This window comes from Triticum aestivum, chromosome 2D, assembly GCF_018294505.1.
Source record: "Triticum aestivum cultivar Chinese Spring chromosome 2D, IWGSC CS RefSeq v2.1, whole genome shotgun sequence".
NCBI lineage: Eukaryota > Viridiplantae > Streptophyta > Magnoliopsida > Poales > Poaceae > Triticum > Triticum aestivum.
Window position 1 is genome coordinate 426177216 of NC_057799.1, and position 71523 is coordinate 426248738.

At 46.7% G+C, this 71523-nt stretch overlaps 3 protein-coding genes across 4 annotated transcripts; all 3 read right to left on the bottom strand.

Moving 5' to 3' along the window:
* Window positions 1–9196: 9196 nt before the first annotated feature.
* LOC123053595 (protein FATTY ACID EXPORT 1, chloroplastic) lies at window positions 9197–18021 on the bottom strand. The gene is made up of 7 exons (XM_044477068.1): window positions 17786–18021; window positions 17151–17363; window positions 10599–10803; window positions 9898–10065; window positions 9757–9803; window positions 9640–9680; window positions 9197–9548 (listed from the first exon to the last, which is right to left on the bottom strand). Exons 2-7 carry the CDS (start codon window positions 17301–17303, stop codon window positions 9461–9463), a joined length of 702 nt encoding a protein of 233 aa, XP_044333003.1. The 5' UTR covers window positions 17304–17363; window positions 17786–18021; the 3' UTR covers window positions 9197–9460.
* A 6486-nt stretch (window positions 18022–24507) lies between these two features.
* LOC123049496 (transcription factor MYB80) lies at window positions 24508–26072 on the bottom strand. The gene is made up of 3 exons (XM_044472402.1): window positions 25777–26072; window positions 25553–25682; window positions 24508–25464 (listed from the first exon to the last, which is right to left on the bottom strand). The coding sequence occupies exons 1-3, from the start codon at window positions 26060–26062 to the stop codon at window positions 24669–24671; spliced, it is 1212 nt and encodes a 403-aa protein (XP_044328337.1). The 5' UTR covers window positions 26063–26072; the 3' UTR covers window positions 24508–24668.
* Window positions 26073–45073: 19001 nt separating this feature from the next.
* Window positions 45074–52559, bottom strand: LOC123053596 (probable amino acid permease 7). Of its 2 annotated transcripts, none has more exons than XM_044477070.1 (7): window positions 52198–52559; window positions 51821–52057; window positions 49971–50064; window positions 46470–46684; window positions 46221–46354; window positions 45866–46093; window positions 45074–45763 (listed from the first exon to the last, which is right to left on the bottom strand). In XM_044477070.1, the coding sequence occupies exons 1-7, from the start codon at window positions 52283–52285 to the stop codon at window positions 45362–45364; spliced, it is 1398 nt and encodes a 465-aa protein (XP_044333005.1). In that variant the 5' UTR covers window positions 52286–52559; the 3' UTR covers window positions 45074–45361. The 2 variants fall into 2 exon arrangements, with proteins under 2 accessions (XP_044333005.1, XP_044333006.1); XM_044477071.1 differs by lacking the exons at window positions 49971–50064; window positions 51821–52057; window positions 52198–52559 and adding exons at window positions 46837–46930; window positions 47036–47269; window positions 47397–48479.
* Between the last annotated feature and the right edge of the window lie 18964 nt (window positions 52560–71523).

Genomic DNA, 71523 nt, shown 5'->3' on the forward strand with positions numbered 1-71523 from the left:
CCAGAGTGATACGGTAATCCTGTTCTGGAAGTCATGTTACTAGACCATGACGAACCTACGAACTATGAGGAAGCGATGATGAGCCCAGATTCCGATAAATGGCTTGAGGCCATGAAATCTGAGATAGGATCCATGTATGAGAACAAGGTGTGGACTTTGGTGGACTTGCCCGATGATCGGCAAGCCATTGAGAATAAATGGATCTTCAAGAGGAAGACGGACACTGATGGTAGTGTTACTATCTACAAAGCTCGACTTGTCGCAAAAGGTTTTCAACAAGTTCAAGGTGTTGATTACGATGAGATTTTCTCACTCATAGCGATGCTTAAGTCTGTCTGAATCATGTTAGTAATTGCCACATTTTGTGAAATCTGGCAAATGGATGTCAAAACTGCATTCCTTAATGGATTTCTTAAAGAAGAGTTGTATATGATGCAACCAGAAGGTTTTGTCGATCCTAAAGGTGTTAACAAAGTGTGCAGACTCAAGCGATCCATCTATGGACCGGTGCAAGCATCTCGGAGTTGGAATATAGGCTTTGATAAGGCGATCAAAGCATATGGTTTTATACAGACTTATGGTGAAGCCTGTATTTACAAGAAAGTGAGTGGGAGCTCTATAGCATTTCTGATATTATATGTGGATGACATATTGTTGATTGGAAATGATATAGAATTTCTAGATAGCATAAAAGGGTACTTGAATAAGAATTTTTCAATGAAAGACCTCGGTGAAGCTGCTTATATTTTGGGCATCAAGATCTATAGAGATAGATCAAGACGCTTGATAGGACTTTCACAAAGCACATACCTTGACAAGATTCTGAAGGAGATAAAAACGACTCAGTCAAAGAAAGGGTTCTTACCTGTGTTACAAGGTGTGAAGTTGAGTAAGACTCAAAACCCGACCATAGCAGAATATATAGAGGGAATGAAAGTCATTCCCTATGCCTCAGCCATAGGTTCTATAAATTATGCTACGCTGTGTACCGGACCTATTGTGTACCTTACCATGAGTTTGGCAAGGGGGTACGATAGTGATCCAGGAGTGGATCACTGGACAACGGTCAAAGTTATCCTTAGTTACCTAAGAGGACTAAGGAAATATTTCTCGGATATGGAGGTGATAAAGAGTTCGTCGTAAAGAGTTACGCCGATGCTAGCTTTGACACTAATCCAGATGACTCTGAGTCTCGATCTGGATACATATTGAAAGTGGGAGAAATTAGCTAGAGTAGCTCCGTGCAGAGCATTGTAGACATAGAAAAATTGCAAAATGCATACGGATCTGAATGTGGCAGACCCGTTGACTAAACTTCTCTCACAAGCAAAACATGATCACACCTTAGTACTCTTTGTGTGTTAATCACATAGCGATGTGAACAAGATTATTGACTCTAGTAAACCCTTTGGGTGTTGGTCACATGGCGATGTGAACTATGGGTGTTAATCACATAAAGATGTGAACTATTAGTGTTAAATGACATGGCGATGTGAACTAGATTATTGACTCTAGTGCAAGTGGGATACTGAAGGAAATATGCCCTAGAGGCAATAATAAAGTTGTTATTTTATATTTCCTTACATCATGATAAATGTTTATTATTCATGCTAGAATTGTATTAACCAGAAACTTGATACATGTGTGGATACATAGACAAAACACTGTGTCCCTAGTAAGCCTCTACTAGACTAGCTCGTTAATCAAAGATAGTTAAGTTTCCTAACCATAGACATGTGTTGTCATTTGATGAACGGGATCACATCATTAGGAGAATGATGTGATGGACAAGACCCATCCGTTAGCTTAACATGTTGATCGTTCAGTTATATTGCTATTGCTTTCATGTATGTCAAATACATATTCCTTTGACTATGAGATCATGCAACTCCCGGATACTGGAGGAATGCCTTGTGTGCTATCAAACGTCACAGCGTAACTGGGTGATTATAAAGATGCTCTACAGGTATCTCCGAAGGTGTCTTGTTGGGTTGGCGTGAATCGAGATTAGGATTTGTCACTCCGAGTATCGGAGAGGTATCCCTGGGCCCTCTCGGTAATGCACATCATAAGAAGCCTTGCAAGCAAAGTAACTAATGAGTTAGTTCCGGGATGATGTATTATGGAATGAGTAAAGAGACTTGCCGGTAACGAGATTGAACTAGGTATGAAGATATCGACGATCGAATCTCAGGCAAGTAACATACCGATAGACAAAGGGAATTACGTATGTTGTCATAAGGTTCGATCGATAAAGATCTTCATAGAATATGTAGGAGCCAATATGGGCATCCAGGTTCTGCTATTGGTTATTGACCAGAGAGGTTTCTCGGTCATGTCTACATAGTTCTCGAACCCGTAGGGTCCGCACGCTTAACGTTTGTTGATGATATAGTACTATATGAGTTATGTATGTTGGTGACCGAATGTTGTTTGGAGTCCCGGATGAGATCACGAACATGATGAGGAGCTCCGGAATGGTCCGTAGGTAAAGATTGATATATAGGATGATATGGTTCGGACAAGGGATGAAGCCCACAGGGCTTTAGGTCGGTGCAAAAGGAGTTTTGCGGAGGCCGGGGGGCCAAACGTCGGAGACCCTAGCGTCTGGCTGGCGTCTCGGCCAGATGCCAAGGACCATGGCGTCTGGTCCTGGAAGTCCGAGAAGGACTCTTCCTTGCGGGCAAAACCGACTTTGAGGAGGCTTTTACTCCAAGTTTCGACCCCAGCACTCAACATATAAATAGAGGGGCAGGGCTAGCACCTGGAACATATCAAGAAACACCAAGCCGTGTGCCGGCAACCCCGTCCCTCTAGTTTATCCTCCGTCATAGTTTCCGTTGTGCTTGGCGAAGCCCTGCGGAGATTGTTCTTCACCAACACCGTCACCACGCCGTCGTTCTGCCGGAACTCATCTACTACTTCGCCTCTCTTGCTAGATCAAGAAGGCGAGGACATCATTGAGCTGAATGTGTACTGAACGCGAAGGTGCCGTACTTTCGGTACTTGATCGGGACGGATCGTGAAGGTGTACGACTACATCAACTGTGTTGATAAACGCTTCCGCTTTGCGATATTCAAGGGTATGAAGATGCTCTCCCCCTCTTGTTGATGTGCATCTCTTAGATAGATCTTGCGTGAGCGTAGGAATTTTTTTGAAATTGCATGATACGTTCCCCAACAGATGATGAGGAGGAGGAGTTGTGATTATGAGTGCTATGATGATGATGATGATGAGGAGGAGGAGTTGTTATTACGACTAGTGACCAAGTTGTTATATGATGTCTCATGGACGAAAATGATGATGAGGAGGAGTTGTTGTATGACAATGATGTATTATGATGATAAGTTGTTAATGATATTGTGATGATGATGATGATGAGTTATTATATGATAAGTGGATGGTCATCCACTTGAAACTAATCCGCGGTTCTTTCACCCATTGATGTAATAACTCATTATGATGTAATAACAATATCTAAATTGCTATTGTATGAAAAATTGTATATTGTGGAGATATGCCCTAGAGGAAATCATGTATGATGATATTTCCTATGTGTTTATGAATAAAGATAGTCCTTGGACATTATCAATGATGTGTATCAACAAGTATGTGACTTGTTTGTGGGACTATGCATTGTATGATGACTGTCCTAAAAGGTCCCTAGTCAAAAGGGCTATGTGGACGCGCAGCCGACTAGACTAGCATATGACGCGGTCGATGGCTTGGTCTCACTAGCCATGGAGCATTGGATGCTAACCAGATAATATGGACTCGGAAGGATCTGGTCGGATTCGACGTAGTCGGATCCGAGTTGAGATAAGGTCCGAGTCGTACAGACCCAACTATGAGACGCAGTGATATGTCATATGTGAGTCTCTAGTACAACATACGTTCTATGTCCTAAGACCTGAGCTGGCGCATGTACTCGAGATGGTGACAGACTTGCTTTGGGCCAACCAAACGCTACTCCGTGACTGGGTAGTTACAAAGGTAGGTTTCAGGCTTGTCCAGACCCATGCTGCGAGACATGGTCGAGCAGGATGGTATTTGCCCCTCCGATCAGGAGAGATATACTCTGGGCCCCTCGTGTGATCCTACCAAGATAAGCATGGCCATGTGATTAGGATTATGAGATAATTCGGTTTGTGGTTGGCGTCACTGGAACGAGAAAGAGGTCGGGCTAGCACAAGGATGACAGACTCGCTTTGAGCCCGATAACATATATCGTGTGGCAAAGGGAACAGAAGTGTGATGTACGGGTTCGCCTAACCAGCTTCATCAGACACTTGGAGTCGGCACGCTTTGCTAGAGGCCGCTACCGACTAGCCGAGTCGGATGTGATCTGACTCGCGACCAAGTGAACGAGAACCTAAGGGGTCACGCGCTTAAGGGAAGGAACCTGTGAGGCCCGGTCTGACTCCACGAGTCAGAAGTGGTCCTACTCAGATCCAGATCCAAGCCGAACAGACATTGGGCTTTAGGATCCGTGCGAGGCCCAAGTGTTGAGCCCACGACGGATGCCTATATAAAGTGGGGGTACTGCACACTCATGTGGTTGATCGCTTCGGCGCTGTCACTAGGGTTTGCATGTGTTGTGAATAGCTACCTCCACTCGCTGCCGACTGTGTGGTCGGACGTAGTAGTCCGCCGCATGGTGTTCCTCCTGAACACGTAGATACCATTAGAGGTGGTGCACTTGCGCCGCTCCGGCGAACCTGTACGAGGGATCCGACGACCGACTATTCGAGGGAGATCGGACGAGGAGGAGACGATCCACGCGGACGTGCTACCCCAACTCTTCTTCCACTGCACGGCACTGCGCGTCTAGTGGTAACGATCTGTGATCCATCTCCCGTAGCATGTTCTTGGTTGTTCTGCGCGTAGGAAAATTTTATTTGTAGTCGACCCGCCCTACCGTAGATCCCAACAGTATAATGGTCTATGAATATGATATAAAATAAAAAAGAAATAGAATACGTAATAATAGTAGTAGCGCGGGTAGAGCAGCGCTGCTGGTAACTACCAGTAGCGCGTTCTTAATAAAGCACTACTGCTAAGTACGTATAGTAGTAGCACGGGTGAACCAACGCTACTGCTACCCTTTAGCTGTAGCGCCATAGCAGTAGCGCCGCGCTACAGGTAGCCCAAAAACCAGCACTACTGCTAGGCATTTCCCTAGTAGTGCAAGTCACAAAATTCTCTAGCACATCATTAGTAAATTTTAAACCATCCACCCTCTCCTTACCTTTGTTGCTAATCTCCATCTTCACATTGGAATGACAGGACGAGAAGGACGCCCAATAATATCCTTTCCCTTACCAAAAATCAAACCATTCCTCAGGTGCCATGCCCTCCCAAACATGAATATGAGGTGCCTAGGTTTCTAGGGTTTCGGTACTATGCCGACCATTTTCTGTGTCCGACGAGGGCTTCTCTTTTCAAGCTTTTTCCTCGCGGTGATAACTGGTTCTCCACGAGCACTTAGTTCGGGTTGATCACAAGGCTGGTTGGTCAAGCTTTCCGGCCTTGATGAGCGGTTTGGTTAGAGTTCTAGATTGGATTGAGTCCGTAAGAGATGTACCACCGTCAGAAGACTGGATGGTGTCTACTAAGGGGAAGGAAGAGCCTAACATTTCGACCACCATGCTTGAGCCCGTTTTGGAGTGTTGCAGAGTCTTTGATCTGAAGGAGAAAGGCACTGAGAGTGTTCACAAGGACCAAATGTTTGAACAATCCTAGTGGGGCAAAGTGGATAGTGTTGGCAAGGCTTCTAACTGCCAAGTCATTTGTTCAGAACTCGTCGCAAATTATGATGTAGTTTGCTTTGGGATTGTGGAGGACATCCTATTTTTCATGGTGCAATCTGATTGTCGGTATCACATCATGTATGAGGAGCCCTAGGACTTCTAGATTTTAGGATTGATACTAGCAAAGTACGGTGGCATTATAAGGAATGTTGATGTGACACTAGATTAGTTGCATGTTAACTTGGTGACTAGTCTTGCAAGGAAGGTGGGGAAGTTGGTACATGTTAACACGAAAAAAGTATGTTTGCCCGCATTCAGATGTTGCTTGACGTCAACAAGGAGCTCGCTTGTTTCGCTAGAATACACTCGAAGGGAGATGGGATGTTGATCTTTTGTGTGAAGTATGAGAATGTTCCACATTTACATGAGGTTTGTGGCAAAGATGGGGCATGTTTACACTGGGGAAGAGATGTAGGAAGATAATTGTCCAGGCCCTAGACATGGATGGCATAGGAGTGGCTGCAATGCTGCTCGTGGAGGGCAGGGTTGGGACAATTAATACAAACTTGTGGCCCATGAACATGAGAGAAATGATTTCCACAAAGGACTTCAGGTGATGATGGATTTGGGAGATTGGTCAAGAAGTTTCCGACCCCAAGTATCTTGGGCTGCCTGTGCCAGAAGGCAGAATGCATAAAGGAAGGTTATAAAATGTACAATACAGGCTTAGTAAAAGGCTTATGCATTGGAGTGAAAGATACATGGCATCCTGTAGGATGTAGTAAGAAAATTCTTATCAAATCAATCTATCAAACTATACCTTTTTGATGAGTGTATTTAGGCTCCCATATTCTGTTGCGATGATCTTACTAGAATGATGTGACAGTATTGGTGGGAAGTTGAGAAAGAAAGAAGGAAATTGGCATGGGTTGCCTGGGACAGGATTGTTCTATCAAAACAAAAATAAGGGTACGGTTTCAGAGACATGAGGGCCTCCAACCAAGCTCTCTTGTCCAAACAAGTGTGACAGTTACTAGATCAGCCGTGACAACCTTTGTTCATATTTATTAAAAGCGAGGTACTTTCCCAATGACAACTGGGAATGCCTTTGCTGTTTGGAAAAGAATTGAACATGGTCTTCAACTACTGAAAAAATGCCTTATCTAGAGGGTTGGGAACAATACAACTATTCGTACCTCGCAAGACCCATGGATTCCTAGGGGACCGTCGTACCGCCCTATAATCTCAAAGCGATAATGTAGGCTCAATAGAGTTTCAGATTTTTTGGATAACAACGGTGCCTGGATTCCAAACTTGTTGAACCAACACTTTTATCCTGCTGACGTGGTGGTTATCCGACAAATCCGTACATCACCTAGACAGTAGGAGGATTTCCTCGCGTAGAGCCAGACCCCAGGGGTGCTTTAGTGTTCGCGGTGCATATAAACTTGTGATGGAGGCACACGAAAACTCTTTCTCGCCTGAAGCCTTTAGCTCTTGCCCTGATGGTAACCGGAAGTTGTGTGACTTGGTCTGGTAGGCGGCGGTGCCCCATAGGATGGTGGTCGTGGCATGGAAGGTGGTCTCCAGGGCACTAGCTACCATGTTGTGTAAGTGTCGCCATCACCTAGCTCGACGCGCGACATGCCCACTGTGCGGCAAGGCAAACAAGGATACATATCATGCGCTGGTAACATGTGATAATGCAGCTATGTTATGGGATTCAATGACTGAAGTCTGGCCTATACCCAATAAGGAACAAGTTTTGTACACCGAAGAATGGTTGTTAATTTTTTTTGGCACTGCATTCAAGTGGCATTCGAGATAGGATCATCATGTTAATAGGGAGGATTTGGGACCTTCGGAAATTCCACCGTGGAAGCTTTGATGAGTTTCTTATGTAGCTACCTTAACCCAGTCCACGATATATAACATCTCATAACTGAGCAAATAATCAAAGGCAAGTCTCTGGTTGACGATATTGCTAAGGTGCAGAGTATGAAGGTTCTTCCGCCGGCGCCCCCGTGGACATCGCAACCAGCGGATTGGTTGGCTTTATCGGTGGATGGGTCTTTCTCCTCAGGTGATGGATCGGCAAGAGCGGGCATTGTCGGGGATATACCCCGCGGTATGACCCGGCCAGACTTGGCGACTCATCAGAGACCTGGCTGGAGCTTGGCGACTCACTGATGATCCGCCCGAACATGGCGATTCACAGGTAACCCGTCTGGACATTGTGACTCACTGGAGACCCGGCGGGCGGATCAGACGGACGACAAGACCCAAGGCCCAGCAGGCTGGCTTATACTCTGGTGGGCTGGCTTAAGGAGAAAGGGATGACGAATATTTCCTTTACGAGGAAGCAAGACCCGGACTTGTATTCAACTTGTAAGAAAAGATAGACTAGGACTCCGCATGTAACCCGCCCCTCTAACTTATATAAGAAGGGGCAGGGCACCCCAAAGAAAAACAAGCAAGAAGAAACAATCTCTAGGGCTAGAGACAAAGAGCCGGCTTACCGGCGACTCTCTCATGAGCATAATGAGACCTAATCACAAACAGCATGTAGGGCTATTACCGGATGATGTTTCCCGGGGCCCGAAGCTGTCTAAATTCTTGTCTTGTGTTGCGTCTCTCGATTCCGCCTAATCCCTCTCAAGCTACCACATAGATGCGTTGGCCTCGCGACTAAGTCCTGACACTAAGGACATCTGTCGTGACAATTCCACGACAGGCATGATCTTAAGGAACAACAATGGTGAGGTTATTTTTGCTTCATGCCAGCTTCTGTTCTATTGCAACAATGCTCTCAAAGCGACGATTCAAGCAATAATGAAAGAAATGTCGCTAGCCCTTCTATACTCTAGCTTCTGTTCTGTTGCAACAATGCAATCGAAGCGGATATTCAAGCAATAATGAAAGTTATGTCGCTAGCCCTTCAATAGTCTAGCCTCCCTGTTGGACCCAATGATAGTTCTCATATGTCGATGCTTCCCTCATCAAATCACCATTGGGTAATCTGGTCAAGGAAATCAAGAATCAAATGGTAGAACGGGGGCTTAAACCAGTTGAGATAGCTAGATCCCATAATAGGACTTCACATTGTCTCGCTAATTATGCTCGTACGGCTCACAACACCGCCTGTTGGTTGCAATGAGCCCCCATTTAAATTCATGATCTTGTATTAGGAGATTGTAACCCTATGGCCATGGAATAAAACTTCATGATTACCTGGAAAAAAATCCAGTTAAAACTCTACTCCCGAACTGTTGTTTCACTGATGCAATGGAGCAGGTGCCTTCGGCTCTTATTTGCCTACCCAAAAGAATCATCGCCTGAATATACGACCAAATCGTTCAAAATTCTGTCCGTTCTACGTATCAAGGCTATATGTTCAGTGGAATATCAAACGTGTTGTTGTCAGGTGATCCACCAAAAAAGTGCGTCAAGAAGTAACTGGTTATCCTTCATCATGTTCAAGTAGCCGAAAGAAAAAATGCTCATCAGGGCTGGATCGTTACAACCATCCTGCCAGTATTATTTGCTCGATGTTCCGCCAAAAATCCAAGAGCTCGCCACAAGCGAACCTAAGACTAGGAAACATATACAAATATAGAAGACAGACTCTTCTGTGCTCGTAGCCGCAGCATTTTATGGAGCACAAATGTCAAATTAAGCTAGGATAAAAAGGTATGCCTGCTCCCTGGCTCTATGATGATGGTGCCGGCGCCAACTTCTTGGGCGGTGGATTTCCTCCAGCAAGCAGCACGTACGCATAGAAACAAGCCATCGCAGTGCTGTACCATTTTGAAGAAAGAGTAACAATACATCAAGGTCTTCAATTTCCACAAGAAACATGAAGGGGGTTATACATCAACAGTAAGGTACCTCAGTGAAGCGTAGAAGCCCCAAGGAAGAATTCTATTTGTCTGCAAGACAGAACTATGATTAACTCACTGTTACGGAAGGAATGATCCATAAAAACAGAACGTTCACGGTAGTTACCAGTAAGTATGCATGGGAATACTTCCATGCAAGGACAGCAGAAATTGCTAAAACGGAACAAATTGAACATGTCAATAAGCAAACATGTAATACAGAACAAGCAAACATATAATACACCAAGAATATGGAATGTTATCTCACCTGCTTGGCCCAATATAAACAGGAAGCTGGATCTTCCACTCCTCCAGAAGTTTAAACTGAGGGTACCAAGAAGGAGCGTAGCAAGCCCAGGTGCAACACCTAGGACAAGACTTACAGTACTCCTAGAGAAGAAGTAGCCTAGAAGCCCCATGCAGAACAAAAGACCACCTGCACTACCAAACGAAATTATTTGTTATGCAGACACATCCAAGCTAAAATAGTCGATGTTTTCATTGCTACTATCTACCGGATACCATTCAAGCCTGATGAAACCGTTAACTATGACTGCAAAAGAAAGCAGTCATGACAATCTCATTTTCGACTGGTTTGGGATTATTTATCATACCTATATAGCAAGGGCAATCTGACATCCATAAGGATTTTTGCTCTATAAGGAAAATTGTAGCTTTTCTGAAACTTGTAGGATCAATTAACACTCTAACAGTAAGTTTGGGTAATTATGCAGTGAGAAGCTCATCTTTACTTTCAAACAGTTACGACCTACAGCTTCACTTTCATTAACAAGTTGACGAAAATAAAATCGATTTACAACATACTAGTAATTCTCCTAAACAAGAAACTGGTATGTGCAAAATCACGCCCATCAGGAAACTTCTGCGGCAGAATTTTACATTCACCCACATGATTATTCAATAAAAAAATGACAAGATTTTGCCTTTGTTGTAAAAACAGTTACTTACCGAAAGGAATCCCAAAACAAAAATCATGGATTTTAGCACTCCTCTTTTGGGGAGTCACGTCTTCAACTGCTTCTACAAGTTCGCCTGCTTGATCTGATCTCGAGTTCAACTCTTCAGCCCGAGTGTTCTCATTTGCACATTTTGTTGCAATTTTGGCACCAAAACCAAACGGCTTCCCACCCACTCCACTGGTAGAAACTGAAAGCTGAGGCAACAAAATATGTTTAAAAGGTAAAGTCAACCTTTTTTGAGTTTTACATTATTTTCTCTAAGAAACTAATCTTCTGATCATTATGCCCAAGCTAATCTTGTGGAAGAGCATGGCTTGATGCTGCAGGAAATAATGTAACTTTTTGCAGAATATTACAACACCAAAATGCATCTCAAGACATGTTGAAGCAGCACAAAATTTGTGGAGGAGCAACTCCACCTTGCTGCTACAATGTGTACAACACAAGTGTTGAACGAACAGCTTCAACGTGCTGCGCTAGATATCGCTCTAGAGGCGAATGTAGGTTGATAGGGCAGCAAGAGTTCAATCCAGAACTCCTAGGGCACAAGATCTACTCCAAGATCTTAGATAAGAACAACAAGTTCTATTATAGGTAGGGGTACATAGTCTGCCTCCAAAGTAGAGGCGAGGACCTCTATTTATAGGGCTTTGGGAAGCCTTCACATACTTCTACTTATAGCTGGAATACTCTAGAAAACATTATGTAAGTTTCACCATTCTACTCATAGCTACTCACAACTAGAAGACTCTAGAAAACAGTAGGTAGGATAGAAAAGAAAAGGAAAGAAATACTACACTAGAGTGGAAGCATCTAGAAGTAGCCAAACAGATCTGGCATGTGTTTTCTTTCTTCTCATCTAGTGTTCCTCATCATTCTCCCCTGGTTGTTTGGAACTCGCCCTCGAGTTATCTTCATAGAGCGCTTCTTCTGGATGGTAGAGAGTCAAGTCCGCAACATTGAAAGTGTTGGAGATACCCATGTCACTTGGAAGATCTATCACATAAGCATTATCATTTATCTTCCTCATGATAGAGAAGGGCCCATACCTTCGCTGCCTAAGTTTTCCTTTAACACCTAAAGGCAGCCTCTCTTTTCGGAGGTAGACCATCACCTTATCACCGACTTGGAATGATTTTGGCCTCTTTTTGCAATCAGCAAGTTGTTTATATTTCTGATTTTGTGCTTCCAAAGCGCCGCGAATCTCTTCAAATAACTTGGTGTAATTATCAGCAAAGGACAATGCTGATTTTGAGTTTCCCCTTGATGGCAGCTTCACCAGGTCCACCGCATGTGTTGGAACTTTAGTGTAGACAATGGAAAAAGGGCTCCTTCCTGTGGATCTATGCTTGGAGTTATTGTAGGAGAACTCTGCAAGAGATAAAGCCAAATCCCATTGCCCCTTTCTTTCTCCACAAATGCAACGGATCAGATTACCCAAAAACTTATTCACCACTTCCGTTTGTCCATCTGTTTGTGGATGAGCAGTGCTAGAAAATTTCAATTCAGTGTTGAATTGCTTCCACAAAGTGAGCCAAAATGCAGCAAGAAACTTGCTATCACGGTCTGAGACAATGGACCTTGGAACTCCATGAAGTCTGACCACTTCTCTAAAGAATAGGTTTGCCACATGATGAGCATCCGTTGTCTTGCGGCATGGGATGAAATGAGCCATCTTAGAGAATCTATCCACGACCACAAATACAGCATCACTTCCTCGTCTTGTTCTTGGCAAGCCCAAGACGAAGTCCATAGAAATGTCCTTCCATGGAGCAACAGGAACAGGCAAAGGCATGTATAACCCTGTGTTCTGGACTTGGCCTTTGCAGGTCTGACATACGGGGCACCGTTGAACGAACTTTCCAGCATCTCTCTTTAGTTGTGGCCAAAAGTAGCGAGCTTCCAGGTTAGCGATAGTCTTGTCCCATCCAACATGGCCACTAAGATCACTTGAATGGAGCTCTCTAACCAGCTTGTCACGTAGAGAACTTCTTGGAATGCACAAACGATCATTTTTGAAGAGATATCCATCTTGCATCAAATAGTCATCACCTAATGGTTGGCCCCTTGCGTGCTTTACCCAAACATGGCCAAAGTCTTCGTCACCCTCATACAACTCCTTTATTTGACCCATGCCCGGAAGTTCAGCTTCAAAAGAAGTCAAGAGGCATGCACGACGACTCAAAGCATCGGCCACTCTGTTAGTTATTCCAGATTTATGCACGATGAGATAGTTAAACCTCTCAAGATATGCTGCCCATCTTGCTAGCATGCGGTCAACATGCTTTTGATTTCTAAAATGCTTCAAGGATTGATGGTCGCTATAAACAATGAACTCTTTAGGCAGCAAATAGACTTCCCAAGTTTTCAATGCTCTGAAAACGGCGTATAATTCTTGCTGATAGGTACTCCATTTCTGTCTAGCTTCACTTAACTTCTCACTAAAGAAAGCAATGGGCTTCCTTTCTTGAGATAGGACAGCTCCAATGCCTACTCCACTTGCATCACACTCCAACTCAAAAGTCTTGTTGAAATCAAGTAGTACCAAGACAGGAGCTTGTGATAGCTTTTGTTTAATCTCATTGAAGCTAGCTTCAGCTGCTTCTGCCCATTGGAACTTTCCTTTCTTCAAACACTCGGTAATTGGTGCCATGATAGTGCTGAAATTCTTAACAAATCGCCTATAGAAAGTTGCAAGGCCATGAAAGCTTCTTACCTCAGAAATGGTTTTAGGAGTTGGCCATTCTCGGATTGCTTCAACCTTAGAATCATCAACACGAATGCCGTCACATGTTATGACGAATCCTAGGAAAAGAAGTTGTGTTTGCAGGAAAACACATTTCTTCAAGTTGACGTAGAGCTCATTTTCCCTTAGTACTTCTAGCACCTTCCGAATGTGATCAAAGTGTTCATCCTCATCCTTGCTATAGATCAAGATGTCATCGAAATAGACCACAACAAAGTGGGATAAGAAGGGTCTAAGGACTTGATTCATTAAGTGCATAAAGGTACTTGGTGCATTTGAGAGTCCAAATGGCATGACTAGCCATTCAAACAACCCTTCCTTTGTCTTGAAGGCAGTCTTCCATTCATCCCCGGGTCTTATACGGATTTGATGATATCCACTTCTTAAATCTAGCTTTGTGAACACTCTTGCTCCACTAAGCTGATCCAACATATCATCCAGACGGGGAATAGGGAATCTATACCTTACGGTGATCTTGTTAACGACTCTACTGTCCGTACACATGCGCCAAGATCCATCCTTCTTTGGCGCGAGTAGGGCTGGTACAGCACATGGGCTAATACTTTCTCGAATGTGCCCCTTTTGCAACAATTCCTCCACTTTCTCCTTCAATATATCATGCTCCTTTGGGCTCATTCGATAGTGTGGAAGATTAGGAAGACTTGCTCCCGGAATTAAGTCAATTCTATGTTGAATTCCTCTCATCGGTGGCAAGCCATGTGGCTCCCCAAGTATGTTCTGAAATTCTGCCAATAAACCACGTACCTTTGCTGGAATTTCAACAGTCAGGTGCTCTTCTCCCTTTACAACAAGTGCAGCACACAAATCTGCCTCCTTCAAGTCTTCCATAAACTCATGAGAGGTATGGGAGATAGTTAACATAGTTTTCCCCTCCTCCTTAGAGGTATTACCTTCGGGTTTGTTTGGTAAGATAATGATCCTTCTCTTGTTCCAAATGAAAAAGAGTAAGAATTTTCCTTGCCCTTGTGTGTAGTATCCACATCAAATTGCCAAGGCCTCCCAAGAAGAACATGGCTGGCATCCATGTCAACCACATCACACAACACATTTGAGCGATAATGCTTACCCAAAGAAAGTGGCAGGTTGCATTGTTTGGTGATCCTCATATTCACTCCTTTCTTGATCCATCCAATAGTGTAGGGATTTGGATGATCATGGGTTTCAAGCTTTAAATGGTCCACCAACTTCTGGGAGATAAGATTCTCGCAGCTGCAACTATCAATCACTAGTTTGCATACCTTGCCATTCACCGTGCATTTGCTCTCAAATATTTTCTTCCGTTGTGTGTCATCGAGTTGTGGTGTGGAACATAGGACACGCTGGATCACACATACCACCTCTTCACCTTCTTCTTGACAAACCTCTTGTCCGTCTACATCTTCAGATTCGTATTCTTCCTCATCGCTTTCACCATCATGGATAGTCGTGTTAACAAATTTCCTTAGTGGGCAGCCGCTGGATATGTGTCCCTCTTTACCACATTTATAGCACTTTGGGCCTTCATTTGCCTTACCCTTGCCTCTAGTTTGCTTCGGGATGGGCTGTTTTGTCTTTGATGGAGTGGTCTTTTCTTCCACTCTATTAGGTTGGCTCCTAGATGAGCCTTCGATATGAGGATATGGAGGATATGGAGCCTTAGTTGTCTTTCTCATCCTCACAAACCTCTCGCCTTTAAGGCTAGAGCTTGTGCTTGATCAACGGACCAGATTTGTTGCATCATCAATCGATCTTGAATAGCATCATTGAGACCATTGATGTACCTTGCAACTTGTTGCTCTTCAGTTTCAACAAGGTTGCACCTCACTTGTAGCCTTAGAAACTCCTCTGTGTAATCTGAAACAGTCCTATTTCCTTGAGCACAATTTTGAAATTGGATAAATAGGATCTGGTCATAATCAGCGGGCAAAAATCTCCCTTTCAAGAGGCCTTTCATTTGTCGCCAAGTTCTAACACGAGGTTCTCCTCTGAGCATGCGCTCCTCTTGAACGCGATGCCACCATGCACCGGCTCCTCCTTTCAGTTTGTATGCGACCAAAGGAACTCTACGATCTTCCGGAACCTCCATGACCTCAAAGAAAGTCTCCACTTCATATAACCAATCCAGGCACCCTTCAATGTCAACATTTCCATTAAAACTTGGGATCTCAGCTTTCACCTTGTATGTATCTCTTGCATATGTAGGGTTGAGTGCTCTCCGATATGCATAGAGATTTGGCTCTTCAAGGGCATTCAGAAGCCTCAACATAAATTGGCCTTCTTGAAGCACGTTGAACAACATGTTGTCGTGGCGGTCTTGCTCCAAGATTACCTCTCCTTCCTTGATGAACATCTTCCTCTTCTTTAGATGAATCTCCTTCATTGGTAGCAGGGGGACACCCTTTCTTATCATCTCAACCAGCTGGACAAATCTCCTATTAAGATCTTCACGCAGCTCTTTCATTTGTTGTTCAGCAGCATCCATCCTCTTCTCCAATTGCTCCATTGCTTGCTGCAACTTACTCTCGAAGAGGACAGCAAGAACTAGTATGGGTCAACGAGGCTCTGATACCACCTGAAGCAGCACAAAGTTTGTGGAGGAGCAACTCCACCTTGCTGCTACAATGTGTACAGCACAAGTGTTGAAGGAACAGCTTCAACGTGCTGCGCTAGATATCGCTCTAGAGGCGAATGTAGGTTGATAGGGCAGCAAGAGTTCAATCCAGAACTCCTAGGGCACAAGATCTACTCCAAGATCTTAGATAAGAACAAGTTCTATTATAGGTAGGGGTACATAGTCTGCCTCCAAAGTAGAGGCGAGGACCTCTATTTATAGGGCTTTGGGAAGCCTTCACATACTTCTACTTATAGCTGGAATACTCTAGAAAACATTATGTAAGTTTCACCATTCTACTCATAGCTACTCACAACTAGAAGACTCTAGAAAACAGTAGGTAGGATAGAAAAGAAAAGGAAAGAAATACTACACTAGAGTGGAAGCATCTAGAAGTAGCCAAACAGATCTGGCATGTGTTTTCTTTCTTCTCATCTAGTGTTCCTCATCACATGTGTCCACCAAAATGCATTTACTACCAATGGTGATATGTGGCCTATATTATTCACCTTATAAGTTACAAAAGAACAATCAGACCAGCTTAGGTTTTCATCTCAAGGTCCTCCCAATAAGGGCAGAAATACATGCACTGATTAAACGCTTGACTCTATAAAAATTGGATAGCTTGATCATGTGATTATATATTTGGTTCATGCTAGCACATCAGAGCACAGGAGTTGTCAACAGCTTCAACTCTGCATGTTCCGACTGGTATAAGAACAATAACACTTTAAACTACAGAAGCATGAATTCAAATGTTTATTGTTCCAAATTTCTACAAGCAGATTCACCAACCAGAACCGCAGAACCATTTTCTCGCCTTTTTGTGATATAATTTTCCTTGGACAACGTGCACAACACCATCAATGATCAAATTGCCAGATGCGTGCAAACGGAAAACTTCCCCTTACTACCCAATTGTCAAGTGCAGCTGCCAGTGTTGTCTCATAGTGCTTCAGGCAGGCTGTACATAAACTCAATATTTCTTCTTTATGAAAATCACAGAAAAACTGGTGTATTTTACACAACAACAAAATATTCTAGTGGTCAATGGTGAAGAACTTGTAAAACAACAATAACATGTTCTTCAGATGAGTAGAGTGTCATCAAAACACAAAGAAAATATAACAGGGTATGAATGAATTACTCATGGATAGGCTTTACTGTCTGGATTGGGGTAATACCTTTAGTGAACCAGCGAAAGGGTGACGTGGCCACCGGCAGGAGGAGGGGACTCTGAAGACTCCATGCCTCCGAGCGACCGTGGACGATCCACGGAGCTGCGCCGCCGCTACCGCCATGTGGGATTGCGACGGTGAAACAGGACTTTTTATCATTTGCCCTGAAGTTGGTGCAACTTTGATGATTTATTTGGCCAAATTGGTGTGCCACATGCCCTGAAGTTGATGTGCCAAACAATGAGTTCCGGACATGTGTTATACAAAATGATATACAAAATGAAATAGTCACTTAAATCTAACCCCCACCCCTCTGTTTCTTTTCCACAAGCATATATGGCTTGCACCTGAACGGCAGCCACGCAGCAGGAGCACGCGCTGGGGCAGCAGGAGGCTCAAGCGCACCTCTCTGTTCAGAGATATATGCTCACTTTCTCATATATTTTGTCCAGTTTTCCCCACAAAAATTATTTGACCACAGGAAAAAAATAGTCTCCTTAAATTAGAAATAAAAACGCTAAGAATTTTTTTTTTCACGGCATCTATGTCGAATAACGAGTTCTCATCTAGGGTTTCGACGAGGGATTCAACCAATCAAGGAACTCGTTGAGAGGAAAATATAAGGGGGGAACGGAGCATACCTTGCCGCCGCTGTCGCCCTGGCTGCCGGACTTGACCGAGGTCGAGAGGGCGTCGGGGTAGGGACTGAAAGAGAGGGAAACGAGAGACGAGGAAGGAGGGCCGGAGGGAGGAGAGATCCCAGGATCTGTTCGCGGCGGTGCGGGGCCTGTCCTGTGGGCAGACCTGGAAATTAACCAGGGGCGGTATGGTTATTTCGGTCATCCCAGAGGGTTAAAAAGTCTAGCAATTGATCCTCGGGACCAAAATTTATCCAAGGAATGTGCCACAGTCACGGTCGTTAAAGTGCGACTCTTCTTCCTTGCTCTTCCGTGCCCTTCTCTCCCGTCTTCTTTGCCACGCCCACGCTTGCTACCTTGCACTGTTCGTGCTTCTTCTTTCCTCCTCGACGTTTCCTTGGCGCATCTTCAACAGATGATAAAAAAAAAAACTGCCGTGCACAAAAAATGTTTTTATGGTATTTTAGGCTAAAAGATAGTGCTTCAACAGATGGCATATCTTATGAAAGAACATGCGGTGCCCCCATGTTTGGTTTGGTAATTGATGACAATATCTATAGACTAATGGTTGTCTTGAGTTATATTTGAAGGATTTGTCCATAGGCATTTCTTGAAGTTCACGTGTTGGTTTCAAGGAGTTTATGTGGTGACCAAGGTGTTATTAAGGAATTATCCAAAGATTGGTCATGTGAGAGTTGAGCTTATTGCAAGCATGTCTTGGAGAAGAAGATTGTGTGATCATTCATGTATATCTTCAAGACATCATCCAAATAAAGAGAGTTGGTTGATCAAGACTAAGTCAAGAGTGAATCAACTTGATCAACTCACAAAGCGTAGAAGATGTACCAAGAGGGATCAAGCGATCCCATGGTGTGGTAAGCATTGTCAATTACGCTTTGTGTACTAACCCATGATCTTCGTGAGAGTTCTTTGTGGGGTTAGGTTGCGGTGTGCAAGTTCAAGTGAAGCATCATGAAGAGATCAAATGCTTGAAGCTTGCCGTCCATTGTGGTGACAATGAACTTGTGAAGATGTTGCGGTGTGCAAGTTCAAGTGAAGCATCATAAAGAGATCAAATGCTTGAAGCTTGCCGTCCATTGTGGTGACAATGGACTTGTGAAGATGTGCGGAAGAGTGGCTCACCCATAGTGGAGCATGGGGGAGCAATCAACTAGTCTTCATCGAGCCAACGCAACCAAGAAAGGTGGTCCAACTTGAGGGAGTCAAGATCGTCATCATCTAGCTCGAGTGGACCATATGCAAGGCAAAGGTTTGCTCTTGATAGGTTTTCTATTTTACCGGTCTCATTATGGTAGTTGGGAGACCAGGTTATAGGATCGATTGCCGTACTATCAAGGGGGGCTCTCGATGAGTAGCTTGATCGTATCGTTCATAGAGAGCTCAAACCATTGCATCATTGCATCATCTTTATTGGTTCTTGTTTGGTTCTTCTCTTTGTGAGTTTTGGAGCTTATGGTCATCTTGATGACAAGCTCGAGTTCATCGAAAACGGAGTTCACTCGCATCTTCTATGATGTTTTCAATGTTGGAGGTTATGCCGGTTCTTCTCGGTTGGAGGTTTCACTCCTCTATTTGTTGGCATACCTCCCCTGCCTCTTCTTACTAGCTGTTTTGATGCTACTCGTCTCCCTCTATCCAACAAGCTTGAGTTTGCTCAATTCGGAGCTCATATGCAGAAGTTATGGCAGTTTTGGTTTCCTAGCGGTAGTACCGCGGGCCGGAGCGGTAGTACCGCTTGGGTGCTACAAGCGGTAGTACCGCTCTAGAGCAGTAGTACCGCTCTAGAGCAGTAGTACCGCTCCTGAGCGGTAGTACCGCTGGTAGCCCCCAGCCGTAGTACCGCTGCGGTCTCGTGCTAGTACCGCATCGATTCGAGGGGTCTTTTTTCGTGTCGGGTTTTACGGTACTAGCCACGGCAGTGGGGGCCGTTGTACCGCTCGTATGCGGTAGTACCGCCCTGCCACCGCGGTAGTACCGCTCTGGGCCCAGCGGCAGTACCGTGAGGGGGAGCGGTAGTACCGCTTATAGGGGCAAGCGGTAGTACCGCTCTCTGCGGGGCTGAAGTGGGGGTAACGGTTGGATTGTTCCCCCACTATATAAGGGGGTCTTCTTCCCCATTCTACTTTATCTCTTGAGCTCGTGTTCTTCCCCCATTGTTGACCTTCTTCGAGCTTGCTAACTCTCAATCCCTCCATGGATTCTTGCTAGTTTTTGAGGGGAAAGAGAGAAGATCTAGATCCACATTTTCACCAATCACTTTCTCCTCTATGTGAGGGGAACCCATTGGATTTAGATCTTGGAGTTCTTGGTGTCCTCCTTCTTGTTCTTTCTCTCATTTTCCTCCCTAGCATTAGTTGCTTCGGTGGGATTTGAGAGAGAAGGACTTGGGCACTTCGTGTGCCCTTGCCATTGCATTTGGTGCATCGGTTTGAGTTCTCCACGGTGATACGTGGAAGTTACAAGTTGAGAAGCTTATTACTCTTGGGTGCTTGGTGCCCTTGAGCTTGTTCCTCTTGGGTGCTTGGGCGCCCTAGACGGTTGGTGGTGTTCGGAGCTCAATCATTGTGGTGTAAAGCTCCGGGCAAGCGTCGGGGTCTCCAATTAGGTTGTGGAGATCGCCCCGAGCAATTTGACGGGTACCGGTGACCGCCCCCAAGGGTTGCCAAAGTGTACGGGTTCGGTGACCGCCCCAAGGGTTGCCATTTGTACGGGTTCGGTGACCGCCCTCAAGGGTCCCTTAGTGGAATCACGGCATCTTGCATTGTGCGAGGGCGTGAGGAGATTACGGTGGCCCTAGTGGCTTCTTGGGGAGCATTGTGCCTCCACACCGCTCCAAACGGAGATTAGCATCCGCAAGGGTGTGAACTTCGGGATACATCGTCGTCTCCGCGTGCCTCGGTTCTCTCTTAACCGAACCCTTTACTTACGCACTTTACTTTGTGATAGCCATATTGTTTCTTGTCATATATCTTGCTATCACTTAGTTGTTTATCTTGCTTAGCATAAGTTGTTGGTACACATAGGTGAGCCTAGTTGTTGTAGGTTTTGTGCTTGTCAAATTAACCGTTAGGTTTATTCCGCATTTGTTCAAGCCTAAACCGTAATTATTTTAAAGCGCCTATTCACCCCCCCTCTAGGCGACATCCACGATCTTTCATCTTATCACGTGTCAAAATTTGCCATGTGTTGCGAACCAACCTGTGGTTGGATGGTTCGGTGGACAGTGTCCACCAGGGTTCCACTCCTGCTGCTCGCATTTATCCTGAATTTAATTCAGGATTTCCGGTGATATGCGTGTGTGCATTCATAGGGTGAGTATATGCGCGTATATATGAGCGTTTGTGTCTGATGTTTAAAAAAAATTGCCCCCTACTGCACATGTACCTGCATAAAAAACCAAATACAGACACTCCCAACTGTCACACTAAAGTTTTCCGTTGCCTGCCTGCCGCCTTCCCGCGATCGTCATTCGCCACGGAATAGAACTCCAATGTGCACGCTTCATCTCCCGCCGCCGGTCGAATGCCAGCCCCCAACCACCACCACGACCCCTTACTCCCCTTTGGCTTATTCTCCACCTTCTTCAGCCTTCTCCCTCAAGCGTCATCCATCCTCGTCCTCTCCACCTCCGCCTTCTCTGACCAGCTCACCGAGCTCAAGCGTGTGCTCACCGTCACGAGGACTCCAACGTGCCACACCACCCCATCCTGAGTCGACAGGGATGAGTTGATCCCACTGTTATTTGTGTTGGATCCAGCCGCGAAGAGGAGAGCACGAGGGGCGGCAGGGTCACAATGGAGCACGTGGGCTACGATTCATGGTCATCGTGTTCGATCCGACCGGCACCGCCCGCCTCTGGGTCGAGGTTACGGTGCTCGGTTCCTTGTTGGTGCGTGTGTGGCAGTGCTGATGTTTGCTTTATGCTCTAATAGTTGCTATCACCTCTACGCGAGGTCGTTGCGCAGAGAGGAACACAGGGGGTGGCGGGGTTAGAGTGGAGCACGTGGATGTGATTCATGGTCATTGCGTTTGATCCGGGCGGCACCGCGTGCCTCTGGCTCGAGGTCGTCGTGCTCGGTTCCCTGCTGTTGCATATTGGCGATGTTGTTGTTTGCTTTTATCCTCTAATGCCTGCTATCACCTCTGGGTGGTCAAGCTCGCTACATAGAGTGGAGCACGTGGGCGGCGATTCGTTGTCGTCACATTCGATTCGGCCGACACCGCGCACCTCTGGGTTGAGGTTGTGGTGCTCAGCTCCTTGTTGTTGCATGTTGTCGGTGTTGTCGTTTGCTCCATCCTCTGCCTCGTGCTATTGCCTTTGGGGTCGAGGTCGCGGAAGCAAGGCTCGATCCGGTGAGGGAGGGATAGATAGATTGGTAAAGGGGAAGAGATCAGTGAGGATGGTCGGAGGGGGTCAATTAGGGGGGGGGGGATGTGCTACCGATGAATTTATTGTTGTGCTACTGCTGAATTTTCTCGGGCATCACTTCTACATCATTTGTTGCGGTAGAAACTTTTCTGGTACAAAAAACTTATCTATTCTGCTTTAATATCATTTTTGGGCACCAATTGTTACATCACGTGTTGGATATGCTCTTATCATGTTCCTAGAATTTGCTACGTTCAATTAGACTTTTGAACAATTAGACATAGAATCCTCTAAACAAAGGCGATACCATGAAACTTTGTGTGGTAAAAGAGAATTGTCTTTTTTTAACCAATATATGATCTTCTAACAAGATAATATAAGACTTTTTCTCCATACCACGAGATGTTGTCTCATGTTCACATGTTTTCAAGATCAATTTTTGTAAGTGCGTCTAGTGCCCCTAAAGGGTTTTTGGATAATTAATGATAAAACAGTTAACAGACTAATGTGTTGCGAGTATACACGGGTGAAAGCCCCTTGAGGATTTTGGTTTAACACGAGAGTCATTACCCCTAAAAATTGTTATGACACACAACGAGGATTATGAAGGGTAGTGAAGACTTTTGTTTCCTGGTTTTATTTTCTTCTATTTGACTCATAGAGCGAACCGTACTATTAAGAGGGGTCTAAATGAATGTTGAGATTTAGGTCTTTGATGTATGATCAATCGAAACCTATCTCTTCAGGTGAAGACTTAGAAATCTATTCATATGATGTGTTTTTCTCTCTGAGTATGAGAAGATGTTCTTCGAAACTTTGAAGAAGAATCATGCGCAGTGAGTCGACTTGACTTGCTCTCCAAATTAGGTCGTGTTTGAAGTTCGGTCGTTACGCCATATGTTGACTGTGACTAGTGCCCTTATTGCCCATTTCACACCTCGGGATTGCTCACGCTATAAACACCCACCCACTTCAACTTGAGCTGGTTGGCTGCTCCGTGAGAGAATTGACAAGAGTTTGTGAGAGCAACCCATCCTCCCGAAAGTGATTGAGAAAATCCTAAGGAAAAAGGAAACATAGCCTAAAACTACTAAGTGGTTGAGCATCAATGAAGAACTAATCGAAGCTTAACTTAACATGTTACTCTTGTGGACTATGCATCCACTAGACGGATAAGTGTTTGTTCAGAGTGTCTGAGAGTTATTGCGGAACTACTGAAGAACAAGTCTATGAAGGTCCCAGAGATCTGCGTCGAAGATCTACCATGAGTGATTGGGTGAAGTCCAAGTGACTCTAGCTCAAGAAGAATCGGGTTAAGACTTTGTCTTCTAAGTTAAATGTGTCACAACGTTTTCTGTCCCACGGTTAATTCTGTGAAAACTTAGGAGTAGCGGGTGAGAAACTGTGCCCGCCACAGTCGAGCCATTAGCAGTGGCCAGTGTTTTTTCCCACCGGCCGCTGGAACTTTTCCAAAATAGTTGTGGGAGGTGCCAGACATCACCCGCCACGGATTTGAGTCCACATATAAACCTTTTTCAATAGTGTTCATCTTAAAAGTGCCTCTCTCGTTCAAAGGAGAAGGGGAGGAAAAACGTAGGATTTTTTTGTTCTACGCTAGTACTATCCATGCATTTGGTTCAAAAGAAACATGCAAAGGGAAAATGAAGGAATTTTTTTATCTCAATTTCAAAGGAAAACACATCAATTCTAATATCCACCTGGACATCCTTTTCAAATTCCTATCCACGAGTGAGACTAACATCCTTAGTGGCATAATAACAATCTAAACATGCATTTTTGTGTGGTTTGACTTTAATTTAACCATGTTTATTTGGATTTTTGTGTTTTCCCATTCTTGTGAATCGTACACCCAACTCGAAAAAATTCCCCACGAAAAAGGCAGAATTTCCGTGCTATTCTAAGAAAAAAAGGGCTCCCCAATTCAGTTAATAGAAACCTTTAACAATCTCCGTGTTCACCAATCATTTGTTTTGCGCATGCATTCATATCCTATGTCTATGTTTTCTTATTTCTACATTTCTAGAATCAAGCAACTCAAAGGAGCCCTAAAAGTGTAGCACGGATTGGTGCCCAGCAGATCTTTAAAAAAAATTTTATACCAACGAATAAATATTTAAATTACAGCGCGTCAGCTTCATTTCAAAAAAGTTGTGCGGTTTTACTAAAACATTGACATGTTACGGTCAGACAGCTTCATTGACATGCTACCAAATCTGTTTGAATTGAAGTCGTTTTGACTGAAGCACAGGACCCCCAAAAAATAGCATGGCCAGCGGCAGAGCAATGTACACTTAACAGTTCTGCACGCAGAAAAAAAAGAAGAAGGGACGCCATTTTCCAGTTTCCCTGTTTATTCTAGCTCTTCTCAGGCACTGTCAGAAATTTATGTGCTTCTAAAATCGTTTGGCTCTAGGCTTTCTTTTCTCCGGCGAACTGACGTTCATCGATGATGCTAGCTAAGCTCGCCGTGTGAATTTAGTCACACATGTGATTCGTCAGCTCGTCGGGCAAGTCCCAGAGTACGCAATCGGATCCAAACAGCCCCGACATGTCGGAGGCTCCCTTCCCTCCCTCCTTGCCGTCTTCCGCCTCCTCGTCGCCGCCGCTGCTGCCGACACTGTCGTTGCCCTTTTCCTGCAATGCCGGCCTGCCCCCCTCGGTGCCGGAGCTCCCGCTGTACATGCTGTGGTGGCTCCACATCGACGTGCCCTGGTCGCCGTCGCCCCCAAGGACGTACCCCGACGCCGTCCCTTCGTACCGGAACTCCGTCGCCTGCGCGGGGTTGAACGCGGCGTACATGCCGGCCAGCCCCTCGGACATGTCGCCCGATGGCCACGGCTTGTCGGCCGCGGGAGCGGCGGGCTCGCTCATGATGGCGCGGGACAGGCCCATCTTGATGCGCTCGATGGTGTCGTCGGCTTGTGGCGGCGCGGCGAAGCAGGGCGCGATGTGCGCGCCCGAGCCCATGGCCATGCCCGCGCTGGCGCCCGCCGCCATGTCGGGCATGGCGGGCGAGGGGAAGTCGGTGGGGCGCTTCTTGGTGAGGAGGTGGAGCATCTCGTCCTTGAAGCACCCGAGGGCGGCCTCGGCGAGGTGCGCCACCTGCGGCGGGGCGAGCGTGGTGGCGATCTCGGCCATGAGGTGCGAGAAGGACTTGTGCGTGACGGGATCGATGCCCATCCCGGACAGCTTCTTCTTGAGCTTGGTGTTCCAGTGGTTCTTGACGTCGTTGTCCGTCCGCCCCGGCAGCTGGGCCGCGATCACCGACCACCTGCACCCCAACGCCAACGCATTGATCAGCAAAACTCCAGAGCGATGCAGCTATCTCAGAACGAGACGACGTGGATCATCTCTGGTACCTGTTGCCGACGACGGAGTGCAGCTTGATGATGGTCTGCTCCTCGGCGTCAGTGAACTCGCCGTGCTTGAGGTCGGGCCGCAGGTAGTTGGTCCACCGCAGGCGGCAGCTCTTCCCGCACCGCTGCAGCCCTGTCACGGGTGCAACCTCGTTCAGCGCCAGCGAACAACAGCAACGCACGTTCCTTCGACGTAACCAGAGCGTCTGCTGGCGCCGGGGACTCACCGGCGTTCTTGGGGATGAGGCGCCAGTTGCGCGTGCCGTGCTGCGTGATGTAGGAGAGCAGCTTGTTGTCCTCCTCGGGCGTCCACTGCCCGCGCTTCACGTTGTCCTTCTCGCAGCACGGGATCCGGCCCATGTCGGCGCCTCCGCCTCCCGGGCCGCCCTGCGCGCGCACGGGGTCCGTCGTGGAGACTCCGCTTTCCGGTAGGCCGGTACGTCGCCGGCGCTGCGTTCTTGCTGAGTGAGTGTGTGAGCGTCTGAGTTTTCGATCGGCGTGCGGCGCTTGCATCTGCCGGCGCGCTGGGAAGTATATATAGGTGCGGGGCGTGCGGCCGGCGGCACGGGAAGGGCGGGGCGGGGCGGGGCGCTGGGCGAAGGAGGCATGGGCGGGATAAAGAATTCAACGCCGCCCAAAGCGTGAGCGTCCCGGGGGACGGGACAGGTTGCCCACCCGCGCAGCGCCGGGTCAACCCCCAGTCCAAGCAAGCACGGCGTCCGTCGCGTTTTCGCCAGCTCGTCGATGCTCCGCTCCGATGCACGCTGCGGCGTCGACGGGCTGAGACGTACTTTCTGACAGTGCAAAGTCCCGTGCCGAGTGCGTGCGTGCGTAGAGTTGTACTTACCCGCACGGCCGCACCCCTTTGAGTCAAAGCAGCACTACGGTCAATTCCAATTCCAATTCCAATTGCAATGACATTCATTCAGAGAGACAAAGACTCCAGATTTTTCTCTCCAAAAATACTTTGAGAGGTGAATGGATCGTCTAATTAGCAGTGACATGAGCAAGTCATATTTCCAAGATTAATCTAGTGCTACATTCTATTGCTCGGAGAATGCTACTGTCAATACGACAAATCTTTTGAGCTTCCTTTTTATTGGCAGAGCTTTGGACATCTCCCTCAAATCACCCGCAAACATTCAGACCATACACGCTGGACGCAGTTTGTCACCCAACATCGTTCCGTACACGTTCTTGGACTCGTCCGGCTGTCCAAAATCCCAGAAACAGGATGCAAAGTTGCGGGAGTTTTGCAGGGTGTCCAGACCTCTGCCACGTAGGACTTCGACACCCCCGACCCACAAAAAACCTCACCCAAACCCGTGTTTTTGTCCCTTCCCCCTTACTCTGCACCCGTTTCCTTCCTGGACACCGTTGCCGTTGTACCACCCGCCCGCCCGTCAAGGTCTTGTTGGACATCCGCTGCTCCACACGGCCGCCATGCCGCTTTGCCTACGCTGCCGTTGCACCTCTCGCCTGTCCGTCGCACAGGTACCATTCGCCCCTGCGGATGCCGTCCGTGGGGGTCATCATGCCAGGTAAGTGCTTGGCGAAATGTTCGTGCTAAATTTTTGAAATATTTTTTCTTCTTCTTTGAACCAATGGATTTGGACATGGAGTACATCTACGACAACTCCGTTGAGTTGTCCGATGAGGAGGAGTATGCGGATGAAACGGCGATGATGCAGATGGTCCTTGCAGATGTAGAGTGCGGAATAGCATGTTCTCAACTTCAAGTGATCGATTAAGGGTCATCTAGTGCTGAATTGGAATAGGGCACGAGGGAATTTGATGGCGATGGACGACTACTTTGCCCCCGATGTCGTATTCGCGGACAATTTTTGTTGGCACATTCAGAAAATGTTCGACCGCCTCTACAATGGCGTCCGGGCATACGATGACTACTTCATCTTAAAGAAGGATGTCGTAGAAAGAATTGGATTCTCTGACTACCAGAAGTGTAGGCTGCATTGCGGATGCTTGCATATGGCACGACCGAAGATTCGTGGCACGATTACCTTCAGATGTCTGAGAGCACATGCACATATACGATAGTTGGATTTGCTACTGCGGCGGTCGGGGTGTTTGGTTCTCTGTACTTGTGAGAAAACCAACTAGACACCGAAATGCCCATGGCACTCTTGAAAGCAAGAGGATGACAAGGTATGCCCAGATCTCTTGATTGCATGCACTAGAGATGGAACAACTGGCCATAGCTCTACAATGGCAATATTAGGACCATGTTAAGAAGCCCACCATCATTTGTAAATTAGTTGCTTCAAAAAATATTTGGATTTGACACACTTTCTTTGGCATGCCCGGGTCTCACAATGATATCAATGTGTTGCAGTGGTCTCCATTTTTTGCTAGATTGAGTGAATAAGAAGCTCCCTCGTTCAACTATATCATTAATTATCATGACTACAACATGGTGTACTATCTGGTTGAAGGTGTCTATCCTCCCCGGGCAGCCTTCGTCAAGACTATCCCTGACCCAGTTGGTGAGTAAACAACTCACTTAGCCCAAAAGCAAAGAAGGTGCTAGAAAGGATGTGGAGAGGACATCTTGAATGCTCCAAGCCCGCTTTGTAGTTGTTCGAGGACCTACAAAAATACGGGATCTGAAGACCTTGAGGGAGATGATGACATGTTGTGTGATCATGCACAATATGATCATGGAGGATGAGGGTGAAGATGTCGCCGAAGGTCTAGAATTTGATAATATTTGTGATCCTATCCAATTTTCACATTAGAATCTGGCCATGTTTGAGAAGTTTTCCCAAATGCATCAATAGATTCGACACCGAGGAAAGCAGCTAAAGGAAGATCTGATTTAGCGTATACTCAAGTTTGAACTATTCTATTTCAAGTTTGGGGGAGAATTAGAACATATGCGCAAGTTGAATTCAAGTTTGAATAATTATTTTAAAACTTAGTTGGATTGTAATATTTACATTTGATCTAGTGCCGCATTTGAATATTTTCACTCCTTAAAGATTTTATACTTTTATTCTGGATGCTGCTGATTTTGAAAAAAAATAGGGGCAGGCATTTTGAAGAAAGGGTTGGGTGATCGAATCTTGTATTCGGGTCCATGGATGACTTCAGACTAGTCCGCGAATAAATATACTGTCTGTTTTAAAGGTGGCGTCAGAGATACCTTTAGAGCTTTTATTTTATGATCAGGGGCCACACCCCCGGATCCATTTCATATAGAAAGAAACCACAAGTTCTACAGGGTAGATTCTCCGTCATAAGGACAACACCAACGACAAATAAGAAAGACTCCCAGAGCAGCTCAACCACCCTCAACTAGGAACTAGTTCTCTACTATCTTTTTATTACAGACTGGAACATCAAACTTGTTGGGGAACGTAGTAATTTCAAAAAAGTTCCTACGCACACACAGGATCATGGTGATGCATAGCAACGAGAGGGGAGAGTGTGTCCACGTACCCTCGTAGACCGAAAGCGGAAGAGTTAGCACAACGCGGTTGATGTAGTTGTACGTCTTCACGATCCGACCGATCCAAGTACCGAACGCACGGCACCTCCAAGTTTAGCACACGTTCAACTCGATGACGTCCCGCGAGCTCCGATCCAGCAAAGCTTCGCAGGAGAGTTTCGTCAGCACGACAGCGTGATGACGGTGATGATGATGCTACCGACGCAGGGCTTCGCCTAAGCGCCGCTACGATATGATCGAGGTGGATCATGGTGGAGGGGGCACCGCACACGGTTGGGAGAGATCAACAGATCAACTTGTGTGTCTATGGGGTGCCCCCCTGCCCCCGTATATAAAGGAGCTAGGGGGAGGCGACCGGCCAGGAGGAGGGCGCGCCAAGGGGGGAGTCCAACTCCCATCGGGAGTAGGACTCCCTCTTTTCCTAGTTGGAGTAGGAGGGGAGAAGGAAGGGAGAAAGGAAGAGAAGGAAAGGGGGCGCCTCTTCTCCCAATAGGGCCCATGAGGCCCAATCAACTCCCTGGGGGGTTCCGGTAACCCCCCGGTACTCCGGTATATGTCTGAAACCTTCCGGAACCTTTCCGGTGTCCGAACATAGTCGTCCAATATATCGATCTTTACGTATCAACCATTTCGAGACTCCTCGTCATGTCCGTGATCATATCCGGGACTCTGAACTACCTTCGGTACACAAAAACTCATAATACCGATCGTCACCGAACTTTAAGCGTGCGGACCCTACGGGTTCGAGAACTATGTAGACATGACCGAGACATGTCTCCAGTCAATAACCAATAGCGGAACCTGGATGCTCATATTGGCTCCCACATATTCTACGAAGATCTTTATCGGTCAAACCGCATAACAACATACGTTGTTCCCTTTGTCGTCGGTATGTTACTTGCCCGAGATTCGATCGTCGGTATCTCAATACCTAGTTCAGTCTCGTTACTGGCAAGTCTCTTTACTCGTTCCGTAATACATCATTCCGTAACTAACTCATTAGTTACAATTCTTGTAAGGCTTATAGTGATGTGTATTACCGAGTGGGCCCAGAGATACCTCTCCAACAATCGGAGTGACAAATCCTAATCTCGAAATACGCCAACTCAACAAGTACCTTCGGAGACACCTGTAGAGCACCTTTATAATCACCCAGTTACGTTGTGACGTTTGGTAGAACACAAAGTATTCCTCCGGTAAACGGGAGTTGCATAATCTCATATTCATAGGAACATATATAAGTCATGAAGAAAGCAATAACAACATAACTAAACAATCAAGTGCTAAGCTAACGGAATGGGTCAAGTCAATCACATCATTCTCCTAATGATGTGATCCCGTTAATCAAATGACAACTCATGTCTATGTTAGGAAACATAATCATCTTTAATTAACGAGCTAGTCAAGTAGAGGCATACTAGTGATACTCTGTTTGTCTATGTATTCACACATGTACTAAGTTTCCGGTTATTATAATTCTAGCATGAATAATAAACATTTATCATGATATGAGGAAATAAATAATAACTTTATTATTGCCTCTAGGGCATATTTCCTTCAAAACTAACAGGTGAAAAGAGGATAAATCAGGCCATCACATCGACCTCAGGAGAGAATCACCAGTCGGAGAGCACCACATGTATGTTGTCAGCTTCCTGAGGATATAGCTTTTGTTACTCCAGTGTTGCTCTCCCCCATGCACAACATCATTCATTGTTGTCTTCCATTAAGCGTCTCCAAGCCATTTGCGATAGTCCTTCAGCTCGGTTCCAGTGTTAGAGGGTCCTTCAAGTGTTTTGAAATCAAGCTTTAAAACTCTTGCATCAGACCCCACTAGAGATCTTGAAACAGCTTGGTCCAATCTCTTAGGTAGTGAAAAACCAAACCCAAGAACCGTTTCACAGACACCCAGGAACATCTATTAAGACTATCGAATTTCTGAAGTTCCATGGTCCCCACAAGACTGCATAACTCACTACATTCAAGTGTAAGAATCTTTTGTTGCAAAGCCAATTCTTAACAATTGACTCAAAATCATTAACTGAGGTATGGAACACCAGTTCAATCTCTGACCAAACCACTCTAGCTACAATACACTGAAAGAACATATGATAAACTGTTTTCACTTCTTTACAATGAACACATTCTAGAGGCTTGGCTATTCCACGCTTCCTAAGATTATCACAAGTCATAATCTTATTCTGTGAAAAAAGCCACAAGAAACCTTGAATTCTAGGCAGTAATCTGACACTTCAGACAACAGGTAAATAAACAAGTTGAACCTCTATAAAATTAATAATAGCATATAGAGATTTAGATGAATAAATCCCTTTAGACTCATATTTCTGAAGAAAATATGCCATAGAGGCAATAATAAAGTTGTTATTTATATTTCCTTATATCATGATAAATGTTTATTATTCATGCTAGAATTGTATTAACCGAAAACTTAGTACATGTGTGAGTACATAGACAAACAAAGTGTCACTAGTCTGCCTCTACTTGACTAGCTCGTTAATCAAAGATGGTTAAGTTTCCTAGCCATAGACATGTGTTGTCATTTGATGAACGGGATCACATCTTTAGAGAATGATGTGATTGACTTGACCCATCCGTTAGCTTAGCACTATGATTGTTTAGTTTATTGCTATTGCTTTCTTCATGACTTATACATGTTCCTACGACTATGAGATTACGCAACTCCCGAATACCGGAGGAACACTTTGTGTGCTATCAAACGTCACAACGTAACTGGGTGATTATAAAGATGCTCTACAGGTGTCTCTGATGGTGTTTGTTGACTTGGCATAGATCGAGATTAGGATTTGTCACTCCGATTGTCGGAGAGGTATCTCTGGGCCCTCTCGGTAATGCACATCACTGTAAGCCTTGCAAGCAATATGACTAATCAGTTAGTTATAGGATGATGCATTACGAAACGAGTAAAGAGACTTGCCGGTAACGAGACTGAACTAGGTATGATGATACCTACGATCTAATCCCTGGCAAGTAACATACCGATGACAAAGGGAACAACGTATGTTGTTATGCGGTTTGACCGATAAAGATCTTCGAAGAATATGTAGGAGCCAATATGAGCATCCAGGTTCCGCTATTGGTTATTGACCGGAGATGAGTCTCGGTCATGTCTACATAGTTCTCGAACCCGTAGGGTCCGCATGCTTAACGTTCGATGACGATCCGTATTATGAGTTCATGTGTTTTGATGTACCGAAGGTAGTTCGGAGTCCCGGATGAGATCACGGACATGACGAGGAGTCTCTAAATGGTCGAGACATAAAGATTGATATATTGGATGACTATATTCGGACACCGGAATGGTTCCGAGGTGTATCGGGTATTTACCGGAGTACGGGGGGTTACCGGAACCCCCGGGGGGTTAATGGGCCTTCATGGGCCCTAGTGGAAGAGAGGAGGCAGCAGCCAGGGAGGCGCCCCCCACCCAAGCCCAAACCAAATTGGACTAGGGGTTGGGGGGCCGCCCCCCTTTCCTTTCTCTCCTCCTCCTCTTTCCCCCTTCTCCTTGTGGAAGTAGGAAGGAGGGGGGCGAATCCTACTTGGAGTAGGACTCCCCCCCTTGGGCTCGCCTCCTCTTGGCCGGCCTCCTCCTCCCTCCCCCCTTTATATACGTGGGAGGGGGCACCCCAAAGGCACACCAAAGTTTCTCTTAGCCGTGTGCGGTGCCCCCTTCATAGAAACACACCTCGGTCATATCGTTGCAGTGCTTAGGCAAAGCCCTGCACCGGTAACTTCATCATCACCGTCACCACGTCATCGTGCTGACGAAACTCTCCCTCGGCCTCAGCTGGATCAAGAGTTCGAGGGATGTCATCGAGCTGTACGTGTGCAGATCGCGGAGGTGCCATGCGTTTGGTGCTTGATCGGTTGGATCGCGAAGACGTTCGACTACATCAACCGCGTTACTTAACGCTTCCGCTTTCGGTCTATGAGGGTACATGGACACACTCTCCCCACTCGTTGCTATGCTTCTCCTAGATAGATCTTGCGTGATCGTAGGATTTTTTTTGAAATACTATGTTCCCCAACAGTGGCATCCGAGCCAGGTCTATGTGTAGATGTTATATGCACGAGTAGAACACAAAGAGTTGTGGGCTATAATAGTCATACTGCTTACCAGCATGTCATACTTTGATTTGGCAACATTGTTGGATGAAGCGGCCCAGACCGACATTACATGACCGTGTTCATGAGACTAGTTCTACCGACGTGCTCCGCACACAGGTGGCTAGTGGGTGTCTGTTTCTCCAACTTTAGTTGAATCGAGTGTGACTACGCCCGGTCCTTGTTGAAGGTTAAAAGAACACACTTGACGAAAAATCGTTGTGGTTTTGATGCGTAGGTAAGAACGGTTCTTGGTAAGCCCGTATCAGCCACGTAAAACTTGCAACAACAAAGTAGAGGACGTCTAACTTGTTTTTGCAGGGCTTGCTGTGATGTGATATGGTCAGGACGTGATGATATATAAATTGTTGTATGAGATGATCATGTTTTGTAACAGTTATCGGCAACTGGGCAAGAGCCATATGGTTGTCTCTTTATTGTATGAAATGCAATCGCCATGTAATTGCTTTACTTTATCACTAAGCGGTAGCGATAGTCGTGGAAGTGGCGAGACGACAACGATGCTTCGATGGAGATCAAGGTGTCAAGCCGGTGACGATGGTGATCATGACGGTGCTTTGGAGATGGAGATCAAAGGCACAAGATGATGATGGCCATATCATATCACTTATATTGATTGCATGTGATGTTTATCCTTTATGCATCTTATTTTGCTTAGTACGGCGGTAGCATTATAAGATGATCTCTCACTAAATTTCAAGGTACAAGTGTTCTCCCTGAGTATGCACCGTTGATACAGTTCGTCGTGCTGAGACACCACGTGATGATCGGGTGTGATAAGCTCTACATTCACATACAACGGGTGCAAGACAGTTTTGCACATGCAGAATACTCAGGTTAAACTTGACGAGCCTAGCATATGCAGATATGGCCTCGAAACACTGAGACCGAAAGGTCGAGCGTGAATCATATAGTAGATATGATCAACATAGTGATGTTCACCATTGAAAACTACTCCATCTCACGTGATGATCGGACATGGTTTAGTTGATATGGATCACGTGATCACTTAGATGATTAGAGGGATGTCTATCTAAGTGGGAGTTCTTAAGTAATATGATTAATTGAACTTTAATTTATCATGAACTTAGTACCTGATAGTATTTTGCATGTCTATGTTGTTGTAGATAAATGGCCCGTGCTACTGTTCCTGTTGAATTTTAATGCGTTCCTAGAGAAAGCTAAGTTGAAAGATGATGGTAGCAACTACACGGACTGGGTCCGTAACTTGAGGATTATCCTCATTGCTACACAGAAGAATTACGTCCTGGAAGCACTGCTAGGTGCCAAACCCGCTGCAGGAGCAACACCAGATGTTATGAACGTCTGGCAGAGCAAAGCTGATGACTACTCGATAGTTTAGTGTGCCATGCTTTACGGCTTAGAACCGGGACTTCAACGACGTTTTGAACGTCATGGAGCATATGAGATGTTCCAGGAGTTGAAGTTAACATTTCAAGCAAATGCCCGGATTGAGAGATATGAAGTCTCCAATAAGTTCTACAGCTGCAAAATGGAGGAGAATAGTTCTGTCAGTGAGCATATACTCAGAATGTCTGGGTACCACAATCACTTGACTCAGCTGGGAGTTAATCTTCCGGTTGATAGTGTCATTGACAGAGTTCTTCAATCACTGCCACCAAGCTACAAAAGCTTCGTGATGAACTATAATATGCAAGGGATGGATAAGACAATTCCCGAGCTCTTCGCAATGCTAAAGGCTGCGGAGGTAGAAATCAAGAAGGAGCATCAAGTGTTGATGGTCAACAAGACCACTAGTTTCAAGAAGAAGGGCAAAGGGAAGAAGGGGAACTTCAAGAAGAACGGCAAGCAAGTTGCTGCTCAAGTGAAGAAGCCCAAGTCTGGACCTAAGCCTGAGACTGAGTGCTTCTACTGCAAAGGGACTGGTCACTGGAAGCGGAACTGCCCCAAGTATTTGGCGGATAAGAAGGATGGCAAAGTGAAAGGTATATTTGATATACATGTTATTGATGTGTACCTTACTAATGCTCGTAGTAGCGCCTGGGTATTTGATACTGGTTCTGTTGCTCATATTTGCAACTCGAAACAGGGGCTACGGATTAAGCGAAGATTGGCTAAGGACGAGGTGACGATGCGCGTGGGAAATGGTTCCAAAGTCGATGTGATCGCCGTCGGCACGCTACCTCTACATCTACCTTCGGGATTAGTTTTAGACCTGAATAATTGTTATTTGGTGCCAGCGTTAAGCATGAACATTATATCTGGATCTTGTTTGATGCGAGACGGTTATTCATTTAAATCAGAGAATAATGGTTGTTCTATTTATATGAGTAATATCTTTTATGGTCATGCACCCTTGATGAGTGGTCTATTTTTATTGAATCTCGATAGTAGTGATACACATATTCATAGTATTGAAGCCAAAAGATATAAGTTTAATAATGATAGTGCAACTTATTTGTGGCACTGCCGTTTAGGTCATATTGGTGTAAAGCGCATGAAGAAACTCCATGCTGATGGGCTTTTGGAATCACTTGATTATGAATCACTTGATGCTAGCGAACCATGCCTCATGAGCAAGATGACTAAGACTTCATTCTCCGGAACAATGGAGCGAGCAACAGACTTGTTGGAAACAATACATACTGATGTATGCGGTCCGATGAGTGTTGATGCTCGCGGCGGGTATCGTTATTTTCTAACCTTCACAGATGATTTGAGCAGATATGGGTATATCTACTTGATAAAACATAAGTCTGAAACATTTGAAAAGTTCAAAGAATTTCAGAGTGAAGTGGAAAATCATCATAACAAGAAAATAAAGTTTCTACGATCTGATCGTGGAGGAGAATATTTGAGCTACGAGTTTGGTCTTCATTTGAAACAATGCAGAATAGTTTCGTAACTCGCGCCACCTGGAACACCACAGCGTAATGGTGTGTCCGAACGTCGTAGTCGAACTTTATTAGATATGGTGCGATCTATGATGTCTCTTACTGATTTACCGCTTTCGTTTTGGGGTTATGCTTTAGAGACGGCTGCATTCACGTTAAATAGGGCACCATCTAAATCTGTTGAGACGACACCATATGAACTGTGGTTTGGCAAGAAACCCAACTTGTCGTTTCTTAAAGTTTGGGGCTGCGACTCTTATGTGAAAAGGCTTCAACCTGATAAGCTCGAACCCAAATCAGAGAAATGTGTCTTCATAGGATACCCAAAGGAGATTGTTGGGTACACCGTCTATCACAGATCCGAAGGCAAGATATTCGTTGCTAAGAATGGATCCTTTCTAGAGAAGGAGTTTCTCTCGAAAGAAGTGAGTGGGATGAAAGTAGAACTTGATGAGGTAATTGTACCTACTCCCTTATTGGAAGTAGTTCATCACAGAAATCAGTTCGAGTGATTCCTACACCAATTAGTGAGGAAGCTAATGATGATGATCATGAAACTTCTGATCAAGTTACTACCGAACCTCGTAGGTCAACCAGAGTAAGATCCACACCAGAGTGGTACGGAAATCCTGTTCTGGAAGTCATGTTACTTGACCATGACGAACCTACGAACTATGAGGAAGCGATGATGAGCCCGGATTCCGCGAAATGGCTTGAGGCCATGACATCTGAGATGGGATCCATGTATGAGAACAAAGTGTGGACTTCGGTTGACTTGCCCGATGATCGGCAAGCCATAGAGAATAAATGGATCTTTAAGAAGAAGACTAACGCTGACGGTAATGTTACTGTCTACAAAGCTCGACTTGTTGCGAAAGGTTTTTGACAAGTTCAAGGAGTTGACTATGATGAGAACTTCTCACCCGTAGCGATGCTTAAGTCCGTCCGAATCATGTTAGCAATTGCTGCATTTTATGATTATGAAATTTGGCAAATGGATGTCAAAACTGCATTCCTTAATGGATATCTTAAAGAAGAGTTGTATATGATGCAACCATAAGGTTTTGTCGATCGAAAAGGTGCTAACAAAGTGTGCAAGCTCCAGCGATGCATTATGGACTGGTGCAAGCCTCTCGGAGTTGGAATATACGCTTTGATAGTGTGATCAAAGCATATGGTTTTATACAGACTTTTGGAGAAGCCTGTATTTACAAGAAAGTGAGTGGGAGCTCTATAGCATTTCTGATATTATATTTAGATGACATATTGTTGATCGGAAATGATACTGAATTTCTGAATAGAATAAAAGGATACTTGAATAAGAATTTTTCAATGAAAGACCTCGGTGAAGCTGCTTATATCTTGGGCATTAAGATCTATAGAGATAGATCAGGACGCTTAATTGGACTTTCACAAAGCACATACCTTGATAAAGTTTTGAAGAAGTTCAAAATGGATGAAGCAAAGAAAGGGTTCTTGCCTGTGTTACAAGGTGTGTAGTTGAGTCAGACTCAATGCCTGACCACTGCAGAAGATAGAGAGAAAATGAAAGTCATTCCCTATGCTTCAGCCATAGATTCTATCATGTATGCAATGTTGTGTACCAGACCTGATGTGTGCCTTGCTATTAGTTTAGCAGAGAGGTACCAAAGTAATCCAGGAGTGGATCACTGGACAACAGTAAAGAACATCCTGAAATACCTGAAAAGGAATAAGGATATGTTTCTCGTTTATGGAGGTGACAAAGAGCTCGTCGTAAATGGTTACGTCGACGCAAGCTTTGACACAGATCTGGATGACTCTAAGTCACAAACCGGATACATATTTATATTAAATGGAGGAGCTGTAAGTTGGTGCAGTACCAAGCAGAGCGTCGTGGCGGGATCTAAGTGTGAAGCGGAGTACATAGCTGCTTCGGAAGCAGCAAATGAAGGAGTCTGGATGAAGGAGTTCATATCCGATCTAGTTGTCATACCTGGTGCATCGGGTCCAATGAAAATCTTTTGTGACAATACTGGTGCAATTGGCCTGGCAAAGGAATCCAGATTTCACAAGAGAACCAAGCATATCAAGAGACGCTTCAATTCCATCTGCGATCAAGTCAAGGAGGGAGACATAGAGATTTGCAAGATACATACGGATCTGAATGTTGCAGACCCGTTGACTAAGCCTCTCTCACGAGCAAAACATGATCAACACCAAGACTCCATGGGTGTTAGAATCATTACTGTGTAATCTAGATTATTGACTCTAGTGCAAGTGGGAGACTGAAGGAAATATGCCCTAGAGGCAATAATAAAGTTGTTATTTATATTTCCTTATATCATGATAAATGTTTATTATTCATGCTAGAATTGTATTAACAGGAAACTTAGTACATGTGTGAATACATAGAGAAACAGAGTGTCACTAGTATGCCTCTACTTGACTAGCTCGTTAATCAAAGATGGTTAAGTTTCCTAGCCATGGACATGAGTTGTCATTTGATGAACGGGATCACATCATTAGATAATGATGTGATTGACTTGACCCATCCGTTAGCTTAGCACTATGATCGTTTAGTTTATTGCCATTGCTTTCTTCATGACTTATACATGTTCCTATGACTATGAGATTATGCAACTCCCGAATACCGGAGGAACACTTTGTGTGCTACCAAACATCACAACGTAACTGGGTGATTATAAAGATGCTCTACAGGTGTCTCCGATGGTGTTTGTTGACTTGGCATAGATCGATATTACGATTTGTCACTCCGATTGTCGGAGAGGTATCTCTGGGCCCTCTCGGTAATGCACATCACTATAAGCCTTGCAAGCAATGTGACTAATGAGTTAGTTACGGGATGATGCATTACGGAACGAGTAAAGAGACTTGCCGGTAACGAGATTGAACTAGGTATGATGATACCGACGATCGAATCCCGGGCAAGTAACATACCGATGACAAAGGGAACAACGTATGTTGTTATGCGGTTTGACCGATAAAGATCTTCGAAGAATATGTAGGGGCCAATATGAGCATCCAGGTTCCGCTATTGGTTATTGACCGGAGATGAGTCTCGGTCATGTCTACATAGTTCTCGAACCCGTAGGGTCCGCACGCTTAACGTTCGATGATGATCAGTATTATGAGTTTATGTGTTTTGATGTACCGAAGGTAGTTCGGAGTCCCGGATGAGATCACGGACATGACGAGGAGTCTCGAAATGGTCGAGACATAAGGATTGATACATTGGATGACTATATTCGGACACCGGAATGGTTCTGAGGTGTATCGGGTATTTACCGGAGTACCAGGGGGTTACCGGAACCCCCAGGGGGGGTTAATGGGCCTTCATGGGCCCTAGTGGAAGAGTGGAGGCAGCAGCCAGGGAGGCGCGCGCCCCCCAAGCTCAAACCGAATTAGACTAGGGGTTGGGGGCGCCCCCCCTTTCCTTTCTCTCCTCCTCCTCTTTCCCCCTTCTCCTTGTGGAAGTAGGAAAGGGGGGGGGGGCGAATCCTACTTGGAGTAGGACTCCCCCCTTGGGCGCGCCTTCTCTTGGCCGACCTCCTCCTCCCTCCCCCCTTTATATACGTGGGAAGGGGGCACCCCAAAGGCACACCAAAGTTTCTCTTAGCCGTGTGCGGTGCCCCCTCCACAGAAACACACCTCGGTCATATCGTTGCAGTGCTTAGGCGAAGCCCTGCGCCGGTAACTTCATCATCACCGTCACCACGCAGTCATGCTGACGAAACTCTCCCTCGGCCTCAGCTGGATCAAGAGTTCGAGGAACGTCATCGAGTTGTACGTGTGCAAATCGCGGAGGTGCCGTGCATTCGGTGCTTGATCGGTTGTATCGCGAAGACGTTCGACTACATCAACCGCGTTACTTAACGCTTCCGCTTTCGGTCTACGAGGGTACGTGGACACACTCTCCCCGCTCGTTGCTATGCTTCTCCTAGATAGATCTTGCGTGATCGTAGGATTTTTTTTGAAATACTAAGTTCCCCAACAATTTCCAACTCAAAGAGTCCTCCTCCTGGCTAAATTTGGTAAGCTTGAGGATATTAATCAGATCAAACCACGAAAGCATGAGTTCATCAAACATGTTCTTCTAAAGGTACATTTGAGCTCCGGCCCATCCCATAAATCTGAGATGGTTCTATTCTTCTCATTAACTAGGATATACAGATCCCAAAACTGGGTAGCCAGAGGGGCATTCCCATACCAGGTATCTCCCAGAACCTTACTAGTCTACCATTGCCAGCATGCCACTTGTAACCCACCCTAACAGCTTGTAAAGCCCAAAGGAAACTTTTCTAAAACTGGGAGGGGTGAGAGCCATGGCAGCAGAGAATATTTGGGTTTCTAGTATTATACTTACTATCAACTATCTTCCTCCACAAGGAACCTTCCCCAGCTACATATCTTGTAACCCAAGCTCCTATAAGACAAACATTCATATCTTGCAAGTTTAACACACCCATCCCACCAAACTCGTTTTTCATGCAAATGGATGTCTAGTTGGCAAGATGCAACTTGTGAGCACCTTCACTATCACTCCAGATGCAACTAGCCATGTGTGAGTTGATCAATTTCAGAGCCCACTTGGGAAACTTGAAAAAGGACAGTAAATACAAAGGAATACTAGCTAGGCAAGATTTGATCAAGGTGATTTTGCCTAAGTAGGAGAGGAGCTTACCTCTCCACTCAGCAATCCTTGCCAAAATCTTATCTATAAGGACTTGAGATCCTCCCTACTTAATCTGTCAAAATGGAGTGAGACCCCTAAATATTTAATGGGGAAATCCCCAACTACACATCGAAAGATATCTACAAATTCTTTCAATTCCTCAGCTTCCACATTAATTGGAACCAGGGCACTCTTGTGGTAGTTAATCCTCATACCAGAGACCTGTTCAAAATAAGTCAGAATCCACTTTAGGTTTAGTGTTATTCTACTATTTTTCTCCAGGAACAACAATGTGTCATCAGCATATTGCAGACACATCACTCCACCAGGAACTAACTCAGGGCAGAGCCCTTGAACCAGCCCAGCATGAGAACCTTTAACTAGCATCCTAGAGAAAACATCCACCACCAGATTGAAAAGCAGAGGGGTCACAGGGTCCCCCTGCCTCAATCCTTTTCTAGTGAGGAAGAAATCACTCTCCTCACCATTCAGCTTAACTACAACAAAGCCACCCTGTGTGATATTTCTAATCCATCCTATCCACTTGGGCCCAAAACCTCTAATAGCTAGCAACTCATATAGGAAATCTCAATTAACCTTATCATAAGCTTTCCCATAATCAATCTTAAAGACAAGCCCCTGTCTGCTAGAGGAATGCACAACATGTACAATCTCATGGGCAGTTACAACACTCTCTAGTATAAACCTACCCCTTACAAAGGCAGACTGGAAGCCTGAAATCAGTCTCCCCATGACTACAGCCAACCTGTTAGTCAAGACTTTTGTGAAAATCTTAAAGCAACAATTAAGCAAACTAATAGGCCTAAACTTATTGATAGTTTTTGCTTCGGTCTCTTTGGGGATCAAGGTAATCATAGCAAAGTCAAGTCTAAACAAATCAAGATCACCCTCAAACCAGGCATTAAACGTTCTAATCAAATCTCCCTTCACCACATCCCAAAAAACTTGATAAAACATAAAAGGGAGCCCATCAGGCCCAGGTGCCCCATCAGAATAAGATCCAAAAACAACAACTTTAATCTCTTCTTCACAAAAGGAAGCTTCTAGTGAAGGAAATATGCCCTAGAGACAATAATAAAGTTGTTATTTTATAATTCCTTATTCATGATAAAGGTTTATTATTCATGCTAGAATTGTGTTGATCGAAAACCTAAATACATGTGTGAATACATAAACAAATACCATGTCCCTAGTGAGCCTCTACTAGACTAGCTTGTTGATCAAAGATGGTTAAGGTTTCCTAACCATGGCATGAGTTCTCATTTGATAACAGGATCACATCATTAGGAGAATGATGTGATGAACAAGACCCATCCGTTAGCTTACATAATGATCGTTCAGTTTTATTGCTATTGCTTTCTTCATGTCAAATACATATTCCTTCGACTATGAGATTATGCAACTCCCGGACACTGGAGGAATGCCTTGTGTGCTATCAAACATCACAACGTAACTGGGTGATTATAAAGATGCTCTATAGGTATCTCCGAAGGTGTTTGTTGAGTTGGCATGGATCGAGATTAGGATTTGTCACTCCGAGTATCGGAGAGGTATTTCTGGGCCCTCTCGGTAATACATATCATAAGCTTGCAAGCAAACGACTAAGGAGTTGGTCACGAGGTGATGTATTACGGAACGAGTAAAGAGACTTGCCGGTAACGAGATTGAACTAGGTATGAAGATACCGACGATCGAATCTCGGGCAAGTAACATACCGATGGACAAAGGGAATTACGTATGTTGTCAAACGGTTCGATAAAGATCTTCGTAGAATATGTAGGAGCCAATATGGGGCATCCAGGTTCCGCTATTGGTTATTGACCGGAGAGGTGTCTCGGTCATGTCTACATAGTTCTCGAACCCGTAGGGTCCGCACGCTTAACATTTGATGACGAATATTGTATTATATGAGTTATGTGATTTGGTGACCGAATGTTGTTCGGAGTCCCGGATGAGATCACGGACATGACGAGGAGTCACGAAATGGTCGAGAGTTAAATATTGATATATATAGGACGATGGTATTCGGACACCTGAAGTGTTCCGGAGGGTAGCAGGTACTTATCGGGTCACCGGAAAGGAGTTTCGGGCACCCCCAGCAAACATATGGGCCTTATGGGCCAAGTGAAGGAATACACCAGCCCTGGTGCGCCCCTATAGAGGCCAGCCCTATGAGGAGGAGAAGGAAAGAGGGGAGAGCAAGGAAAGTGTGGATTAGGATTCCTACTTTCTTCCCCTCTCCCCCCTCTTTCCTTCCCCCTCGGTTATATATGGCAGGGGGGCGCGCAGCTTGGGAGGGACTCCAAGTAGGATTCCTCCTACTTGGGCGCCTCCTATGGCTGCTCCTCCCTCCCTCCCACCTATATATATGAGGAGGGGGGGGGCGCCTAGCACACAATAGAGAATTGCCTAGCCGTGTGCGGCACCCCTCTCCACAGTTTACACCTCCGGTTATATTTTCGCGGTGCTTAGGCGAAGCCCTGCGAGGATCACTTCACCATCACCGTCACCACGCCGTCGTGCTGACGGAACTCATCTACTACCTCGACGTCTTGCTGGATCCAGAAGACGAGGGGCGTCACCGAGCTGAATGTGTGCAGAACTCGGAGGTGCCGTATGTTCGGTACTCGATCGGTGGAGCGCAAAGAAAGTTCGACTACATCAACCGTGTTGTGAAACGCTTCCGCTTACGGTCTACAAGGGTACGTAGACACACTCTCCCCCTCGTTGCTATGCATATCCATGGATAGATCATTGCGTGTGCGTAGAATTTTTTGTTTTCCATGCAACGATTCCCAACATCTAGTTTTGCATTTTCCTCTATGGTCACCTTTTCAGAGGCATTATAGAAGTCCTCTTGGAGATATATTTGTGGACTAGGTTCCCAACTAAACAGCTTTTTTGTAGTAATCTACTACTATTTTTTGCATCCCTTTATTATCACTAACTGGACCCTCATCACCTTCCAGAACATGAATAACTTTTTTCCTCCTCCTTTGGTTAGCCATAGCTTGAAAATAAGTTGAGTTCCTATCCCCTTCCAAGATGTCTCTATCTCTAGACCTTTGCCTAGCTTTAATTTCCTCTACCTTCCAGACCTCATGTAACTCTTTAAGGATCTCATCCATCCTTATTCTATGACTATCAGATAAGTCTCCACTCTCAGCTTTCACATCTAAGCTATCATACTCAGCCATCAGCTCTTTCTTATCTCTTCTAAGGGCAGCCTCTATATTCCTACTCTAGTCTCTGGCCAGTTTTCGAAATGTCCTCACCATGTGCTGCCAGATATCCACAGGGTTACTGCTATTACACCTGCTAGTCCAGGCTTTTACTACTAAATCTTTGAAATCAGGTCTGGTAATCCACCATTTCTTAAATTTAAAACTGCTACTTTTTGGTCTGTGGTCAACACCAGAGTCCCACACCACAGGAGTGTGATCACTCCCCACCTAGGCAGCACCAGCACTTGTCAAAGGAGCATCTATAACCATAACCCTCAATTCCCCATAAATGTGCCACTGCCGCTATCTTGACCATGTACGACTGCCGATGGCAAGGAATAGGGCAAGGCTAAGCCGGTGAATCTTCTCATTTCTGAGTTAAATTTATTTATAGTATAGTTTTAGTAGAATACAGGGATGAATTGTGGTCCCTTTTGGTTGTCCGATGCAATATGTTAAACTTTTAATGTATGCTTTGTATGCTTTGTATAGATTTGGTTTTACATGATCAACACTGCATGAATTTGTATGGATATGGGGGTAAGAAATGAGGGGATGGTTGTAAACAACGAACATAAGAGGGGTGAACTCAAATTGTCTGTAGACATACAAGGGGCTAAATTAGGCAAATGTGGTTGTAAATGCTCTTATCGTTTTTTCATAGAGTGTCTTATCAGAAAGTATTCCAAGCCTCCAACCCAAGAGAACCGAACTGTTCCGGATGATAAACTACTCTTGACGTAGTTATTTTACGAGGATCTTTGCAGCACAGGGAGCACTGTAGCACCATTTATATGTGTTGCACCACCATTACACTCTTGAGATGAGGCTGCTACTTTATTCTCCGACCATTGTCATCAAGAACGCCAAGGCCAGGCAAAGCAATCCCAAGAAGCCCCCCTGGATCATGTTCTTTCCCCTCATTTCAGTAAAATCGATCCTGCAGGCGCATGTTTTATGCATGCTGAATGAACATGCAATCTGAACAAGTTACCAGATGCAGGCATGAAGTACAAAGCCGAAAGGGAAACAACGCTGAGCAGTCAGTCTAAGTTCTGAATTACGCAACTGCACATCGCGTTGCACGGGACAGGATTGCCAGAAAGTAACCTCAACTCAAGTAACCTGAAAATCTAACATGTGTACAGGTTTCAGTCCAATGAACAAGCCAGAAAGGAAGGCACTGAAAACGGCGTGCCACTGCGCTGCGGTCCTGCAGATACAACAGGCTTGTACGTACTTGGTTGTTCATCGCCACGGAGGGAGAAACCTAATGCTCCCCAGTAGTGACATTCTCCATCACCATTACAGTAGTAGAAAGCAGCAATCAAGTTCCAACCCGAAGGATAATCTCTCTATCATGAGCACATCATATATGCTATACTAGCCTAGCTTCTGGCTGATGACCCCCTGGATGGAGCCGACGAGCGCGAAGGCGCTGATGAGCAGGCAGACGGTGCTGAAGCCCTGGAGGAGGAGCCACCTGGTGGACCAGCGGGGCACCTTCCGCTGGATGAAGTACATCTCCACGGGGAAGTAGATGGCCAGCGGCCAGAAGTTGAGCGCGCCCAGCAGCGCCAGGATCTCGTTGAAGTAGGGGAAGAAGATGGCCACGGCCGTCGTGCTCGCCACGTACGCCGTCCGGAAGCACACCCGCAGGAGGTTTACCCTGTAGGGCGGCAGCAGCGGCACCTTCACCGTGTGGAAGTCGTTCACGAACCCGCTCCCCGGGTACCGCTCCGCGAAGTGCCTGTCCGCGAACTGGTAGATCGGCTGGCTGTACACCTGCTCACATTTTGTTTTGCTTCGTGTCAGTTCAGAGCTCTGCATTCTGTAATAAAATCGCTCTGCTGAGGTTTCAGTTTCAGGGTTTTTGGTGGTGCGTGCCTGGTAGCCGCCGAGCAGGTGGAGGATGATGCAGGCGTTGGCGAAGTCGATGAGCCAGTAGGGCTCGTAGAAGCCGAAGCCGGTGAGGAGGTTCCCCGGCGCGTCGTTCCCGAAGGCGGCGTACCCGAAGCAGCCGCAGCAGAGGTAGAAGAAGGTGGTGACCAGGATGGAGATGATGGACGCCTTCTTCATCGTCTTGTTCTCGGCCGGTGGCGACTTGAGGGTGTCCTACAGTATGTATTGGCACGCGCACGAGCGAAACAAAACAACGTGTCATCCTGCTCACTGGTTTACTGACAGTACTACCAAATACAGTAAGTAATTCTGAAAAGACGGATGATACTAGGAGTATTACCTGAATTTCTAGGAGGATCAAGGAGTACGGGTACGCGAACGCAATGTCGCCGATGGCCTGTGAGACGCGCCATACCTTGGCGACAGGGGTTTTCATTGGGACACCCGTTATGCTCCCTTTGATGACGCCGTTAGCTGAAGAACAAGCGTGTCAGCTTTGTGTCGTTTTTCAACGCTTATACTGAGATCATCAACTAAGTAATCTGACTGGCTGTCCGGGTCCGGGAAACAAGCAGGGCATAGCACTTACAGATGGTGTTGGCGAGGCCAAGGCCGAGGCCGATGAAGGCGTAGGAGAAAGACATGACCGCGGCGACGACGGAGAGCCACGCCATGTCGTGGAAGTCCGGTATGGAGGAGAGAAGGAGCTGTACCCCGCCGAACATTAGCATGTAGTAGCTGCCGTCGAAGCTGCAGGGCGCGTCGTGCCCGTGCGCGTGGTAGCAGTTGGCCTTCAGAATCGCCCTGCGGCATGCAAACCGATCGAATTAAAACAGCAGCACGTACTACGAATGCCAAAAGGAAGGCAAAATATGTACTGTAATTCTAATCCAAGTCACATGATTCTTGCTCCATCGTTGCTGCAACTAATGCCACTGCTGAACGGCGGTGGCTACCTGATGCTAGTGGCGGTGGTGATGGTGTACGCGACGCCGCAGCCGTACAGGCTCAGGTACTGCAGCGAGCCGCAAGCCCAGGTCTGCTTCTTGCCTGAGCACGTTGCCACAGTGATGCACCGATCAAATCACAGTACCACAGCACAGGCAAGCAGTAGCACAAGCTGAATAGCTTTGCATGCTGACTAAAGGATAGTACCGAGGTAGACGCGGACGGCGTCCATGTAAGAGCGGTTCCTGGGCCCCTTCTCGGCGTCGTGGCAGCGGTAGCAGTCGGAGAGGAGGGAGGCGGAGACGTAGGTGACGAGCGCGAAGCACAGCATGCACGCCGGCCCGGCCACCCACCCCAGCTGCGCCACGCCCCAGGCCAGCGACAGCACCCCGGACCCGATCACCGCCGTGATGATGTGCGCCGCGCACGTCCACGCGGTCCCTGCAGCACCAGCAGCACCACAGGAGGACACGCCAGGCCGGCGGCAGCAGCAGCAGCAGCGTAAGCAAACGAAGAAGCAACCGCGTATAGCGTGTTAGGAGGAGGAGGTGCGTGCCGCCATGCATACCGGTCCGGGGCGGGCTCCCGTCGTCGTCGCAGCGGCCGTCGATCACCTGGAGGGAGTGCTGCACCGCCATTGCCCCGGCACCGCGCAGAGGCTCGCCCTCAGCCAAGATTCGCGCCGCTTCCACGGGAAGAGGCTAGAGACAGGCTCAAATTAATGGGGTTCAGCCAAGAACCGCGGAGCTATACGGCGGCACACGACCGGAGCGAGCGAGCACGTAGCGGGCTGTGGGTGTGTGGGTCCCGCGGGGACGTAGCCAGTGGGTAGGTTGCTCCTTTCTCAATCGGTTTTGACTGTCAGCTGGTTCGTGGCGAGCGGGTGGAGAAGGAGCGGAGACGAGACGAGAGTGAGACAGACATCGCCATGCCGGTGAACCCCCGCGTACCAGTGCGTGAATCTTTGGTGCCGTTGCCATCGCGATTTTGTCCGTTGCTTTTGGACGCGGATCCCGTAACTTTTTCTCGAGAGCGAAAAGCGCGGCGGGGTACACGGCCCCCTCCCCTCCCCGACCCGAATTACTGAAGCTGGATCATGGGAGATATGCAGGTCAGCTTGGGGAATATCTGTGAATCTTGATTTTCTAAAAATATCTGTGGATCTTTTCTTCTTGCGAAGGAATGTGAATCTGATAGAGTTTATCTTCTATATTACTCCTAACAACATGTGGTGGAAATGTAGATGCGGATATGATCGATTATAAGGATCGCCCAACTCTGAATGTGGACCGGTGTCGTGGCAGCATTTGGTTGAAGATAAGCGGGAGTGTGGTGGTTTGGCACTGCGTTAGTCCGAAAGCGCATGTGGGCTGCCAATGCACACGCATGGAGCCGGTTGGTCCATTGAACTGCACCTAGAGGTAGGGCCGTAAGGGTTAGGACCATACTTAGAACATAGAAGGACGTTTCCGCGTGGGATGCTATGCTAGAGATTTCATGCCCATCCCACAATCGTTTATGATCTTGTCTCCAATCTTCATAGGCAATGTGTCAATAATTATGGACGATCATGAAGTAAATGCTGAAGAAAATTGCTAAAGAGGCATTAGAGACACTTGGGAGTACAAGTGATTGATCTATCAGTAACTTTCCGCGTCTGCTAAATGTCAGGCGCCTGAAAAAAAAATTGGGCGTCGGTCACTTTTCCTGCAAAGCACGAGGCCAAAGGCGGGGACGGCGCGAGGAGTGCCGGTCAGGGCGACGCCAAGCCATGCACAAGTGGAAGTCTGCCAGGAGCGAGTCCGAAACATGACGGGTGGGAGAGGGGCAGGGGGTCGCTAGAGCTATTCATCGATAGGGGTTAGAGGGATGGCCGGGGGCTTCAACGGCTAGCACGGTGGGGCAGGGAGGCGGCATGCGGCGGCGGCCGACGGGCGGAGGCCAGCTGTTGCACGGGAGGAAAAAGAAGATGAGGTTGAAAATGAACAGTGTCTGGTCTATTTCTGGCCGTTGGATCAAGATCTAGTGGCCCTGGAAAAAGTGACTGATGCAAAAAAAAATTATTCTCATGTATTTTTACAGATTCAAAACCTCTCGACTTGATGCACCTAGCAACATTTTACTGGAAATGTAGAGAATTTAAATATCAATACCGAACAATTTTGCTGAATTGGTACCTTTTCCATGGCCCCTCTCTTGCAAGCGCCAAGCGCCATACTCAGGAAAGTGCTAGTGGTCAGTTGGTCACGAGGAGGCGTCACCCTTGGCCCGATAGAGTCCGAGCATTTGGACTTGCGGGGAGCCTATAGATATACTCCCTCCGTTCCAAATTACTCGTCGCAAAAATGGATGTATCTAGAACTAAAATACATCTAGATATATTCATACCCGCGACAAGTAATTTGAAGGGAGTACATGTTGTGGCAGTAGCTTTCTCTCAACTTCATTGTTGACTTGACGGTCCCCTTGTAGTTGCTCGAGAAAACAACCCTTCCCGGCCAAATTCGGCACGACATTCTCGCGCATGCTAAGCACCAGATAGATCGTGACAACCCGGAGGGGACAAGTTGGCAATGGCATCCAGGGAAATAAACGAGCAGCACGCCAGTGCAAGGAGAGAACCGGATGTGAGTACGTTGATTTCATATAAGTATCATGGGGGCAGCAGGCATTTGGAAATGGGCTTGGCTCCTACCGGCCCAATCCATGGTCTACTGTCTCGAGGCCATTTTGGGCCTGGAGATCCATCCAAGCTCTAGCAAAAGTTGGGATGTCCCGGATTTCTCAAAAAAAAAAATTGGGATGTCCCATTTTTCTGTTTCTATTAAAAAAACTGGGATGGCCCAAGGGTCAAACTGCGTGGATGGGCCGGGCAAAAGAACAGCACCGGGCTTTGTGGGGAGCCTGGTAGGCGAACGGGACGGTTGAAATGAAAATAAAAAATCAGGGGAGCAACCAAACACTCACTACAGGGTCTACAGCTGAGCCACTCGCCCCCCTCGAAAAAAAAACTGAAGCCACTCGCCCCCCCTCCAAAATAAAATAAAATTCCGAGTCACTCGCACTAAAAGAAAAAACGGCTGAACCAGTCTTGACAAAGGGTGTAAAAAAAGTGTGCATGAAATGAAAGTAAGTAATGTACCTGAAGCTGATGGAAGCGGTGATGGTGTAGGCAATGCCGTAGCCGAACAAGGCTGTTTGCTGCAAAAACTGGCAGACCCACGCGCTGTTGCTACCTGGCAAATAATACAGTATGATTTTTATTTTCTTTCAGAAATGACCAGCCTTTTTTTTTTGCGGGTCAATGACCAGCCATTACGAACTAAACTTTTCATACTAGGAGTAATAATATACAAATTCACAAACAAAAAGAGTAATAATATACACAAAAGATCATACTGGAAGCGAAAACAGGGTTGCTAGTAGGTTCCAACTTCCAACGTTTTTTCTATTTTTTGAAACAATGCAAAAGGTTTGCCATTTTCATTGAATAAGAAGAGGGTTTTTAGAGGTATTGGCCAAAGGCCGAAATACAAAGCATCACTCTTACGGCATTGATTCTAGTAACACACAAATATTTAGCCCCGGCGAGGCACCACAAAGATGCTTCCTCTTTGATTCTTGCAACTATGACACACATCGGAACCACGGTGTTGCGGAAGGCACACGCATCCCACTCCTTTCAGATTTTCCATGAGATAAGAAACATAATAGAGACAAGCGCCCTATGAAATTGCGACATCATGAAAGCATTGCTGCTCCACCACTCCTTCACGGAAGCCATACCTCCCCAATCTGTTGGGTATACATCGTGTAAGCCAGGCCAGGCTTTAATCATGCCCCACACTCTCACGGTGTGCCATATTGAATAAGAAGGTGGGCCGCCGACTCTTGAATCTGCCTGCCCCAAACTTCCAACAATGTTGGCACATCCGTATTGTTTCAGTATGGACAAAGCACGTTTGGTCCAGCGGAAGAATCCCCTGGGTTACGGATTAGGGTCACAATCAAACAGCTGCGCCACGCCCACGCGGCAGTGCACATTGGCTGCAAGACTTGTCTCATGCCTTGCGGAGCTCAAACGGACCACCACCACCACCTTCCCATTGTTACTTGCCAGTCCCGCTAGACATAGCCAGCTGTCCTGCTCTTGCTCTGCAGTCCCAAACACGAACTCGTGTACCGCGACCAGTTATTATATTAAAGACATTAGCGGTCTCAATCAGCGGGGAAGTTGGATTAGGAACGTGCCTGTCCACCACGTCCCCCTTTTGACGTGCTCTCAGTCAGCAGCTCCACAGAATGCCTGGTCCAGCCGCGTGATTTCGGAGCCTTCTTCGATCGATCTCTTTTTTTTTTTGAGCAGTTCGATCGATCTCTTGTTCCAGTGCTGCTCGTCTCCGCTCGTGTGTCTCTCTCTCTCAGAGTTTGTTTTTCCTTCGCTCCCGTTACACACCAGAAGTAATATAATAATGTAATGAAGATTGCATGGTACAGAAGCACCATGGGCGACAGAGCCTCAATGGCTGGATAGGTATTCCCTCCGTCCGGAAATACTTGTCATCAAAACGGATAAAAGGGAATCTCTTTTTATTCCTCTAGATACATCTCTTTTTGTCCGAAAATACTTGTCATCAAGGGGCCTATGATTACAAGTATTTTCGGACGGAGGGAGTACCAGCCAGAGCAAGAGAAGCAGAACAGAGACGTGACTTCATAGCCCCCCCCTCTGTAACACGGGTAGCTTTGTTTAATAGTAATACCCTAAAAAAAGGCATCGTATCTTTGTTTAACGACTTGATGCCCAATGTCTGGCTATGTTGTCTCTGTCAGATTGTCACTCGATCGTGGCGAACAGTGAACGGTTACCAAATACCCGCTCATTAATAACTAAACTAATTTATCATCTTGTCTGAAGATTTGGATTGGGAACCGTCGGACAGAAAGAAATGACAAGAAAGGAAAAGGACGGGCGGGACGTGGATTGCGTACCTAAGTTGCGCTCGACGGCGTGGGCGTAGGTGCGGTTGCGGTGCGGGCCGTGCTCCGGGTCCGGCGAGCGGTAGCAGTCGGCGAAGATGGTGGACTGCAGCGCCGTCACGGAGGCGAACACCACCATCATGCCCGGCCCGGCCACCCACCCCAGCTGCGCCATGCTCCACGCCAGAGACAGCACCCCGGACCCGATCACCGCCGTGATCACGTGCGCCGACGCCGTCCATTCGTTCCCTGCATTCCAATCCAATCCAATGGCGAAGTCACAAGTCACAACACATCGACGACCAAACGCAGCGAGAGAGAAAGATCCAAAGAAACCGATCGATCCATCGATCGACGGGGATGAGGTTCGGTCCGGGCGGGGCGCTCACCGTTCCTGACGATGTTGAGATGGCGCTTCGGCCCGTCGGAGGAAATGAGAGGAGCCGTGGCATCGCCCCCTCCTTCGCCGAACGCCATCGTCGGGGGAATTCCGCTCCCTTCCCGGCCGGCCGGCGGAGAGCACGGAAGGGGAATCGTATCAGGGAGACTCGCTGAACTGATTGGAATACTGCTTGGCGAATGGTGGCTCGATCGATCAGCTGTTATTTGAGGAAGCACTGATGCGGCGGTGGATCGAGAGGACGAGGAAAGAGGCTTATTGTACTAACGGGGATCGCATGCGTGAGAGGCTCTGCTGTGACTGGCTCCTCGAGTGTTCGCCGCGTGTAGGCCTGCACACTGGTGTGGTGAGGTCCAGGATACTTGGCGCCGTCTGATTGCGCTGTGGTCAATTCACAGAGGTACAGTGGGGCGCTGCGTAATTGCAGCAAATCTTTCAGGGCCACAGATTGTATGCGGAAACCAAATTTGGTTTTGAGAATGTTACTATGTGCAATCATTGCAGGATGCATGTTTTGTTCTTTGGGATCTCTCCCGAACAAACCAGATTTACCTGGGCAGGGGTAAACTGTTTGGCATTTTCTGAAGTACACTAGACTTTAGCTCCCCTAGTATGGACACAGTATCCGTCCGCATGCACGCTCGGAGTCGGACATACAACCGTGTACCTCAAATTGTCCGGACACATTTCAAATGAAATTTAAACAAACCGCATGATTTTCATGAAAATTCGATGATTTTCCACATTCCTGACGTTTCTAATATATTTTATTAAACAAAAGCAGACAAGACATTTTTTTAAAGCGTACACCCACAGATATATGCGCTACTTGTATTTATACGTCAAGGAAGTCAGTACATGAACTCGTACAAATACAAACATACATAAAATTGTTGCTCCGGATGCAGAGGCCATTCTCAACATACCACTAAGGGTTTCAGGAGGAGAGGATTTTTATGCCTGGGATCTTGAACAATCAGGTGTTTATTCCGTCAAAACAGCTTACCGTGCTCTAATGACTCGTAAAGGGCAACTAGCTCCAGAGGAAGGGATGGTAGTGGGACCATCGTCGCTGGATAAGCACTTGTGGAGTGCCTTGTGGAAAATCAAGGTTATACCCAGAGTTCGTGTATTCTGGTGGCGTGTACTTCGGGGAATTCTCCCTGACTATGCTACACTTCAGTACCGCCATATTCGAACTATGGTGCGCTGCGATCTTTGCCAAGCTATGACGGAGGATCTACAACATGCTCTTATGTTCTGTTCGCATGCAAATCAATATTGGAGGGCGGCAAGAGAGATTCTGGAAATCAAATTGCCAAACCTACATCCGTCAACTTGGGCAAAAGACATTGTACTGGATGGCATGATTCCGGATCAAGACCGTGGAAAATTGATCACAATCATGTACGCGATTTGGACATCGCGCAACCGATGGACACATGATCAGCCTGTCTTTGATCCGGTCCAGTCGGTGAAGATGGTCAGGGATGACGTGTTTATGCTTGAAACACCCACATGGCGTTATAGTATCCTTGATGGACAGTGCTGGCAGCCTCCCGACGTAGGATGGATCAAAATTAATACTGATGGGGCTATTAGTACTGGAAATCATTCTGGAGGAGGCGGTGGTGTTGCTCGTTCTCACCTAGCCTTCGTTGGAGCTTGGAGTAAGTCGTTCGTCAGGATATCTGATCCACTGATCGCCGAAGCTTTAGCCCTCTGGGAGGGTGTAATCTTTGCACAACTCCGGGGTTTCTCACATGTGGTGATGGAAGTGGACTGTCTGAAGGTTGTTAACCTCTGGTCTTCGCGCAACAATGATCGTTCCATTATAGCGCCTATCTTAGATGAAATAGGGGAGAAGTCTTCTAGTTTTATTTCCTTATCTGTTAGACATGTCCTAAGGGATGCCAATAGTTCGGCAGATCTCTGTGCAAAGTACGTGTGTACCTTATCGGTCTCCGTGTGCTAGCTAGAGGAATGTCCGAATTTCTTAGTTAGCAGCCTTCATGCTGATTGTAATAGGACCTTGTTAAAGCAATAAAGCTTCCCAATGTTTCGAGGCAAAAAAATACAAACATACATAGAGCATACAAATAGTGCGGCTGCCACCACCAAACTGCAACAGAGAAGGTGAAAGAACATGTGGTGCCCCCATGTGTGGTTTTGGTAATTGGTGACATTCTCTATGGACTAATAGTTTCATTGAGTTACATTTGAAGGATTTGTCCATAGGCATTTCTTGAAGTCCATGTGTTGGTTTCAAGGAGTTTATGTGTTGACCAAGGTGCTATTAAGGAATTATCCAAAGATTGGTCATGTGTGTGTTGAGCTTATTGCAAGCATGTCTTGAAGAAGAAGCTTGTGTGATCATTCATGTCTACCTTCAAGACATCATCCAAATGAAGAGAGTTGGAAAGATTCAAGGTTGATCAAGACTAAGTCAAGAATGAATCAAGTTGATCAACACATAAAGCGTACAAGATGTACCGAGGGATCAAGTGATCCCATGGTATTGTAAGCATTGTCCATTACGCTTTGTGTACTAACCCATGGTATTCGTGAGAGTTCTTTGTGGGGTTAGGTTGCGGTGTGCAAGTTCAAGTGGAGCATCATGAAGAGATCATCCTTGAAGCTTGCCGTCCACTGTGGTGTCAATGGAACTTGTGAAGATGTGCCAAAGAGTGGCTCACCCATAGTGGAGTATGGGGGAGCAATCAACTAGTCTTCATCGAGCCAACACAATCAAGAAAGGTGGTCCGACTTAAGGGAGTCAAGTTCGTCATCATCTAGCTCAAGTGGACTATGTGCAAGGCAAAGGTTTTGCCCTTGATAGGTTTTCTATTTTACCGGTCTCATGGTGGTAGTTGAGAGACCGAGTTATAAGATCAGGTGCCGTACTATAAAGGGGGGCTCTCGATGAGTAGCTTGATCGTATCGTTCGTAGAGAGCTCAAACCATTGCATCCTTGCATCATCTTTCTTGGTTCTTGTTTGGTGTTTCTATTTGTGAGTTTTAGAGCTTATGGTCATCTTCATGACAAGCTCGAGTTCATCGAAAACGGAGTTCACATGCATCTTCTATGATGTTTTCGATGTTGGAGGTTATGCCGATTCTTCTTTGTTGGAGGTTTCATTCTTCTATTTCATTAGGCATACCTCCCCTGCCACTTCTTACTATAATCAGTCGTTATTGGTTGCTACTCGTTCTCATCTATCCAACAAGCTTGAGTTTTCTCAATTCGGAGCTCATATGCAGAAGTTGTGGCAGTTTAGGCTTTATTGCATCCTCTGCTTTCTCTGTTGTGTTCCTGAAAGCCTCAAGTGGTAGTACTGCTCTCTAGAGCGGTAGTACCGCTTGGAAGTGGCAGTACCGTGGCCCTATGCCGCGCGTACTACTGCTGCTTCTGGGGATGCGCCTTTTCGTGTCGGGTTTCGCGTTAGTAGAGCGGTAGTACCTCTTATAAGCGGTAAGCGGTACTACCTCTCCACCCGAGCGGTAGTACCTCTTATAAGTGGTAAGCGGTACTACCTCTCCTCCCGAGCGGTAGTACCTCTTATAAGTGGTAAGCGGTACTACCTCTCCCCAGAGCGGTACTACTTATCTGGCAGAACTACAGCTCGTGTTTTTCTCTCTCATTGGGCTGTTTTGACCGTGCTAAGCGGTAGTACTGCTCCTCCAAGCGGTAGTACCGCTTGTGCACGACCTGAGCACATAACGGTTAGATTCGGGAGGTCCTATAAAAGGGGGTCTTCTTCCCCATTGAACCTTATCCCTTGAGCTCGTGTTCTTCCCCCATTGTTAACCTTCTTCGAGCTTGGTATCTCTCAATCCCTCCATGGATTCTTGCTAGATTTTGGGGGAAAAGAGAGAGGAGATCTAGATACACATTTCCACCAATCACTTTCTCCTCTATGTGAGGGGAACCCCTAGGATCTGGATCTTGGAGTTCTTGGTGTTCTCCTTCTCGTTCTTCCTCTCATTTCCCTTCCTAGCATTAGTTGCTTTGGTGGGATTTGGGAGAAGGACTTGGGCACTCCGTGTGCCCTTGCCATTGCATTTGGTGCATAGGTTTGAGTTCTCCACGGTGATACGTGGAAGTTACAAGTTGAGAAGGTTATTAGTCTTGGGTGCTTGGTACTCTTGAGCTTGTTCCTCTTGGGTGCTTGGGCGCCCTAGATAGTTGGTGGTGTTCGGAGCTCAATCATTATGGTGTAAAGCTCCGGGCAAGCGTCGGGGTCTCCAATTAGGTTGTGGAGATCACGCCGAGCAATTTGACGGGTTTCGGTGACCGCCCCAAGGGTTGCCAAAGTGTACGGGTTCGGTGACCGCCCTCAAGGGTACCTTAGTGGAATCACGGCATCTTGCATTGTGCGAGGGCGTGAGGAGATTACGGTGGCCCTAGTGGCTTCTTGGGGAGCATTGTGCCTCCACACCGCTCCAAACGGAGATTAGCATCCGCAAGGGTGTGAACTTCGGGATACATCGTCGTCTCCGCGTGCCTCGGTTATCTCTTACGCGAGCCCTTTACTTATGCACTTCACTTTGTGATAGCCATATTGTTCTTTGTCATATATCTTGCTATCACATAGTTGCTTATCTTGCTTAGCATAAGTTGTTGGTGCACATAGGTGAGCCTAGTTGTTTTAGGTTTTGTGCTTGAAAAAATAACCGCTAGGTTTATTTCGCATTTGTTCAAGCCTAAACCATAATTATCCACTACTGCAGGTTGCTGATAATGTGACACTACGAACAGAGACCCTTCAACGAAACTGTGTGCGATGCCATAATCGCAAACGGTGGTGTAAAAAAATCGTTAAAAAAGGTGCAAAACATTTGCGATGGAGGATGCATCAAACACGGTTCAGATTTTAGTTGCGTGTGTGATTCAGGGCATACGGTTTAGTTCAATTAACCGTTTTCGATGAGGAGGAACAAAAGAAACGGGCAGCCAGATGAAGGTGTGTGCGATGTAGAACATAAGGTTCACTTGGATGAACTGTTTGTGATTAGGCAACACAAAAGAAACGGTCAGCCAGATGAAGGTGTGTGCGATATACGGCATGCGGTTCACTCGGATGAACCGTTTGCGTGTTCAACATATATATACAGCCGGTCTATTCTGCTAATATTAGCAGAATAACTATTCTGATAACACTTCTGCACTTCACGCTCAACGCGAGGGCACTGCACTTTCAGTAGCAGAGGTACTGCAATACAGAGACTAGTGAACTTCGTGTCGGAAAAACTGCACGCGGTGTTTTTTCGGTACTGTTTTCGCTCTAGTTTTTTAACCGTTTATCGTAACGACGTGTGTAATATACCGTTGAAAAGCTATGGATTAGGCGCAACTTCGCCATGTTGAACACTTTTCGAGATTCATCATAGTTTAAGATCAGTTTCAAAAACGATGCGGCTCACGACGAATGGCAGCGAGCGTTGTTTTGCGTTTTTATCTAAACCGCTTGTCGGAATGAAGCAAACGATACACCGTTGGAAGGGTATCATTGAGTCACATCTTTTTCATATCTAATTTTTTCTCTAATTCGTTACGGTTTAATAGCAGTTTTAAATTTACTAAATCACGGAATTAAGTTTTTTTGAAATTTTTGCAATTTTCGGTACTGTTTTCGCTCCAGTTTTTGAACTGTTTGTCGAAACAAGACGTATGATATGCCGTTGGAAAGCTACGGACGAGTCGCAACTTTCATGTGTTGAAATGTTTTTGAGATTCCTTACGGTTTTTAGTTAATTTTGAAAATCGTGCGGCTGACGACGAGAGGCAGCGACCGTTTTTCATGATTTTTTTACAAACCACTGGTCGAAATGATTCAAATTATACGCTGTTGGAAAGATATCGATGAGGCACAATTTTTTCATGTAGAACACTCTCTCCGATTCCTTACGGTTTAAGAGTAATTTTGATTTTAACGAAATGCGGATACTCTGTTTTTTCGCGACACCAAAATCGTCGTATGTAGTGCATCAGGCAGAAAACCGCACTGCTTCAGACTAAAAACCGCACTTCATCGGACGGACAAGTGAACTTCATAATTTCTTTTTGTCGAACGTAAATTTTTCTCAGACGAGTTTTTGTTGTCTTTTTTTTCAGTTTTTTTATGAGCGAGAGCGGACCGCAGAGACGGGGCAAGTGAACCATGACATATATCGAAGTGAACCGCATTAATGTCTTGCTGTTTTCCTTTTTTTTGCACTTTTCATGTTGGGCGCAAGTGAAGAGCATCACTCTAAAAAATGAACCACATCCGAGGACCAAAAGCACTGCAGGTGTTGATGCAGTCAACCGAGTTTTTTAAAATGCATTTTATTTTTAAATGGAATGTACTGAAAAGTCCTTCGTAATGGACTTTTTGTAAGACCAAAGTGCACTGCATTTTGCATGTTTTTTAAATGCATTTTTTTTCTAAATGGAGTGTGCTGAAGAGTCCTTCGTAGTGGACCGTTTTTTAGAGCAAAGTGCACCGCACGATTGAAAAGAATGAATCACAACACAACGCAATATGAACAACACTTTCTTAAACAAATTCCTGTATGTGTTTCACATTACTGAACTGCAAGTTTCTATACATATTTTTTCTAATGTTTTCTGCACTACAGGGTCAAGAGTAGTGAACTACATGAAACTGAATTCGGTTAGAATTTCTCATCCCTAGAAATTAGCAAAACAAAAGGAACTGCATCAAATTGCAACAAAAAGAACGACATTGTACAGTTGAAGGAACCTCTCACAAGCAAGCAGAGGTCCTCGCAATGCACACAAACTGCATTTATGTTGATAAAACAAAAATCAGGATTGCTGGGGACCAACTAAACGAAGTGAGGTTTTGGGTCATTTGTTTGTCCCATTTTTTCCAAACGACGAGCTGCAGCCGAGAGCCTGATAAGTAAATGAGCTGCACATGACATGGAGGTACCAAACTATAGAAGCCAAAAATTTGCACGGGTTGAATGGCGTCGCGAGCGAACATCATGTTGGTCACCAGTGCAGATATTTCACACAAAACAACCTTAAAAAAGTGGCATTTTGTTGACTGCACGCATGAGCCAAGCGACCCGCAAAGTGCACCAGAGCACTGCATTTTCTGAACTGCACGATCGTCATCACTGCTGTTGATCGTCGTCACTGCACGCATGGGCGCGTGGGCACGAACTTCACGGGTTGCCCACGCGGACTGCACAGGAAGTGAGGGGCGGCGACCGGATCCTAGGCTCCAGTGCTTCCCCAACCTCCTCGTCTGGCAAAGGCGACCAACAGCGGAGGGGGAACCGTGATGTGCGGCACGGATGGCCGGTGGCACCGGGGGGGCAAGGAGGTGGTGGATCCTAGGCCCCCTTGTCGGTGTCAAAACCGGCGGATCTCGGGTAGGGGGTCCCGAACTATGCATCTAAGGCGGATGGTAACAGGAGGCGGGGGACACAATGTTTACCCAGGTTCGGGCCCTCTCGATGGAGGTAATACCCTACTTCCTGCTTGATTGATCTTGATGATATGAGTATTACAAGAGTTGATATACCACGAGATCGTAGAGGCTAAACCCTAGAAGCTAGCCTATGGTTATGATTGTTGTTGTCCTACGGACTAAACCCTCCGGTTTATATAGACACCGGAGGGGGCTAGGGTTACACAGAGTCGGTTACAAGGGAGGAGATCTACATATCCGAATTGCCAAGCTTGCCTTCCACGCAAAGGAGAGTCCCGTCCGGACACGGGACGAAGTCTTCAATCTTGTATCTTCATAGTCCAACAGTCCGGCCAAAGCACATAGTCCGGCTGTCCGAGGACCCCCTAATCCAGGACTCCCTCAGTAGCCCCTGAACCAGGCTTCAATGACGATGAGTCCGACGCGCAAATTGTCTTCGGCATTGCAAGGCGGGTTCCTCCTCCGAATACTCCATAGAAGATTTTGAACACGAAGATCGTGTCCGGCTCTGCAAAACAAATTCCACATACCACCGTAGAGAGAATAATATTCCACAAATCTAATCAGCTGACAACTTCACAGCGTGGCACCACGCCACGGCCCGGTCATTATTCGAACCATTTTTCTCAACCAGCTACTGCACATATTGCGAGGCGGTTTTCTTGGCACGTCTTGTCGAAGCAGAGATCGTGTCCCCTCATCACGGGATTCTCATCAATACAGGTATGGGTAACCCAACCGCGCCATCAATCATGACGCTTGGGGAATAAGCGCGTTTACCAGGCAAGTGGGGAGGCGCAGAATCCCTGCTGCCTTTATAAGGGGATAAGGACTCCCTTTCGCACCCACGCCTTCTTCTTCCCGATTCAATCCCCTTCGCTCGAGCTCTAGTGCCCAAGCGTTCGTCTTCTCCGCCCACAAAGGCCTTCCGAAAATGTCCGGATCCGGAGCAGGAGGCAAGTGGATGGCCTCTACCGTCCGGGAGAAGGATATCAAAAAGCTTCGGGAGGCCGGGTACCTGGCCAAGAAAATCAGCCACCGTCTCCCGACGGCGGGACAGATCGTCCCTAATCCGGAACCCCACGAGAGGGTTGTATTCCTCCCTCATTTTGTCCGTGGGCTAGGGTTTCCCCTCCACCCGTTCGTTCGTGGCATCATGTATTATTACGGGATCGATTTTCACGATCTATCCCCCAATTCCTTCCTCAATATCTCGACATTCATTATCGTGTGCGAGGCTTTTCTCCGCATCTCGCCACACTTCGGCTTATGGCTGAAGATTTTCAATGAGAAGCCCAAGGTAGTGGGCGGCGAGCACGCCGAGTGTGGGGGCGCTATGGTGAGCAAGATGCCCAACGTCACATGGCCAACAGGTACTTTTAATGATTCCGTCAAAGAGTGGCAACATCAGTGGTTCTACATCACCGAGCCGCGCGGCACGGAATGGGCCGTTACTTCCGAGTTCCGATTCGGAGCCCCTCCGCGGCTTACGTCCAGGCTCAAGAAGGGCCTGAACTGGTCTTCGTCCGACGAACTGTCGGTGCTCTAGACACGTGTTAAAGATATGGAAGACAAGAACATCGAACTTGTCAATGTAGTCCAGGTGATGTTAGTTTGCCGGATCGTGCCCTGTCAACACCGGGCTTGCAATCTATGGGAATTTGATCCGGCCAAGCACCAAACCCTGCGAGAGCTCTTTGGCTCCTCGCACAAAGACATCTGGAAGGTGCTTTTCAAGTCCGGCAAATCATGGCCGGACTCAGCCGAGGACCGCGGGTACCAACTCTCCCGCCCTGCAAGCTCGGTAAGTCATCATACGTTTTATCCGCATAACCCAAGGGAAATGCTTAATGTGTTTTCCACAACTCTCCTAGGGCTGGACGAAGAAGGCGGAGCGGATCCACTGTCCGGCCCCGCTGCCCGAAGAACCGGCCAGCCCACTTCTGACGAAGATGCTGGTCCCGGCGCCTTACAAGGCGCCGAAGAAGAAGGCCGAGAAGGAGGCCAAAAAGACCCGGGGCGGCCTTTGTCGCCGCGGTACTTCGGACACGATATCCGAAGGCTCCACTGCCCGTTCTGCCTCCGAAGAGGACGAGGAGGAGGAAGACGAATCCCCAAAAGGGGGAAGAAAGAAGAGGACGACCTCCATACACTTGGAGGCCGAGTCGCCTAAGAGGGGAAAGCTCCTCTTGCGGAAGAGTCCACTGCCGCCGCCGACGGCAGCCCGGCGTGGGATCCTAGGGCCCAGCCCCTGGTGAACTCGTGAGTATATAAAGTCCGAATACGTTTGTGCGTCCAGACTCATCATGGCATAATATTTTAACCTGAGCCATATTTTTTGTAGTCCGGCGAGGTCCCGCACCAAACAATCCTCATCAGAGGATTTGCTGAGCTCGGATGCTATGGAGAGCGGGACGCCCCCGAAGGCCCCTTCCCCCAAACAGGTGAATAACACCGAGGCTTTGTCCCAGAAGGACCCCGGCCAAGGAGGGGAGGAAAAGATCGTGAAGACGGCGCCTGGAGGTCAAACTTCAGGGGCCGGACACATGGGGGAGAAGATTCCCATGGGAGTTGACGGCGGGGGCCATCTTGAATTCGGCTCCCAGCCGGATGCAATTCCGGAGACCAATACGACTCCAGAATCAAGTAGGCGGCCTCCCTCGGCTGGAGGGGGCATTCCTGTTCCACCGGCAACCTCTTGTTGGAAATATGCCCTAGAGGCAATAATAAATGGTTATTATTATATTTCTTTGTTCATGATAATTGTCTATTATTCATGCTATAATTGTATTGTCCGGAAATCGTAATACATGTGTGAATACATAGACCACAACGTGTCCCTAGTAAGCCTCTAGTTGACTAGCTCGTTGATCAACAGATAGTCATGGTTTCCTGACTATGGACATTGGATGTCATTGATAACGGGATCACATCATTAGGAGAATGATGTGATGGACAAGACCCAATCCTAAGCATAGCATAAAAGATCGTGTAGTTTCGTTTGCTAGAGCTTTTCCAATGTCAAGTATCTTTTTCTTAGACCATGAGATCGTGCAACTCCCGGATACCGTAGGAGTGCTTTGGGTGTGCCAAACGTCACAACGTAACTGGGTGACTATAAAGGTGCACTACGGGTATCTCCGAAAGTGTCTGTTGGGTTGGCACGGATCGAGACTGGGATTTGTCACTCCGTGTGACGGAGAGGTATCTCTGGGCCCACTCGGTAATGCATCATCATAATGAGCTCAATGTGACTAAGGCATTGGTCACGGGATCATGCATTGCGGTACGAGTAAAGAGATTTGCCGATAACGAGATTGAACAAGGTATTGGGATACCGACGATCGAATCTCGGGCAAGTAACATACCGATTGACAAAGGGAATTGCATACGGGATTGATTGAATCCTCGACACCGTGGTTCATCCGATGAGATCATCGTGGAACATGTGGGAGTAAACATGGGTATCCAGATCCCGCTGTTGGTTATTGACCGGAGAGGCGTCTCGGTCATGTCTGCATGTCTCCCGAACCCGTAGGGTCTACACACTTAAGGTTCGGTGACGCTAGGGTTGTAGAGATATATGTATGCGGAAACCCGAAAGTTGTTCGGAGTCCCGGATGAGATCCCGGACGTCACGAGAGGTTCCGAAATGGTCCGGAGGTGAAGAATTATATATAGGAAGTCCAGTTTCGGCCACCGGGAAAGTTTCGGGGGTTACCGGTATTGTACCGGGACCACCGGAAGGGTCCCGGGGGTCCACCGGGTGGGGCCACCTATCCCGGAGGGCCCCGTGGGCTGAAAGTGGAAGGGAACCAGCCCTTAGTGGGCTGGGGCGCCCCCCTTGGGCCTCCCCCCATGCGCCTAGGGTTGGGAACCCTAGGGGGGGGGGGAGTTCCCCCTTGCCTTGGGGGGCAAGGCAACCCCTTCCCCCCTTGTGGCCGCCGCCCCCCTTGAGATCCCATCTCTTGGGGCCGGCGCCCCCCCCAGGGGGCCTATATAAAGGGGGGAGGGAGGGCAGCAACCTACAGCCTTGGGCGCCTCCCTCCTCCCCTGCAACACCTCTCTCTCTCTCGCAGAAGCTCGGCGTAGCCCTGCCGGAGAACCGCTACATCCACCACCATGCCATCGTGCTGTTGGATCTCCATCAACCTCTCCTTCCCCCTTGCTGGATCAAGAAGGAGGAGACGTCGCTGCACCGTACGTGTGTTGAACGCGGAGGTGCCGTCCGTTCGGCACTCGGTCATCGGTGATTTGGATCACGGCGAGTACGACTCCGTCATCCACGTTCATTGGAATGCTTCCGCTCGCGATCTACAAGGGTATGTAGATGCACTCCCTTCCCCTCGTTGCTAGTATACTCCATAGATGCATCTTGGTGAACGTAGGAAAATTTTAAAATTATGCTACGATTCCCAACAGTGGCATCATGAGCCAGGCCTATGCGTAGTTACTATGCACGAGTAGAACACAAAGAAGTTGTGGGCGTTGAGTTTGCAAATTCTTCTTGCCGCTACTAGTCGTTTCTTGTTTCGGCGGCATTGTAGGATGAAGCGGCCCGGACCGACCTTACACGTACGCTTACGTGAGACTGGTTCCACCGACTGACATGCACTAGTTGCATAAGGTGGCTAGCGGGTGTCTGTCTCTCCTACTTTAGTCGGAATGGATTCGATGAAAAGGGTCCTTATGAAGGGTAAATAGAAATTGGCAAATCACGTTGTGGTCATACGTAGGTAAGAAAATGTTCTTGCTAGAAACCTACAAACCACGTAAAAACTTGCAACAACAATTAGAGGACGTCTAACTTGTTTTTGCAGCAAGTGCTATGTGATGTGATATGGCCAGAAGATGTGATGAATGATATATGTGATGTATGAGATTGATCATATTCTTGTAATAGGAATCACGACTTGCATGTCGATGAGTATGACAACCGGCAGGAGCCATAGGAGTTGTCTTTATTATTTTGCATGACCTGCGTGTCATTGAATAACGCCATGTAATTTACTTTACTTTGTTGCTAAAAGCGTTAGCCATACAAGTAGAAGTAATCGTTGGCGTGACGACTTCATGAAGACACAATGATGGAGATCATGATGATGGAGATCATGGTGTCATGCTGGTGACGAAGATGATCATGGTGCCCCGAAGATGGAGATCAAAGGAGCATGATGATATTGGCCATATCATGTCACTATTTGATTGCATGTGATGTTTATCATGTTCTTGCATCTTATTGCTTAGAACAACGGTAGTAAGTAAGATGATCCCTTATAATAATTTCAAGAAAGTGTTCACCCTAACTGTGCACCGTTGCGAAGGTTCGTTGTTTCGAAGCACCACGTGATGATCGGGTGTGATAGATTCTAACGTTCGAATACAACGGGTGTTGACGAGCCTAGCATGTACAGACATGGCCTCGGAACACACGCAATACACTTAGGTTGACTTGACGAGCCTAGCATGTACAGACATGGCCTCGGAACACGGAGGACCGAAAGGTCGAGCATGAGTCGTATAGAAGATACGATCAACATGGAGATGTTCACCGATCTTGACTAGTCCGTCTCACGTGATGATCGGACACGGCCTAGTTGAATTCGGATCATGTTTCACTTAGATGACTAGAGGGATGTCTATCCGAGTGGGAGTTCATTAAATAATTTGATTATATGAACTTAATTATCATGAACTTAGTCTAAAATCTTTACACTATGTATTGTAGATCAAATGGCCCACGTTGTCCTCAATTTCAACGCGTTCCTAGAGAAAACCAAGCTGAAAGATGATAGCAGCAACTATACGGACTGGGTACGGAAGCTGAGGATCATCCTCATAGCAGCCAAGAAAGATTATGTCTTAGAAGCACCGCTAGGTGAAGCACCAATCCCTGAGAACCAAGACATTATGAACGCTTGGCAGCAGCGTGCTGATGATTACTCCCTCGTTCAGTGCGGCATGCTTTACAGCTTAGAACCGGGTCTCCAAAAGCGTTTTGAGAAACATGGAGCATATGAGATGTTCGAGGAGCTGAAACTGGTTTTTCAAGCTCATGCCCGGGTCGAGAGATATGATGTCTCCGACAAGTTCTTCAGCTGTAAAATGGAGGAGAACAGTTCTGTTAGTGAGCACATACTCAGAATGTCTGGGTTGCACAACCGCTTGTCTCAGCTGGGAGTTAATCTCCCGGATGACGCGGTCATTGACAGAATCCTCCAGTCGCTTCCACCAAGCTACAAGAGCTTTGTGATGAACTATAATATGCAGGGGATGGAAAAGACCATTCCCGAGGTATATTCAATGCTGAAATCAGCTGAGGTAGAGATCAGAAAAGAACATCAAGTGTTGATGGTGAATAAAACCACTAAGTTCAAGAAGGGCAAGGGTAAGAAGAACTTCAAGAAGGACGGCAAGGGAGTTGCCGCGCCCGGTAAGCCAGTTACCGGGAAGAAGTCAAAGAATGGACCCAAGCCCGAGACTGAGTGCTTTTATTGCAAGGGAAGTGGTCACTGGAAGCGGAACTGCCCCAAATATTTAGCGGACAAGAAGAAGGCCGGCAACACCCAAGGTATATGTGATATACAAGTAATTGATGTGTACCTTACCAGTACTCGTAGTAGCTCCTGGGTATTTGATACCGGTGCGGTTGCTCATATTTGTAACTCAAAGCAGGAACTACGGAATAAACGGAGACTGGCAAAGGACGAGGTGACGATGCGCGTCAGGAATGGTTCCAAGGTCGATGTGATCGCCGTTGGCACGCTACCTCTGCATCTACCCACGGGATTAGTTTTAAACCTCAATAATTGTTATTTAGTGCCAGCTTTGAGCATGAACATTGTATCTGGATCTCGTTTAATTCGAGATGGCTACTCATTTAAATCTGAGAATAATGGTTGTTCTATTTATTTGAGAGATATGTTTTATGGTCATGCCCCGCTGGTCAATGGTTTATTTTTGATGAATCTCGAACGTGATGTTACACATGTTCATAGTGTGAATACCAAAAGATGTAAAGTTGATAACGATAGTCCCACATACTTGTGGCACTGCCGCCTTGGTCACATTGGTGTCAAGCGCATGAAGAAGCTCCATGCAGATGGACTTTTGGAGTCTCTTGATTACGAATCATTTGACACGTGCGAACCATGCCTCATGGGTAAGATGACCAAGACTCCGTTCTCCGGAACAATGGACGAGCAACCAACCTATTGGAAATCATACATACCGATGTGTGCGGTCCAATGAGTGTTGAGGCTCGCGGAGGATATCGTTATGTTCTCACTCTCACTAATGACTTAAGTAGATATGGGTATGTCTACCTGATGAAACACAAGTCTGAAACCTTTGAAAAGTTCAAGGAATTTCAGAGTGAAGTTGAGAATCAACGTGACAGGAGAATAAAATTCCTACGATCAGATCGTGGTGGAGAATATTTAAGTCACGAGTTTGGTGCACACTTAAGGAAATGTGGAATAGTTTCACAACTCACGCCGCCTGGAACACCTCAGAGAAATGGTGTGTCCGAACATCGTAATCGCACTCTATTGGATATGGTGCGATCTATGATGTCTCTTACCAATTTACCGCTCTCATTTTGGGGTTATGCTTTAGAGACTGCCGCATTCACTTTAAATAGGGCTCCGTCGAAATCCGTTGAGACGACACCGTATGAATTATGGTTTGGGAAGAAACCTAAGCTGTCGTTTCTAAAAGTTTGGGGATGCGATGCTTATGTCAAGAAACTTCAACCTGAAAAGCTCGAACCCAATCGGAAAAATGCGTCTTCATAGGATACCCTAAGGAAACTATTGGGTATACCTTCTACCTCAGATCCGAGGGCAAGATCTTCGTTGCCAAGAACGGGTCCTTTCTAGAGAAGGAGTTTCTCTCGAAAGAATTGAGTGGGAGGAAAGTGGAACTTGATGAGGTGATAGTCACCCCTTCCGAACCGGAAAGTAGCGCAGCGCGGGAAAATGTTCCTGTGGTGCCTACACCGACTGGGGAGGAAGTTAATGATGATGATCATGAAGCTTCAGATCAAGTTACTGAACTTCGTAGGTCCACAAGGGCACGTTCCGCACCAGAGTGGTACGGCAACCCTGTCCTGGAAATCATGTTGTTGGACAACGGTGAACCTTCGAACTATGAAGAAGAAATGGCGGGCCCGGATTCCGACAAATGGCTAGAAGCCATGAAATCCGAGATAGGATCCATGTATGAAAACGAAGTATGGACTTTGACTGACTTGCCCGATGATCGGCGAGCCATAGAAAACAAATGGATCTTTAAGAAGAAGACGGACGCGGATGGTAATGTGACCATCTACAAAGCTCGACTTGTCGCTAAGGGTTATCGACAAGTTCAAGGGGTTGACTACGATGAGACTTTCTCACCCGTAGCGAAGCTGAAGTCCGTCCGAATCATGTTAGCAATTGCCGCATACTATGATTATGAGATATGGCAGATGGACGTCAAAACGACATTCCTTAACGGCTTCCTTAAGGAAGAGTTGTATATGATGCAGCCGGAAGGTTTTGTCGATCCTAAGAATGCTAACAAAGTATGCAAGCTCCAACGCTCAATCTATGGGCTGGTGCAAGCATCTCGGAGTTGGAACATTCGCTTTGATGAGATGATCAAAGCGTTTGGGTTTACACAGACTTATGGAGAAGCCTGTGTTTACAAGAAAGTGAGTGGGAGCTCTGTAGCATTTCTCATATTATATGTGGATGACATACTATTGATGGGAAATGATATAGAATTCTTGGAAAGTATAAAGGCCTATTTGAATAAGTGTTTTTCAATGAAGGACCTTGGAGAAGCTGCTTATATATTAGGCATCAAGATCTATAGAGATAGATCGAGACGCCTCATTGGTCTTTCACAAAGCACGTACCTTGACAAGATATTGAAGAAGTTCAATATGGATCAGTCCAAGAAGGGGTTCTTGCCTGTATTGCAAGGTGTGAGATTAAGCACGGCTCAATGCCCGACCACGGCAGAAGATAGAGAAAATATGAGTGTCATCCCCTATGCCTCGGCCATAGGGTCTATTATGTATGCCATGATGTGTACCAGACCTGATGTAAACCTTGTCGTAAGTTTGGTAGGAAGGTACCAAAGTAATCCCGGCATGGAACACTGGACAGCGGTCAAGAATATCCTGAAGTACCTGAAAAGGACTAAGGATATGTTTCTCGTTTATGGAGGTGACGAAGAGCTCGTCGTAAAGGGTTACGTCGATGCTAGCTTCGACACAGATCTGGATGACTCGAAGTCACAGACCGGATACGTGTATATTTTGAATGGAGGAGCAGTAAGCTGGTGCAGTTGCAAGCAAAGCATCGTGGCGGGATCTACATGTGAAGCGGAGTACATGGCAGCCTCGGAGGCAGCACAGGAAGCAGTCTGGATGAAGGAGTTCATTACCGACCTAGGGGTGATTCCCAATGCGTCGGGCCCGATGACTCTCTTCTGTGACAACACTGGAGCTATTGCCCTTGCGAAGGAGCCCAGGTTTCACAGGAAGACCAGGCATATGAAGCGTCGCTTCAACTCCATTCGTGAAAGTGTTCAAAATGGAGACATAGATATTTGTAAAGTACATACGGACCTGAATGTAGCAGATCCGTTGACTAAACCTCTCCCTAGGGCAAAACATGATCAACACCAGGACGCAATGGGTGTTCGATTCATCACAATGTAACTAGATTATTGACTCTAGTGCAAGTGGGAGACTGTTGGAAATATGCCCTAGAGGCAATAATAAATGGTTATTATTATATTTCTTTGTTCATGATAATTGTCTATTATTCATGCTATAATTGTATTGTCCGGAAATCGTAATACATGTGTGAATACATAGACCACAACGTGTCCCTAGTAAGCCTCTAGTTGACTAGCTCGTTGATCAACAGATAGTCATGGTTTCCTGACTATGGACATTGGATGTCATTGATAACGGGATCACATCATTAGGAGAATGATGTGATGGACAAGACCCAATCCTAAGCATAGCATAAAAGATCGTGTAGTTTCGTTTGCTAGAGCTTTTCCAATGTCAAGTATCTTTTTCTTAGACCATGAGATCGTGCAACTCCCGGATACCGTAGGAGTGCTTTGGGTGTGCCAAACGTCACAACGTAACTGGGTGACTATAAAGGTGCACTACGGGTATCTCCGAAAGTGTCTGTTGGGTTGGCACAGATCGAGACTGGGATTTGTCACTCCGTGTGACGGAGAGGTATCTCTGGGCCCACTCGGTAATGCATCATCATAATGAGCTCAATGTGACTAAGGCGTTGGTCACGGGATCATGCATTGTGGTACGAGTAAAGAGACTTGCCGGTAACGAGATTGAACAAGGTATTGGGATACCGACGATCGAATCTCGGGCAAGTAACATACCGATTGACAAAGGGAATTGCATACGGGATTGATTGAATCCTCGACACCGTGGTTCATCCGATGAGATCATCATGGAACATGTGGGAGTCAACATGGGTATCCAGATCCCGCTATTGGTTATTGACCGGAGAGGCATCTCGGTCATGTCTGCATGTCTCCCGAACCCGTAGGGTCTACACACTTAAGGTTCGGTGACGCTAGGGTTGTAGAGATATATGTATGCGGAAACCCGAAAGTTGTTCGGAGTCCTGGATGAGATCCCAGACGTCACGAGAGGTTCTGGAATGGTCCGGATGTGAAGAATTATATATAGGAAGTCCAGTTTCGGCCACCGGGAAAGTTTCGGGGGTTACCGGTATTGTACCGGGACCACCGGAAGGGTCCCGGGGGTCCACCAGGTGGGGCCACCTATCCCGGAGGGCCCCGTGGGCTGAAAGTGGAAGGGAACCAGCCCTTAGTGGGCTGGGGCGCCCCCCTTGGGCCTCCCCCCATGCGCCTAGGGTTGGGAACCCTGGGGGGGGGGGAGTTCCCCCTTGCCTTGGGGGGCAAGGCAACCCCTTCCCCCCTTGTGGCCGCCACCCCCCCTTGAGATCCCATCTCTTGAGGCCGGCGCCCCCCCAGGGGGCCTATATAAAGGGGGGGGGGAGGGAGGGCAGCAACCGACAGCCTTGGGCGCCTCCCTCCTCCCCTGCAACACCTCTCTCTCTCTCGCAGAAGCTCGGCGTAGCCCTGCCGGAGAACCGCTACATCCACCACCACGCCGTCGTGCTGTTGGATCTCCATCAACCTCTCCTTCCCCCTTGCTGGATCAAGAAGGAGGAGACGTCGCTGCACCGTACGTGTGTTGAACGCGGAGGTGCCGTCCGTTCGGCACTCGGTCATCGGTGATTTGGATCACGGCGAGTACGACTCCGTCATCCACGTTCATTGGAACGCTTCCGCTCGCGATCTATGTCGTGTTATTCTCACGGGGGGGTGGGGGTGTGAATCGACAGATGCCACAAGGGCTTTGTGTGAGGGTAAGACTGCTGCTGATAGGACCGGGAGCGGGTATGCGAGTAGCACGCGCTAGTTTACCCAGGTTCGGGGCTCTCCGGAGAGATAATACCCCTACTCCTGCATGTCTGTGTATCTGTAATATATCTGGTACAAGGTTGCTCCTAGAGCTGTATCTGAGATCAGTGCCAAGTGCATCTGATTTGGTATATGCATATAGGGCATGCTAGTGGCCAGCCATACTCATGGCCGTGTGTGCGTGAGAGTGGATGGATGGCTAGCTAGCTCTCTTGCTAGCTAGCTTGCTTGTGTGAGTGTGTAAGTGAGTCCATCCATGGATGGATGGATGTGTGTCTCCTTTTATAGGAGAGGGTGGCTTTGTATCTAAGCTATGTGGGGGTATGGGAGCAAGGCATGGTGCATGTCATGCTTGTCCCCTAGGTCACTTCATGAATAGTGCC

Coding starts and splice junctions, on each gene's coding strand:
- LOC123053595 (XM_044477068.1), bottom strand. CDS start 17,303: ATGATAAAAAGTCCTGTTTCACCGTCGCAATCCCACATGGCGGTAGCG. Junction 9,804..9,897: donor GTTTATATTGGGCCAAGCAG/GTGAGATAACAT, acceptor GTTCCGTTTTAG/CAATTTCTGCTGTCCTTGCA. Junction 9,681..9,756: donor ATTCCCATGCATACTTACTG/GTAACTACCGTG, acceptor TCTGTCTTGCAG/ACAAATAGAATTCTTCCTTG.
- LOC123049496 (XM_044472402.1), bottom strand. CDS start 26,062: ATGCAAGCGCCGCACGCCGATCGAAAACTCAGACGCTCACACACTCAC. Junction 25,683..25,776: donor CCTCATCCCCAAGAACGCCG/GTGAGTCCCCGG, acceptor CACCCGTGACAG/GGCTGCAGCGGTGCGGGAAG. Junction 25,465..25,552: donor CACTCCGTCGTCGGCAACAG/GTACCAGAGATG, acceptor GTTGGGGTGCAG/GTGGTCGGTGATCGCGGCCC.
- LOC123053596 (XM_044477070.1), bottom strand. CDS start 52,285: ATGGCGTTCGGCGAAGGAGGGGGCGATGCCACGGCTCCTCTCATTTCC. Junction 52,058..52,197: donor TCTCAACATCGTCAGGAACG/GTGAGCGCCCCG, acceptor ATTGGAATGCAG/GGAACGAATGGACGGCGTCG. Junction 46,094..46,220: donor TGATCCTCCTAGAAATTCAG/GTAATACTCCTA, acceptor TACATACTGTAG/GACACCCTCAAGTCGCCACC.